The sequence below is a fragment of the Aquarana catesbeiana genome, linkage group LG09, assembly GCF_042186555.1.
Source record: "Aquarana catesbeiana isolate 2022-GZ linkage group LG09, ASM4218655v1, whole genome shotgun sequence".
Lineage (NCBI taxonomy): Eukaryota > Metazoa > Chordata > Amphibia > Anura > Ranidae > Aquarana > Aquarana catesbeiana.
The window spans coordinates 84,685,093-84,757,181 of NC_133332.1; positions in this window are offsets into that span (position 1 = coordinate 84,685,093).

Here is a 72,089-nt window from a genome sequence, read left to right on the forward strand (position 1 = left end):
AGAAAACATGTCCATACAGACAAAATCCATACTTGTAAGATCCTGACTTGGGCATCTGGATATATCTTTTTGTAATCTCTGGAAGAGATATTCAGCTTTTGGTAACACCTTTGGTAACAGGTAAAACAAGAAGTGGTATGTTATAAAAACAACTGTGGTAAACCCTGGCTCTATCCCATGCTCATTTACTAAGGCAGCCATAACTGCTTGTGACTGATGACATGGTCCATGTGTCAAGCTGGAGGGAAAAGAGTGGTTGGCAGACATAAATGATCACCTTTTTCCAAAGTCCTGTTTCATAAGAAGTTGACCCCTGTGGACCACTTGTTCTTCTCGTTCTGGGGTTCTTAAAGTTGAATTATTAATCCCAGCTATACTGGGCCAGAACTAGGGTGGAATCTGTGCGTTGCACAGACCCATCAAGTGTCCGGGGCTGTAAATGCAGCATCCTTAGTCACCTGGTCTGCTTCCATGTGTGAGTTTTAATGTTAGTATGGCTACCTCAGCAAGAACCTGGAAGGCTGAAAACAGCCATTCAAATTAACTTGGCATGCTTGATTGGTTTACCTGTTGAAGTCAAAACAAATTTCTGGCCCTTCAAGTGCAACCAAAAGCTCTTGATATTTCGACTATCTATATAAATATACATTCTTTTTGTAGCTCACAGGCTTTGCTAAAACATGGATCTCTGCTTCTTGAGCTGGGGAAAAAAAGATCCAATGACTTTGAATACAGAGTATCCTTCTGGGTGATAAACTGCATCCTCAAATCTACAAAAAATTAAATATCTGGTTCTTCAGGGAGTGTGTCCTGCACTGGGCTCACAGCAGCTGATTCTTACACCATCAATGTAACACATGTGGTTTTCCTTTGTCTCCAGCCTCCTCCAATAAGGTGGCTGGATTCAAATGTATGCATTTTTCATTGTTAGATTTGTACATGAACAAACTCATATTTTAAACCTTTCATTAGACAAACATTTAGCTGTACATTTGCTGCGCAGAATGTCAGACCATTAAAAATGAAATGTTTGACCAAAATAATGTCTAACTTTGTCTAATAGCACCTTTGCATAAAGCTACAGCTCTGATATGGCGGGATGAACCCTTCATTACTGGGTCCAACTTGCATAAATATACTGTACTTACAAGGAAAAGGGGCACATCATTTCACAATCCACACATTCTGCTTTGGATTTCAAAAATAAAAATAAATAAAACAAAAGGACCAAAAATCTGTATGATGGACCAGAAAGCATCAAAAACTAAAAAACAACTGGCTGCAGGTGGCATCTATCCTAACAGGGTGTGTGGACTTGATGTGATGGTTCTGTTATATTTATATTTTATTTATTATTACTCTCACATCATGGACCGCACATCAAGTTGTTATCAAAAACTTTAAAATTTCATTTTTGTAGAAAAACTTCTTATGTATCCCATCCATCTTGGCTTTGTTAAATATTATGGCAGCTGTATTCCAAATAACAACCTTATCTTAATCTTTTTCTCTCTCAATAAGGGCTTATTGAATAAATGTAAAATTACAAAATTGTAATCTTAATCTAAACTAATCCCATTTTTACCAATTTTCCCATTAACCTGGACTTCATTTCCAACCAAAGGTTGTCTAAACCAGTTTCAATAAATCTATATTATTAATAAAATTGTTAAACTCATATTAGAAATGAATACTCATTATTATTTAATTTTACTTAATTTCCCTTTTTTTAAATGCACTGTTTCCACTATCAAAGATATTCAATTTGTGTAATACACGGTTAAATGTAACCTTCATTTTACCATGTCTGGAAAACAGATTAAAAAAATAATTGTGAACACATTGTTTACCATTATATTTGTTAACCCGGCACATTTTGTTATAAATGTTTTGTCTAAAAAACTGGAATTGGCATGGTGTCCTTCCAGCTTATTACTGACCTCTCATCTCAGCCACATTTCTTTCAGGAGAGCACAAAGGAGGGGGTCACATCTGCGTACATGACACACACAAGCAATAGAGCTAAAGGTCCCAGCATTCGCACACACATACACCAATATCTCTCTAAAATCGCTTACATTTTTCCCATTTGTACACAACGCATGCATATCATTCTCTCACTTTCTTTTAACTCTTTAATATTTCCCTGCCTTAAATTCTGCATTCCTTATTTTGTTCAGATATCCTTTATATCTAGCTTCTATGATCAGATGGGGAGCCAAAGTGCTCATCCCATCTTCCCTCTCTGACAACATATAAAGTATTCTGTTTTACCTCTCATTTCTCTGTTTTGATTTTACTAGTTGTAGTGCCTGACCCCAAATTCATTCCACAACTTAACATGAAAATGTCCCTTTCTGTCTAGTGTTAATGTCACCCTTGATTCATCCTGCTCACATAGATAGCTGTTTCTCTAGCTGTTTACTCTGCATGATTCTTAGTCCCTGTGGACTTTGGTAACCCAGATACCCATTGTGGATCCCTGTCCACTTTAACCATTAATCTAGGGGCTCAGTATAGGCAGAACCGCACCTTCAGTTCATATATAGCGATCCTCTTGCGCTGGGCATTTTAAAGGGTCTCTTACCCTTCATTCCCTTACTTAATTATTTAAGGGGGTCCCCTTGTTAAAGGGGGCTTCCAGATTCCGATAAGCCCCCTGCCCGCAGACCCCCACAACCACCGGCCAGGGTTGTGGGGATGAGGCCCTTGTCCTCATCAACATGGGGACAAGGTGTTTTGGGGGGCTACCCCAAAGCACCCTCCCAATGTTGAGGGCATGTGGCCTGGTACGGTTCAGGAGGGGGGGGCGCTCTCTCGTCCCCCCTCTTTTCCTGCGGCCTGCCAGGTTAAGTGCTCGGATAAGGGTCTGGTATGGATTTTTGGGGGGACCCCATGCTGTTTTTTTTTTTTTTTGGCCGGGGTTCCCCTTAAAATCCATACCAGACCTGAAGGGTCTGGTATGGAATTTAGTGGGATCCCCACGTCATTTTTTTTTTAAATTTTGGCCGGGGTTCCCCTTAATATCCATACCAGACCTGAAGGGCCTGGTATGGAATTTAGGGGGACCCCCACGTCATTTTTTTTTTTTTAATTTTGGTTCAGGGTTCCCCTGTGGGGAATTCCCATGCCGTTTTTATTAATGAACTTCTATGTTTATTTTAAATGGCTTTTTTCCTTTGAAATGTCATTTTGCTGTCAGACTGTTCTAAACACGGGAAACATGCGCCCCTTTACAGGCATACTATAGACACCCCCCAGCTATGAAATTTAAAGGGATATTACACTTTTATTGTTTGACTTTAAGCATTATTAAAATCACTGCTCCTGAAAAAACGTCCGTTTTTAAAACTTTTTTTTGCATTGATCCATGTCCCCTGGGGCAGGGCCCAGGTCCCCAAACACTTTTTATGACAATAACTTGCATATAAGCCTTTAAAATTAGCACTTTCGATTTCTCCCGTAGACTTTTAAAGGGTGTTCCGCGGCATTCGAATTTGCCGCGAACACCCCAAATTGTTCGCTGTTCGGCGAACTTGCAAACAGCCAATGTTCAAGTTGAACATGAGTTCGACTCGAACTCGAAGCTCATCCCTAATTTTCACCTTTTGAGCTACAAAGTCCCCAGAGTACTTGCAAATAATACAATGATCACAATCCCATTTAAAATACTTACTAATTTTCTGTCATAGCCAACCATTTCAGCACACTGTATATATCCAATCTATATTGTGCACCTAGGTAGCTTCCATGCATGCAATACTGTATACTATCCTCTAGACCTGTACTTCCATACTACTGTCAGCAATCAAAACCTTTTCTTGATATACAGCTTCTTCCTATTGACTTAAATGTAGGGCAATTGGGTTGGTTTAACGCGCTCCTTTATCTGTTTGCCGACCAGCCACCATTGTTACCGGGTCTGTTACCCATCACCTGATTGGCTGAAATGACGGGCGCTGTGATTGGATGCCTGGCGGGAGGAGAGAACGAGAGGAGAGGATGGGAAGAGACGCATGGAGGACACCACTCACCGTCGTCACCCGCTGCCCCACCGAGGACAGGGTAAGTGCCGGACGGCGAGCGGGTTGGGGGTCACAGTGGCAGCATTTGATGGGCAGAGTGGCAGCATTTGATGGGCAGAGTGGCAGCATTTGATGGGCATAGCGGCAGTATTCGATGGCACAGTGGCAGCATTTGATGGCATAGTGGCTGCATTTGATGGGCAAAGTGGCTGCATTTGATGGCACAGTGGCTGCATTTGATGGCACAGTGGCATTTGATGGCACAGTGGCATTTGGTGGCACAGTGGCAGTATTTGATGGGTGCAGTGGCAGCATTTGATGGCACAGTGGCAGCATTTGATGGGCACAGTGGCAGAATGAGGGGCCAAGGTTGTACGCACTGGGACCAAGTTGCGTCACTGGAGGAAGAGAGAGGAAAAATAGACAAAATATGTAAGTAGAGATAAAATAAAGCTGTATTGGGCAAGCATGTGCACACATACCTCCATCTGCCCCTGGATGCCTGGCCGACCTGCCAGGGATCCGATTTAGACTGCCAGTCGCTATATAATTTGTGGAGTATGTTTGTAATTTGCTCTTTACTTTATAGATTATACTTACAATGATTACAAAAAGGACTTTCCCTGAGGAAGGAGTCAAGACTACTCCAAAACGCATTGGAATTGTCAATGCATTTTTTATGTAAACCTATCAATATTAACCACTTGACGACCGCCTCACGCTGATATACGTCAGCAGAATGGCACGGGCAGGCAAAATCACGTACCTGGTATCAGAGGTTGGCCATCCCCTCCCGATCGCTGCCGGCGAATTAAAATGCTTCCTCTCCCTCTCTAATGTAAACAGAGGGAGAGGAAGTGATGTCATCCCTCCTCGAGCCGGTCTTTTTCATTCTGGCGCCGATGAGAGAAGACATCAAGTAAGTTACACCAACACTACATGTTCAGTAGAACACGCCAGGCACACTTTTCACCCTCCTTCACCCCCCGATCACCCCCTGATCACTCCCCTGTACCCCCTGTCACACTGACACCAATAGCAGTTTTTTTTTTTTTTGCATTGGTGTCAGTTATAAGTGTTAGGGCAGTTAGGTTAGCCCCCTTTAGGTCTGGGGTAAGCCCCTTTAGGTCCAGGGTACCCCCCTAACCCCCCCTAATAAAGGTTAACCCCTTGATCACCCCCCGTCGCCAGTGTCGCTAAGCAATAGTTTTTCTGATCGCTGTATTAGTGACACAGGTGACGCTAGTTAGGGAGGTAAGTATATAGGTTCGCTGTCAGTGTTTTATAGCGTCAGGGACCCCCATATACTACCTACTAAAGGTTTTAACCCCCTGATTGCCCCTAGTTAACCCTTTCACCAGCGATCACAGTATAAGTGTTACGGGTGACGCTGGTTAGTTAGTTTGTTTTTTATAGTTTATTATAGTTTTAGGGCACCCGCCGTTTATTACCTTATAAAGGTTTAACCCCTTAATTGCCCGGCGGTGATATAAGTTACGTTTTTAGGATCAGATAAGGTCTGCATCACTCCAGACAGCGTCAGGTTAGCGCCAGTACCGCTAACACCCAGGCACGCAGCATACACCTCCCTTAGTGCTATAGTATCTGAACGGATCGATATCTGCTCCGATCAGATCTATACTCCCCAGCAGTTTAGGGTCCCCAAAAAAACGCAGTGTTAGCGGGATCAGCCCAGATACCTGGTAGAACCTGCGTTTTGCCCCTCGGCCCAGCCCAACCCACCCAAGTGCAGTATCGATCGATAACTGTCACTTACAAAACACTAAGCACACATAACTGCAGCGTTTGCAGAGTCAGGCCTGATCCCTGCGATCGCTAACAGTCTTTTGGTAGCGTTTTGAATCAGTCGCAAACAGTCAGTAGCTTTTTTGCCTGTAAGTCTCACTAGTGTAGCGCCAAAATTTAGAGCCCAAAATGGCAAATCGAAGGTACACTAGTGAAGAGGCCTACACGTTTCTGAGCATGACAGATAGTGAAGAGGAAGTCACTCATCTGTCAGATTCAGGCTCAGAATACGATCCTGTAGAGGTCAGTGGCTCCATGACAGATAGCTTTGACGATGGAGTTGTGGTCCCTGCTAAGGTCAGGCGTACCAGACCCCAAACTTCTTCTTCTGTCCTTGAAGTGCAAGAACCGCAGGGCTCTCGTATGGAGCAGAGAAGTACTAGCGCCACTATTCCTTCTGGTGAACTGGCAAGCACCAGTGGCCTAGTACACCCTGGTCGTACATCCAGCACTGCAGTATCACGTGGTGACGTGGCGAGTCCCATAAGTGCAGTTCAAGCTGGTGAGGTGGCAAGCACTAGTAGTGTCCCGCTGCCACCAAGAAGACAAAGACAGGCCCATCGTGCCCATAGTGCCCTTCCTGCTGCATTCGCCAATTCGAATTGGGAACCCACCACTTCTGCAGCACCCGTACTTCCCCCATTCACTGGCCAACCCGGAATTCAGGTGGAAACAGTTGATTTTACGCCACTGGATTTTTATTTGCTGTTTTTCACCGAAGATCTCTATAGATCTATTGTGGACCAAAGCAATTTGTACGCTGGTCAACACATCGCCACTATTCCCCAGTCCTCCCTTGCCAGAGATTGGAAACCAATTACGGTTTCTGAATTTAAGCTCTTTCTGGGCCTTTCCCTCAACATGGGCATAAATAAAAAGAGTAAGTTGCGGTCATATTGGTCCACTGACCTAATTTACCATATGCCCGTGTTCTCTGCCTCCATGACCAAGGCACGATACGAGCTGATTTTGCGGTTCATGCACTTCAACGACAATGAACTCTGTCATCCTCGTGGACACCCTGGATATGATCTGCTCTACAAAATTCGGCCCCTCGTAAACCACTTCAACCAACGTTTTGCAGACTTGTTTACTCCCCATCAAGTTGTCTGCGTTGATGAGTCCCTGATTAAATTTTCTGGCCGCTTGTCATTCAAACAGTACCTTCCCAGCAAGCGTGCCAGATACGGGGTCAAGATGTATAAGCTCTGTGACAGAGCCACAGGCTATACATGTAGTTTTATGGTTTACGAGGGCAAAGATAGTCACGTAGAGCCGACAAACTGCCCTGACTACATAGGAAGCGCTGGCAAGATAGTGTGGGACTTGGTGTCACCCTTATTCGGAAAGGGGTACCACTTGTACATGAACAATTATTACACGAGCGTGCCACTTTTTAGCCACCTTTTTGGTCATCAGATTGGAGCATGTGGCATCGTGCGACCTAATCGCTGGGGCTTTCCCCAGCGGCTTGTAGATTCCCGTCTTAGGCTGGGGGAGAGAGCCTGCTTGAAGTGTAATAACTTGCTCGCTATGAAGTGGAGGGACAATAAGAATGTTTTCGTTCTCACCTCCCTTTATGCAGGCACGACGGTCCAAATTCCTACGGCGACTGGTGTTGTGGAGAAACTCCTCTGTGTCCATGAATATAACCTTAATATGGGAGGGGTGGTCCTCAACGACCAGTTGTTGGCGCCGTACCTAGTTGCCCGTAAGGCCAGACGCTGGTACAAAAAAGTGTCTGTTTATTTATTTCAATTGGCTTTGCTGAATGCTTATGTGCTATACAGAGCTTCAGGACAGACTGGATCCTTCCTTAAATTCCAGGAAGAGATCGTCAGAGCCCTTCTGTTTACAGACGGTGCTCCACCTCACCTTCCCAATCCAAATGCAGTAAGCCGGCTGCATGAGAGGCATTTTCAATATGTCCTCCCGAGTACCCCTACCCAGCGAGCCCCCCAAAAAAGATGTCGTGTCTGCAGTAAGCGCGGATTTAGGCGTGACACCCGGTATTATTGTCCCTCCTGTCCTGACAATCCTGGTCTTTGCATTGGTGAATGTTTTGAACGCTACCATACACTAGTTGAGTATTAGCGTAGGGTACAGCACTGCACAGACTAGGACACACTTTCATAGGGTGTCCCAAGATGCCATCGCATTTTGAGAGACCCAAACCTGGTACCAGTTAAAAAAGGTAAAGTTGCAAAAAGAGTGTAAAAAAACAAAAAAAAAAAAAAGTATAAAAAAAAGAAAAAAACACAAAAAATATATCAAATAAAAAAAAACAAAAATAGTTGTCGTTTTATTGTTCTCTCTCTATTCTCTCTCTATTGTTCTGCATTCTATACTGCAATGTTTTATTGTAATGTTTTTTTCATGTTTGCTTTATAGGTATGCAATTTTTTTACACTTTGTTTTTTTTATTGTTAACCACTTTTTTGTTTTCAGGTACGCCATTCAGCTGCAGAGCGGATTTATTTATCTTGACAGCAACAGCGTTTGCTCCCACGATACATAAAGCCATGACTCCAGCGCTGTCGGAGGTGATTTCACCACCACAGTTACATACTTCAGCATATATGCCGAAGCGTGGGGGCAGCAGTGGGTGGAGGAGCGATTTGCTCCTGCCTTTTGCGGGAGGATGCCCCCATGTTTCGGCATATATATATATTTTAGGTAGGCACAGGTTGTGTTAAATGTTTTATTTTTTACTATGTTTTTTTTTTGTATTTGCTTTGCAGGTATGGTAAGTATTACTGTTATATTGTAATGTTACTTTGTTTTTTGTTAACCATCATTTGCTTAGCAGGTATGCCATTCAGTTGCAGCGGGATTTTTATTTTTCTTGACAGCAACAATGTTTGCTCCCACGATACATAAAGCCGTGACTCCAGAGCTGTCGGAGGTGATTTCACCACCACAGTTACATACTTTTTGTTTCTGTAAACAAAAAGTGTCAGAAAGGGCTTTGTCTTCAAGTGGTTAGAAGAGTGGGTGATGTGTGACATAAGCTTCTAAATGTTGTGCATAAAATGCAAGGACAGTTCAAAACCCCCCCAAATGACCCCATTTTGGAAAGTAGACACCCCAAGCTATTTGCTGAGAGGCAAGTCGAGTCCATGGAATATTTTATATTGTGACACAAGTTGCAGGAAAAATAATTTTTTTTTTTTTTTGCACAAAGTTGTCACTAAATGATATATTGCTCAAACATGCCATGGGAATATGTGAAATTACACCCCAAAATAAATTCTGTTGCTTCTCCTGAGTACGAGGATACCACATGTGTGAGACTTTCTGGGAGCCTAGCCGCGTACGGGACCACGAAAACCAAGCACCGCCTTCAGGCTTTCTAAGGGCGTAAATTTTTGATTTCACTCTTCACTGCCTATCACAGTTTCGGAGGCCATGGAATGCCCAGATGGCACAACCCCCCCCCAAAAGACCCCATTTTGGAAAATAGACACCTAAAGCTAATTGCTGAGAGGTATAGTGAGTATTTTGAAGACCTCACTTTTTGTCACAAACTTTTAAAAATTGAAAAAAGAAAAAAAAATACATTTTTCTTGTCTTTCTTCATTTTCAAAAAATGAGAGCTGAAAAATACTCACCATGCCTCTCAGCAAATAGCTTGGGGTGTCTACTTTCCAAAATGGGGTCATTTTGGGGGGTTTTGTGCTATCTTGGCATTTTATGGCCTTCGAAACTGTGATAGGTAGTGAGGAGTGAAATCAAAAATTTATGCCCTTAGAAATCCTGAAGGCAGTGATTGGATTTCGGGGCCCCGTATGAAGCTAGGCTCCCAAAAAGTGCCACACATGTGGTATCCCCTTACTCAGGAGAAGCAGCTTAATGTATTTTGGGGTGCAATTCCACATATGCCCATGGCCTGTGTGAGCAATATATCATTAAGTGACAACTTTGTGCAAAAAAAAAACAATTTGTCACTTTCCCGCAACTTGTGTCAAAAAAATAAAATATTCCATGGACTCAACATGCCTCTCAGCAAATAGCTTGGGGTGTCTACTTTCCACAATGGGGTCATTTGGGGGGGTTTGTGCCATCTGGGCATTTTATGGCCTTCAAAACTGTGATAGGTAGTGAGGAGTGAAATAAAAAATTTATGCCCTTAGAAATCCTGAAGGTGGTGCTTGGTTTTCGGGGCCCCGTATGCGGCTAGGCTCCCAAAAAGTCCCACACATGTGGTATCCCCGTACTCAGGAGAAGCAGCTGAATGTATTTTGGGGTGCAATTCCACATACGCCCATGGCCTGTATAGTGAGTATTTTGAAGACCTCACTTTTTGTCACAAACTTTTGAAAATTGAAAAAAGAAAAAAAAAATACATTTTTCTTGACTTTCTTCATTTTCAAAAAACAAATGAGAGCTGCAAAATACTCACCATGCCTCTCAGCAAATAGCTTGGGGTGTCTGCTTTCCAAAATGGGGTCATTTGGGGGGGGGGGGTGTGCCATCGTGGCATTTAATGGCCTTCAAAACTGTGATAGGTAGTGAGGAGTGAAATCAAAAATTTATGCCCTTAGAAATCCTGAAGGTGGTGCTTGGTTTTTGGGGCCCCGTATGCGGCTAGGCTCCCAAAAAGTCCCACACATGTGGTATCCTCATACTCAGGAGAAGAAGCAGAATGTATTTTGGGGTGCAATTCCACATATGCCCATGGCCTGTGTGAGCAATATATCATTTAGTGACAACTTTGTGCAAAAAAAAAAACAATTTGTCACTTTCCCGCAACTTGTGTCAAAAAATAAAATATTCCATGGACTCAACATGCCTCTCAACAAATAGCTTGGGGTGTCTACTTTCCACAATGGGGTCATTTGGGGGGGTTTTGTGCCATCTTGGCATTTTATGGCCTTCAAAACTGTGATAGGTAGTAAGGAGTGAAATCAAAAATTTACGCCCTTAGAAATCCTGAAGGCAGTGATTGGTTTTCAGGGCCCCGTACGCCGATAGGCTCCCAAAAAGTCTCACACATGTGGTATCCCCGTACTCAGGAGAAGCAGCTGAATGTATTTTGGGGTGCAATTCCACATATGCCCATGGCCTGTGTGAGCAATATATCATTTAGTGACAACTTTGTGCAAAAAAAAAAAAATTGTCACTTTCCCGCAACTTGTGTCAAAATATAAAATATTCCATGGACTCAACATGCCTCTCAGCAAATAGCTTGGGGTGTCTACTTTCCAAAATGGGGTCATTTGGGGGGGGTTTTGTGCCATCTTGGCATTTTATGGCCTTCAAAACTGTGATAGGTAGTGAGGAGTGAAATCAAAAATTTATGCCCTTAGAAATCCTGAAGGCAGTGCTTGGTTTTCGGGGCCCCGTACGTGGCTAGGCTCCCAAAAAGTCCCACACATGTGGTATCCCCTTACTCAGGAGAAGCAGCTTAATGTATTTTGGGGTGCAATTCCACATATGCCCATGGCCTGTGTGAGCAATATATCATTTAGTGACAATTTTTTTTTTTTTGTCATTATTCAATCACTTGGGACAAAAAATAAATATTCAATGGGCTCAACATGCCTCTCAGCAATTTCCTTGGGGTGTCTACTTTCCAAAATGGGGTCATTTGGGGGGGTTTTGTACTGCCCTGCCATTTTAGCACCTCAAGAAATGACATAGGCAGTCATAAACAAAAAGCTGTGTAAATTCCAGAAAATGTACCCTAGTTTGTAGACGCTATAACTTTTGCGCAAACCAATAAATATACGCTTATTGACATTTTTTTTACCAAAGACATGTGGCCGAATACATTTTGGCCTAAATGTATGACTAAAATTGAGTTTATTGGATTTTTTTATAACAAAAAGTAGAAAATATCATTTTTTTCAAAATTTTCGGTCTTTTTCCGTTTATAGCGCAAAAAATAAAAACGGCAGAGGTGATCAAATACCATCAAAAGAAAGCTCTATTTGTGGGAAGAAAAGGACCCAAATTTAGTTTGGGTACAGCATTGCATGACTGGGCAATTAGCAGTTAAAGCAACGCAGTGCCAAATTGGAAAAAGTCCTCTGGTCTTTAGGCAGCAAAATCGTCCAGGGCTGAAGTGGTTAAGTCTCTGTGCCTTTAAAGGGGTTGTAAAGGTAAATTTTTTTTTTTTTTAAAATAACAAACATGTTATACTTACCTTCACTGTGCAGCTCGTTCTGCACAGAGTGGCCCCGAACCTGCTCTTCTGGGGTCCCTCGGCGGCTGTTTCAGCTCCTCCCCGCAAGCATTCACCACCTTAATGCGAGCTCCCTCGCATGGTGGTGAGTACTTGCGGGCGCGCTCCCGTGATACAGCCGGCGGCTATAGCCGCTCGCTGTATCACTCGGCCCCGCCCCCCGGCGCGCCGCGTCATCGGATGTGATTGACAGCAGCGCGAGCCAATGGCTGCGCTGCTTTCAATCCATCCACTGCAGCCAATCAGCGACCAGGCTGAGCTGCAATGGAGATGACGAGAACGAGCAGCGAAGATTCGAGGCATCAGGTAAGTAAAACGGGGGGGCTGGGGGCGGCGGTATTGTCAAAAGTTTTTTCACCTTAATGCATAGAATGCATTAAGGTGAAAAAATTTTTACCTTTACAACCCCTTTAAAGTCTCATCTCTTTAAGGGGTATACATTGTTTCCAAGTATAGGATGCTGAATCTATCAGACTGGACTTACCAGGAAGTAAAAGGCTCAATAAACTTGCACTCAGGAAACTTTTTGGCGTTTTACCCACTTCCAGACCAGACCTTTCCTGGAACTTTCTTTTTTTACACGTAATAATCAGTATTTTTTGATAGAAAATTGCTTGGAACCCCAAAAATTATGTTTTTTTTTTAACCGCTTACCGACTAGCGCACGCTGATTACATCTGCAGAATGGCACTGGTGGGCAAAAGGGTGTACAGGTACGCCCCCTTTAAGAAGCAGCGCAGCGGGTGACCGCGGGTCCCGTGGACTCGATGTCCGCTGGGTGTCAGTGATCATGTCATGGAGAGGTAGAATGGGGAGATGCTTTTATAAACAAAGCATTTCCCTGTTCTGCTTAGTGACAGGACAGAGATCATTGCTCTCTGTCATCGGGAGCCGTGATCGCTGTCATATGAGGTGTAGCCCCCCCCACAATTAGAACCACTCCATAGAACACACTTAACCCCTTCATCGTCCCCTAGTGGTTAACCCCTTCCCTGCCAGTGTCATTTACACGTTAATCAATGCATTTTTATAGCACTGATCACTGTATAAATGACAGTGTCCCAAAATAGTGTCAAAAGTGTCCGATCTGTCCGCCATAATGTCACAGTCACGATAAAAATCTCAGATCGCCGCCATTACTAATAAAAAAAAATTTATAAAAATGCTATAAATCTATTCCCTATTTTGTAAATGCTATAAAGTGTGCACAAACCAATCAATATGCGATTTTATTTTAACAAAAATATGTAGAAGAATACATATATTGGCCTAAACTGAGGAAAAAAATATTGTTTTTTATATATTTTTGGGGGATATTTATTATAGCAGAAAGTAAAAAATATTGCTTTTTTTTTTTTAAATTGTTGCTCCTTTTTTTGTTTATAGCGCAAAAAATAAAAACCACAGAGGTGATCAAATACCACCAAAAGAAAGCTCTATTTGTGGGGAAAAAAAGGAAGTCAATTTTGTTTGGGTACAGCGTCGCAGGACCGCGCAATTGTCAGTTATAGTGATGCAGTGCCGAATTGCAAAACATGCTCTGGTCAGGAAGGGGGTAAAACCTTTCCGGGGCTGAAGTGGTTAAAGCAGAGTCCCTAGCAGAGGCAATTTTTTATGTGACACGATATTCACGCAGAGAATTTTAATGCAAATAAAATACATAACCCTTTTTTGTAAAGTAGAAAAGCTGATGTTACGCTGAGTAAATAGAGACCAAACATGTCACGCTTTAAAATTGCTCACGCCTGTGCAACAGTGACAAACAATGTAAATTTTACAATACATAGGCAATGCTTTAACCACTTGAGCCCCGGACCATTATGCTGCCTAAGGACCAGAGGTCTTTTTCCAATTTGGCACTGCGTCGCTTTAACTGCTAATTGCGCGGTCATGCAATGCTGTACCCAAACGAAATTTGCGTCCTTTTCTTCTCACAAATAGAGCTTTCTTTTGATGGTATTTGATCACCTCTGCAGTTTTTATTTTTTGCGCTATAAATGGAAAAAGACCGAAAATTTTGAAAAAAAATGATATTTTCTACTTTTTGTTATAAAAAAAATCCAATAAACTAAATTTTAGTCATACATTTAGGCCAAAATGTATTCGGTCACATGTCTTTGGTAAAAAAAATGTCAATAAGCATATATTTATTGGTTTGCGCAAAAGTTATAGCGTCTACAAACTAGGGTACATTTTCTGTAATTTACACAGCTTTTAGTTTATGACTGCCTATGTCATTTCTTGAGGTGCTAAAATGGCAGGGCAGTACAAAACCTCCCCAAATGACCCCATTTTGGAAAGTAGACACCCCAAGGAAATTGCTGAGAGGCATGTTGAACCCATTGAATATTTATTTTTTTTGTCCCAAGTGATTGAATAATGACAAAAAAAAAAATATTTACAAAAAGTTGTCACTAAATGATATATTGCTCACACAGGCCATGGGCCTATGTGGAATTGCACCCCAAAATACATTCAGCTGCTTCTCCTGAGTATGGGGATACCACATGTGTGGGACTTTTTGGGAGCTTAGCCGCGTACGGGGCCCCGAAAACCAAGCACCGCCTTCAGGATTTCTAAGGGTGTAAATTTTTGATTTCACACTTCACTGCCTATCACAGTTTCGGAGGCCATGGAATGCCCAGGCCCGGATTTACTCCCTTTGCCGCCCCAAGGCCGGGTCCTTCAATGCCGCCCCCCCCACACACACACACACACACACACATACCATGTCCTTTATCGATGACTTCTACAATAGATCAATTAAAAACATATCTCCATACATGAGAACACTGAAAATAACTGGCTTTAATTGTACAGACTAAAAATACTTCAGGGTAAGCGCGCGAGGGGTAAGAATTTTTCGCAGGCAAATTTTCAAGGCAATGGCTGGTGTTAGCGCTTCAATCATCCCCGGCACCATGGTTGTTATGGTGTCAGGATAATTGAAACACATTATTTCTATCATTACATTGTAATATAAACTGAAATAGTTCAACTCACCATAATGCAGAATCATTGGGAGCCCTGAGCGTGTCACTTGCCACCATCTCTTGTCACTTGCCACCATGCCTGCCACCAGATGGGGATGTCACTTGCCATGCTCCCTGCCACCAGATGGGGATGTCACTTGCCATGCTCCCTGCCACCAGATAGGGATGTCATTTGCCACGCTGCCTGCCACCAGATGGGGATGTCACTTGCCACGCTGCCTGCCACCAGATGGGGATGTCACTTGCCACGCTGCCTGCCACCAGATGGGGATGTCACTTGCCACGCTGCCTGCCACCAGATGGGGATGTCACTTGCCACTATGCCTGCCACCAGATGGGGATGTCACTTGCCACTATGCCTGCCACCAGATGGGGATGTCACTTGCCACGCTGCCTGCCACCAGATGGGGATGTCACTTGCCACTATGCCTGCCACCAGATGGGGATGTCACTTGCCACGCTGCCACCAGATGGGGATGTCACTTGCCACGCTGCCTGCCACCAGATGGGGATGTCACTTGCCACTATGCCTGCCACCAGATGGGGATGTCACTTGCCATGCTCCCTGCCACCAGATGGGGATGTCACTTGCCACGCTGCCTGCCACCAGATGGGGATGTCACTTGCCATGCTCCCTGCCACCAGATGGGGATGTCACTTGCCATGCTCCCTGCCACCAGATGGGGATGTCACTTGCCACTATGCCTGCCACCAGATGGGGATGTCACTTGCCACGCTGCCTGCCACCAGATGGGGATGTCACTTGCCACTATGCCTGCCACCAGATGGGGATGTCACTTGCCACGCTGCCACCAGATGGGGATGTCACTTGCCATGCTCCCTGCCACCAGATGGGGATGTCACTTGCCACTATGCCTGCCACCAGATGGGGATGTCACTTGCCACGCTGCCTGCCACCAGATGGGGATGTCACTTGCCACTATGCCTGCCACCAGATGGGGATGTCACTTGCTACTATGCCTGCCACCAGATGGGGATGTCACTTGCCACTATGCCTGCCACCAGATGGGGATGTCACTTGCCACGCTGCCTGCCACCAGATGGGGATGTCACTTGCCATGCTGCCTGCCACCAGATGGGGATGTCACTTGCCACTATGCCTGCCACCAGATGGGGATGTCACTTGCCACGCTGCCACCAGATGGGGATGTCACTTGCCATGCTCCCTGCCACCAGATGGGGATGTCACTTGCCACTATGCCTGCCACCAGATGGGGATGTCACTTGCCACGCTGCCTGCCACCAGATGGGGATGTCACTTGCCACTATGCCTGCCACCAGATGGGGATGTCACTTGCCACTATGCCTGCCACCAGATGGGGATGTCACTTGCCACTATGCCTGCCACCAGATGGGGATGTCACTTGCCACGCTGCCTGCCACCAGATGGGGATGTCACTTGCCACGCTGCCTGCCACCAGATGGGGATGTCACTTGCCACTATGCCTGCCACCAGATGGGGATGTCACTTGCCACGCTGCCACCAGATGGGGATGTCACTTGCCATGCTCCCTGCCACCAGATGGGGATGTCACTTGCCATGCTCCCTGCCACCAGATGGGGATGTCACTTGCCACCAGATTGGGATGTCCCTTGCCATGCTGCCTGCCATCAGAAGGAGGAGGAGGGCGGAACAGCGGTGCGGGCAATGAGAGATGTCATCTCTCTCCACCGCCGCCGCACCGCTGACACTACTAGATACTCTCGATTTTTTAAAAAAATGGCGCCACGCAGGGCAATCACGCTACTGCGCATGCGCCGCCCGGCCGAGCGCTTACGAACTTTCCCGAGCCCAGCCGGCTTCGGAACGGCGCATGCGCAGTTGCGTGGTCGGCTCGCGGCCATGTTTTCTATGGGCACTGGTGCCCATAATAGACTTTAATAGGCAGCACGAAAGGGGGGCGGCCATGGAATGCCCAGGTGGCACAAAACCCCCCCAAATGACCCCATTTTGGAAAGTAGACACCCCAAGCTATTTGCTGAGAGGCATGGTGAGTATTTTGCAGCTCTCATTTGTTTTTGAAAATGAAGAAAGACAAGAAAAAACTTTTTTTTTTTTCTTTTTTCAATTTTCAAAACTTTGTGACAAAAAGTGAGGTCTGCAAAATACTCACTATACCTCTCAGCAAATAGCTTGGGGTGTCTACTTTCCAAAATGGGGTCATTTGGGGGGGTTTTGTGCCACCTGGGCTTTCCATGGCCGCCCCCCTTTTTTTTTTTTTTTTTTTCTTTATTATTTTTTTGCTTTTTTATCTTATTTTTAAACTGTTCCTTTCATTTTTTTTTTTTAATCATTTTTATTGTTATCTCGGGGAATGTAAATATCCCCTATGATAGCAATAGGTAGTGACAGGTACTCTTTTTTGAAAAAATTGGGGTCTATTAGACCCTAGATCTCTCCTCTGCCCTCAAAGCATCTGATGACACCAAGATCGGTGTGATAAAATGCTTCCCCAATTTCCCAATGGCGCTATTTACATCTGGCGAAATCTAAGTCATAAAATGCTCGTAGCTTCCGGTTTCTTAGGCCATAGAGATGTTTGGAGCCACTCTGGTCTCTGATCAGCTCTATGGTCAGCTGGCTGAATCACCGGCTGCATTCTCAGGTTCCCTGTTGAGACAGGAGAGCCAGAGAAAAACACGGAAGACGGTGGGGGGGGGCATTCCCTCCCACGGCTTGTAAAAGCAGTCTAGAAGCTAATTAGCCGCTAGGATTGCTTTTACATGAAAGCCGACCGCTGGCTGAAAAGAATGATACCAAGATGATACCTGAACCTGCAGGCATCATTCTGGTATAACCATTCAAAGTCGTGAATGGCGTACCTGAAGACAAAAAAATGGTTAACAATAAAGCACAGTAAACGGTAAAGTATAAAAAATTGCATACCTGAAAAGCAAACATGATAAAACATAATAACAATAAAACATTGCAGAATAGAATACAGTAAAAAAGAGCAGAACAAGAGAGAGAGAATAGAGAGAGAGAGAACAATAAAACGACAACTATTTTTTTTTATTTTATATATTTTTTTTTTTTTTTTTTACACTTTTTTTGTAACTAACTTTTATAACGGTAACCGGTTCCAGGTTCGGGTCTCTCAAAATGCGATGGCATCTTGGGAGACCCTGTGAAAGTGTGCCTAGTCTGTGCAATGCTGTACCCTACGCTAATACTCAACTAATGAATGGTAGCGTTCAAAACATTCACCAATGCAAAGACCAGGATTGTCAGGACAGGAGGGACAATAATAGCGGGTGTCATGCCTATATCCGCGCTTGCTGCAGACACAACATCTTTTTTGGGGGGGTTCGTTGGGTAGGGGTACTCGGGAGGACATAAAGAAAATGCCTCTCATGCAGCCGACTGCATTTGGTTGGGGATGTGAATGGGGGAAGTACGGGTGCTGCAGAAGTGGTGGGTTCCCAATTAGGATTGGCGAATGCAGCAGGAAGGGCACTATGGGCACGACGGGCCTGTGTTTGTCTTTTTGGTGGCAGCGGGACACTACTTGTGCTTGCCACCTCACCAGCTTGAACTGCACTTATGGGACTCGCCACGTCACCAAGTGTTACTGCAGTGCTGGTTTGACTACGACCGGGGTGTACTAGGCCGCTGGCGCTTGCCAGTTCAATAAAAAGCTACCAAAAAAACTGTTAGCGATCGCAGGGATCAGGCCTGACTCTGCGAACACTGCAGTTATGCGTTTAGTGTTTTGTAAGTGACAGTGATCGATCGATACTGCACTTGGGTGGGCTGAGCTGGGCCGGGCGGAGGGGCAAAATGCAGGTGCTAGCAGGTATCTGGGCTGATCCCGCTAACACTGTGTTTTTGGGAACCCTAAACTGCTGGGGACGCTAGTATAGATCTGATCGGATCAGATATTGATCCGTTCAGATACTATACCACTAAGGGAGGTGTACGGTGCGTGCGTGGGTGTTAGCGGTACTGGCGCTAATCTGATGCTGCTTGGGGCTGGTGCTTGCCAGTTCACCAAAATACTACCAAAAAAACTGTTAGCGATCGCAGGGATCAGGCCTGACTCTGCGAACGCTACAGTTATGCATTTAGTGTTTTGTAAGTGACAGTGATCGATCGATACTGCACTTGAGTGGGCCGGGCGGAGGGGCAAAACACAGGTGCTAGCAGGTATCTGGGCTGATCCCGCTAACACTGTGTTTTTGGGAACCCTAAACTGCTGGGGATGCTAGTATAGATCTGATCGGATCAGATACTATACCACTAAGGGAGGCGTATGCTGCGTGCGTGGGTGTTAGCGGTACTGGCGCTAATCTGACGCTGCCTGGGGCGACGCATATCACCGCCGGGCGATCAGGGGGCTAAACCTTTATTCGGTAATAAACGGCGGGTGCCCTGACACTAAAAAAAATAAACAAACTAACCAGCGTCACCCGTAACACTTATACGGTGATCAGTGGTGAAAGGGTTAACTAGGGGGCCATCAAGGGGTTAAAACATTTATTAGGTAGTATATGGGGGTCCCTGTCGCTATAAAACGCTGACGGCGAACCTAAATATTTAGGTCCCTAAATAGCATCACCAGTGACACTAATACAGCGATCAGAAAAATGATCGCTTAGCGACACTGGTGACAGGGGGTGATCAAGGGGTTAAAACTTTATTAGGGGGGGTTAGGGGGGTATCCTAGACCTAAAGGGGGGTAATATTCACTGTCCCAACACTGTAACTGTCACAAACTGACACCAATGCAGTAATCAGAAAAAAAAAAAAACAAACAAACTGCTGGTGTCAGTTTGTGACGGGGGGGGTGATTGGGGGGGATCGGGGGGGCGATCGGGGGGATCGGGGTGTTTTGTGTGCCTGGCATGTTCTACTGTGTGTGTAGTGTTGGTGCACTCACATACCTGTCTTCTCTCCTCGGCGCTGCAACGGAATACCGAGCCGAGGAGAGATGACATCATTTCCTTTGCTGCTGTTTAGCATACAGCAGCAAAGGAAGTGATCTGATTGGCTGGCGGCGATCGCGAGGGGGGGCCACGAACGGATGGCCTCCCCCTCACCTCTGATCGCCGCTGGACAAAAGACGACCGCCTCGGGCACCGGGGGGGGGTCCGATCGGACCCCCCACCCGCGGAAGGCAAATCACGTATATATACGTGATTTTGCCTGTCCGTGCCACCTTGCCGACGTAAATCGGCATGAGGCGGTCGTCAAGTGGTTAAAAGACTTTACAGGTTACCACTTTAGATTTACAGAGGAGGTCTAGTGTTAGAATTACTGGCCATGATTTGCGTGGTGATACCTAACATGTGTGAGATGATCGCTGTCTGCGTGCGTATAGGACTGATGCGTGCGTTTATCTTCGCAAAGCAAAGGAGGGTGGAGGCATTTTACATTTTTTTAAATTATTGATTTATTTTTTACACTTTACATTTTTTATTGACCACTTTTATTGCTGCCACAAGGCATGTAATGTAAAAATACTTCTGACAGCAGTAGGCATGTGACAGGCACTCTTTATGGAGAGATCATTTGTCTATAAGACCCCAAATCCCTCCTCTGCTCTTAAAAGCATTTGATCACTCCAAGATCGGCGTTTTCAAATGCTTTTGATTTTTGACAATGGCGCTATTGACATCCGTTTAAACAGCAAGTGATGTCAGGTCATCACGTCTGGATTACCATAGCCGAGAGGCTTTGTTCAGCTCTCCGATCAGCCGGTGGATGTGCCGGCTGGTCACTCGTAGGGGTGCAATGGATCAAAAAACTCACGGTTTGGATTGTTCCTCAGATGAGGAGTCACGGTTCGGATCATTTTCGGATCAACAAATAAAAATCTCCCCCACTGTAATATCCACGTCATCTCCCCCACTGTAATATCCACAATCTCCCCCACTGTAATAATATATTAGCAGGGTATTGCAGAGTATTGGCAGAGTATTAGCACTACTGCCACCCGATCTCTCCCCTCCACTGTACAGATCAGTACACAGAGGGGAGAGAGGAACCGGTGTCATGACACGACGCCAGTTTGTTTACAAGTGATCGCTCTAGTGGGAGTTTAGTGGGAAGATGGTCATACTATTAGCTGATTTACGCATCCAACCTTTTTTTCATGTGTTGCATTTATTATTTATTTTATTTATTTATTTTATTTATTTATGGTACTTATATAGCGCCGTCAATTTATGCAGAGCTTTACATATACATTGTACATTCACATCAATCCCTACCCTCAAGGAGCTTACAATCTAAGGTCCCTAACTCACATTCATACATACTAGGGACAATTTAGACAGGATCCAATTAACCTACCAGCATGTCTTTAGAGTGTGGGAGGAAACCGGAGTACCCGAAGGAAACCCACGCAGGCACAGGGAGAACATGCAAACTCCAAGCAGGTAGTGTCGTGGTTGGGATTCGAACCAGCGACCCTTCTTACTGCTAGGTGAAAATGCTACCCACTGCACCACTGTGCCGCCCATTTTATATCATTTATATTTTTTGTGGCGTTAACAAACATTAATACCCTTACCATTACCTATTTGGTAAGGAGTGTTACATTTTTTGCATTGCATTGCATTGTATATTTTTTGTTTTATTTTTAGGTTTTACCTGCTAGCTAGTCACTGTATCCAGTGTCCGATGCTGCTGCCATCCAGCGGTCATCAATGGTACATCTTTTCAAAATTGTTGAATGTGGTTTGAAATTTCTGCTATTTTTCCATTTTTTTTATAAAGACTTTCCAAATACTTTTCTTACACATTACTCCTTTTCTACCATTTTACTTACCATGTGTCCCATTGCAGTTCTTTGCAACTTTTTAGTCCAAAACACCACAATGTCCTTGGTAAAGTAATTTTTTTCAAATGAGTATGAATAGAAGGACTAGCTTGACCAGCTGAACTTTGGCACCTGTGGTCTAGCAGACATAAACATACACCTTTTTTGCTGATTGTCAAACTTCCAATAACGGTTGTAACGGTTGGATTTCCTTTATCAAAAGAATTGTGAGACATATTTTTTTTATAATGTTATAACAGCCAGTGGCCATTTGAATCCCCACATTTTTAATCAGTTATCTATTAACTTAGGTTAACATTAGTATACCTGTCCAGTTAGAGTGCCCTGACCAAGATTTTATAAACATAAGTTTACCATTAAGGGGCCAGTTGTTCGTCTGCTCAACTTGGATGCCACTATAGTGAGGTGCTTGCTGTGGGTGCATTTGGGAGGAGGGAGGGGCCGGAAGTGCCAGCGTGGGACCTAAGAAGAGGAGGATCTGGGCTGTTCTGTGCAAAACCATTGCACTGGTAAGTATAGCATGTTTGTTATTTTTAAACAAAAAAAACAAGGCTTTAGTAACATTTTTAGCTTAGACTTGGTGGGGAAGTTTTAGACCTCTACAGACATATCACTGCTTCCAGACAGAGAACAAAATTCCATCTATGCAGCAAGCTGGAAGGGGACAGGCTTTTCTACTCATGCTGTGGCTGCTTTCTAAATAAAACAAACCAAAGCTGGTCATACCTCATACAATTTTCTTTAGATTTACCTTCAACTATGTAGTGCAAGGGCCGCCTGCCTGATTGCATACAAATTGAAAGTGTTTAGGTGTGACCTCATATTATATGGTTTTGGTAACTCTAAAGAAAAGTTGTACAAGAAAATGTACATGTTCAATGTTGCATAATGTATGACCAGCCTTAAAGACATTAAACAACAACAAAAAAAACAAAACACATAATGCAGCGCTCTGAAAAAATGATCAAATAAATTCCAACATAGTACTGTATGCATAAACGATGCTACTTATTCCATAAAGTTAAAAAATGGTTGAACAGTTAAAGTTTAAAATAAATGGTAGTGAACATTACCAATGACCTCAGAGTGGATAAGGGGGAAACAATCATCTGGGAGGCTTGTCTGAAGATGGTTTGAACATCAATCACCATCCAAGGAAGTGGAGAAAAATTCAGTTTCCAGAGGGGAAGCGTACTGGCTGCTGGCAAAACCTGCCAGCTCCAGGTGGATGCCACGGCTGGATGGTGGTCAGCAGGATGGATGGAAAGGCAACCTGTGTGATGTAAACGGCCCCAGAGGGAACAACCAAGCCGAGCAGGGTCGATATTCTCAGCGCGCCTATGCACCTTCTGTGACGTCACTGCTGTGCCAAAGATGAAGGAGAAAGGTGTCCTGAAGTCAGATGTGTAATGCCGCGTACACACGAGCGGACTTTACGGCAGACTTTGCCCGGCGGACTTTTCTACGTACTTTACGACGGACTTTCTGAATTAACGGACTTGCCTACACACAATCCACCAAAGTCTAACGAATTCTTATGTGATGACGTACGACCGGACTAAAATAAGGAAGTTCATAGCCAGTAGCCAATAGCTGCCCTAGCGTGGCTTTTTGTCCGTCGAACTAGCATACAGACGAGCGGACTTTTCGACCGGACTCAATTTCAACGATTTGATTTAAAACATGTTTCAAATCTAAGTCCGTCCAACTTTTAAGCAAACAAAGTCCGCTGGAGCCCACACACAATCGAATTGTCCGACGAAATCCAGTACACCGGACCAAGTCTGCCTTAAGTTCGCTCGTGTGTACGCGGCATTAGCGTCCACTGTTCTGTTGCCATGACTCACGGCAACAGAACAGTGCTTGGGTGTTCCCTCTGGGGCCATTTACATCATGTGGGCAAAATATAGTAAGAATTACTCCTGCACTTATGAAGGTGTTTGTTGTGTAATTAAGTTGTATTGTAGATGGTGAAAAGTCTGAAGGAGATGGTAATGTGTGTTCCGCTGCCTCAACTGCCCAGGGGTGGTCTAGAGAAGACTGTGTGGAAGAAGGTGGATGGAGGGCACGTGATCAACCGCTTACATCAAAACATATGTGGTTTATTTATGTATAGTGGAATACAAACAAATATAACCATCTAGTTAATACAAATACTACGTTTCATAAAAACAGGTGACAAAATATACTGATAAATGATGATGTTATGGGGTTGCAAGGAACATTGTATGAAAGATGTGATGTGTAGTTTTGTGTAGATGTGTAGAATTGAAGAAATAAAGAAAGATAAGTGGTGACTAATATTGAGGGATATATAGTTGTTAGGTAATGATGTGTACAGGTGCTGCTGGGTGGGTGGAGAACAGAGGGGAGGGGGAACAGAGGGGAGGGGGGGACAATGGGGCAGGGGAGGAGGGCTTGGAGCGGGAATGATGGTAATGTATGATGGTACAGATCCTGCAGGAACCATTGACCCAAGGGTGAAGATCCAGATTGATTCTTTTCTACAAAGTCTGTGAAATCTCCTCCCATTGTCATCGTCTTTTTTAATGGCTTCAATGCCAAACACTTTGAGGTCTGTTGGGTTGCCATCATGGCATTCTTTGAAATGTCTGGGTACTGAGTAGCTGTGACTTTTCTTATTTTTCATGGACTGATGGGTGTTGCTATTGATGATGCTGCATTTGTGCTCGCTAAATCTTGTCCTAAGTGGGCGTGTTGTGCGCCCAACATACAGTAGGCCACTTGGACAAATTAGACCATAGACTAAGTAGGAAGTGCCACAACTGATGAACTGAATAATTTTGTGGTTTCCGGCCGTCGGACCCAATGACTTCTTTTTTACGATGTGCCATAAAGGCACAAGCTCCACAATTTTTTGTTCCACACTTGTAGTTTCCCTTCTGGTCAAAGATGGATGTCCAGTGGGGTCCTTTGTTTGGTTTATGGGTTTTTGTACTCTGCTTGGAGCTATTAAACTTCTAAGGTCTTTTGATTTTCAAAATACGACTTCCGGTTTGGATGGTAGAACTAGGTTGAGGATGGGATCCTGCTTAAGAATGTTCCAATTAATCTGGATGACTCTCTGTATGTCAAATGCTTTGGTGTTATATTGTTATAACAATATTGTTATTGTTATATTGTGTTATATTGTGTGCTGAATCTGATAGAATTAGAGTCATTTCTGTCGATAGTCCGCTTGTTTTCCCTTGTTTTGTTGGCCTCCATTGCCATAGTGACTGAGGGGTGTTCATCTTACTGTGTCCAGTAATTTGAAAAGGCTTGTTTAATGAGAGATTCTTCATAACCCTTCTCGATAAATTTCTTTTTTAGAATGGACCCTTGATTTTCGTAGTCGCTTCTTTTCGTGCAGGTTTTCTTCAGCCTGCAAAATTGTCCATAGGGGATGTTGCGGATCGCACTTGGGATGATGATAGATTTTCGCATAACCCCTGCACTGGGTTTAAAATGGGTTTTGGACAGAATCATGCCTTCTTCGTCGATTTGCAGGTCCAGATCTAGAAAGACGAGTGATCTTTCGTCAACCATGTGGGTAAAGGAGATGTCAAATGGATTGGAGTTGCAGTGTTCCACAAATTCGTTTAGATCCGTGTATGATCCGTTCCAAATGATCAGGATATCATCAATGTATCTGGTATAGAGGGCAAGTTGATCCTTGAAGGGGTTATTAGCCCAGATGAACAAGTCTTCCCTCATAGCCATGAAAAGGTTTGCGTAGCTGGGAGCAAATTTTGCTCCCATGGCAGTCCCCCTGATTTGTCAAAAAACTCACCCACAAAAGAGAAGTAGTTGTGGGTGAGGCAAAATTCGATGGAGTCGAGGAGAAATTTAATCTGTAGGGGGTGTATGTCACTCTTGGAGAGAAAGTATTTGGCTGCTTCCATGCCATATTTGTGTTCAATGGAAGTATAGAGCAGGGATCCTCAAACTACGGCCCTCCAGCTGTTGCAGAACTACACATCCCATGAGGCATTGTAAAACTCTAACATTCACAGACATGAGTAGGCATGATGGGTATTTTAGTTTCTGAACACCTGGAGGGCCGCAGTTTGAAGACACCTGGTATAGAGGGATGAGTGAGAGCCACTTGAAATGCGGTTGCCATGAAAAAGATGAAATAATGTTGAGCATATGTCTGGAATCTTTTATGAAAGATGGGAGTTGTATTACTAGATCTTGTAGGAAGTGGTCAATGTAACAACCTATGTTTTGAAAAAAGCCTCTCGCGCTACTTCAAAGCAGTAAACTAAACCAATAAACAGTAAAAATAAAAGTGCAGCAAAATCTATGTGTATCACATAACACTGAACAATCAAAGTGAGTAATGTGATTTCGCGCAAATTTGTGATGAAGTGTTCTAAATAAATTATCCCAAAAGGGTATAATAAATATATTAAAATATTGATTGTGTATTAAACATCTATCTGAAGTGGCCATATATAATATACAAAATGACATGTAAGGATCATATAATCTCAATCCTGCCGTGTATATTCAAATAAATCCTTATAAATAATCATGTGAAATTAGGTGTGTATCATCTGGTGTAAAGGAAAAAACATAAAATCAAAAAGTGAAAGAAAAAATGATAAAAAATGTTTTAAAATTAAAACACAGCTTCAAATCTTAATAAAATAATGACAATGAAAGTCCAATGCCACAGGGAATGCCACAGGGAAGTCCCGTCAAGTCACCGTGTCAGAGGGGGGCGGGGTCACCGGGTGGCCCTGCCCTCATTATTTAAGAACCGTCAGAAGAGGAGAAGCGTCACATAGCGAGAGCCTCCCTCCATGCCATCATGGATGCGGAGCGGCCTGAAAAAAAGATGAAGACAAGAAGATGAAGAAGAGAAGAAGATGAAGAGAAGAGCGGGAGCCTCCCTCCATGCCATCATGGATGCGGAGTGGCCCGAGGAGAAGAAGTGAAGAAGACACCGACGCTGCGGAGGAGATGCTGGACGAGAACACTGGAGGAAGAACCACTAGAACCAGAAGAAGAAGAAGATGGAGGAAGAAACCGAAGGAAGATAGAAGAAAAAAGAAAGAAGAAAGAAGAAGCATTTAAATAAAGGAATTGTCAAAAACTGTCTCTTGTCATTTTTAACATTTTTGACACTTTTTTAGTGAAATGGTAGGGGTACCATTTCACACAGGGGGGGAGAGCCGGGATCTGGGGGTCCCCTTGTTAAAGGGGGCTTCCAGATTACAATAAGCCCCCCGCCCGAAGAGCCCCACAACCACCGGCCAGGGCTGTGGGGATGAGGCCCTTGTCCTCATCAACATGGGGACAAGGGGTTTTAGGGGGCTACCCCAAAGCACCCTCCCAATGTTGAGGGCATGTGGCCTGGTACGGTTCAGGAGGGGGGGCGCCGCTCTCTCGTCCCCCCTCTTTTCCCGGGCCTGCCAGGTTGCGTGCTCGGATAAGGGTCTGGTTTAGATTTTTGGGGGGACCCCACACCGTTTTTTTTTTTAATTTTGGTGCGGGGTTCCCCTTAAAATCCATACCAGATCTGAAGGGTCTGGTATAGATTTTGAGGGGGACCCCACTCAATTTTTTTTTTAAATTTTTGCCGGGGTTCCCTTTAATATCCATACCAGACCTGAAGGGTCTGGTATGGAATTTAGGGGGACCCCCCACGTCATTTTTTTTTTTTTTACATTTTGGCTGGGATTCCCATTAATATACATACCAGACCTGAAGGGCCTGGTATGGAATTTAGGGGGACCCCCCACGTCATTTTTTTTTAAATTTTGGTTCGGGGTTCCCCTGTGGGGAATTCCCATGCCGTTTTTATCAATGAACTTCTATTCGTATTGTCAGACCGGCAATGCATTAATAGCCGTGAGTAGTTTTAAATGACTTTTTTTCCTTTGAAATGTCATTTTGCTGTCAGACTGTTCTAAACACGGGAAACATGCATCCCTTTACAGGCATACTATAGACACCCCCCAGGTACAAAATTTAAAGGGATATTACACTTTTATTGTTTCACTTTAAGCATTATTAAAATCACTGCTCCCGAAACAACGTCCGTTTTTAAAACTTTTTTTTGCATTGATCCATGTCCCCTGGGGCAGGACCCAGGTCCCCAAACACTTTTTATGACAATACCATGAATATCTCCCATAGACTTTTAAAGGGTGTTCCGCGGCATTCGAATTTGCCGCGAACACCCCAAATTGTTCGCTGTTAGGTGAACTTGCGAACAGCCGATGTTCGAGTCGAACATGAGTTCAACGCAAAGCTCATCCCTACTCTTGACATATTTGGGTATGAAAAACTACTCCAAGATCCTTCATAGCTTAAGAAGGGGTTAACTGCTTTACCTGTGTTTGTTCACTAGTCGACTGAACTTGGAAGAGGATTTCTAGGACAAGGTTGCAATGCTTTTCCAGCTCTTGGCTTACATCTGCGACAATTAAAACATTGTCCAAAGAAATTACAAGGCCTTACCCTCAAAGACAAATTACTGCCACTACTGCCTTCAAAATGTTCAAAAAGTTTCTTGGTGCCTTGACAAAAAAAAATGACAAACATCTAAACTGGAAGTGACAACCAGTCACTGCAAATCTCAGGTGTTTCTGGTGTTACACACCAATTGGTATATGGAAGCATACATCCGGAAGCATTGTCTCTAACTGGTCCTCATGCTGAACTATCACCATGACTGTTTGCACGGACTCTTGAACCTTTTGTGGTGTACATACCCATTCGATTTCTTCAAAACCAGACAGTAGGGAAAGCTCCTGAATCCTTGGGTACTAGAAAGAATGGGGAGAAACCCCCAGATTTGTTCTTTTAGTGGCACCAGCACTAGGACTTCTCGCAGTATAATTCTTAGACGTAATCTTGTAGTAATTCTTTCTTCTTGATGTTTGTCACCCAAACCCTCCAAAAAGGAGGCTATCCTGGCTCCCACTGGAAGACACCAGATGGTTCAACCTTCAAAAGACTTTCCAAATGTCTAGCAGCCTGCTCTGGATTAGATTTCATGTACACAGGAAGTTTGGGCCCTCTTCATTGTGATCTGGTAAATTTCAGCCTGGCCTATTAGATTTGGCCTCCTGAACCCTTCTGAAGATCAACCGATTTGAGCAAAAAGATGGCTGCTTCCTCTTGTTAGACTGTGACCACATTCTGGACATTTCTTCTGTCACTCGCTTCATTCAGCACTTTGCCCAACAACAACCTCCTATTATGGAGAATGATACAAAGGGCTTGTGTGGAAGCATCATGAACCCTCCAGTGGCGCAACCACAAAGCTCTCATGGCTGTGAATGAATGTACCAGCCCTAGAACTAGGTCTATTGAAGCCTCAGCCAAAAGTCAGCAGCCAGGTTCAAGTCCTCCCGAACCATGCCCACTCCGGCAGGTTCCACATGAATCAAAGGCCATTTCTTAATGCTTTAAACATCACAGCACTGTCGCTAGTCCACAGGAAAAAACCTGCCACAGTATACAGTTTCTGCAAAGTCTGCAGGCCAGTTCACCACAGAGTTGAAGAGGTTTTTCTGCATGCACACTTTTGAGGTGTTCAGGTGCTTTTTGGATGCGTATGCCATGTTATAGATACGTTCCATAGAGAAAAAATGCAACATGTTCTCCTTTAGTTGACTGTACTGGAACACATAGCACCGGTGTGATGTAGACCATTGGAATCCATGGTAAACACATTTCATGCATTTTTGACTCTAATAAAAATTGCATTGGACTGCATCCAGTGTGAACCAGCCTTAAGTACATTTTTCAACCCGTGGGATTCCTAAAGGTATTAACAGGCAAAGACACTTGCACACCTGATGCTGGCAGGCCCCATCCACTCCTGGAAGTGTGTTGCTTAAACATATACACCAAAAAGAGAAAAATTTAACCCTGCGCTCACCAAACAGAAAAGCAGCTCACACAACAAATAGGATTTTGTCAAAATTTCAGTGCATAGACAAGTGTAGCGCTTGTAAATTTAAAAACTTATATAGATTTATAAGAGTAAAGAAACGTCTATGTCGATCAACAATAAATACAAAATATGACAAATTAACAAATAAAGTCTCTGATGTTCTTCAGGTGTTTTTTAGACTGAAAGAGGCTGATGTTAGTCCAAAAAAAAGTATATAATTCCTTATTCACCACGTGGGTAACACATGCAAAGATGTGATGGACCCTCCACATAGAGAAAAAGTGAAGGCTTACCAGAAGGATTGAACTCATAAGAACGTACGTTCAATGAGTCAATCTAGCTTGTAGCCCCAACAGGCAATCAAAAGGAAGGACCTCACGATTAGATGGCGACAAAACTCCAAAACATATCGAGACTCCTGACGGAACTTTAGAATGGATGGCAGACCTTCCCATAGATCATCTCAGATGGATAGCCCATATAGAAATAAAGAAGGGGGGCCACATAGCATAATACCGTTTTGTAAAACAAATTTATTAAAATAAGTAAACAACTTACATTTCCGTAGTAAAAAAGCGCTTCAAGTAAAATTATGGCAGGCAGTGGAGTCTCTTACTAGACTTCATCTGGGGTACTCACCCACTGCTGCCATGCCCCTTAATATAGATATCTTAGCCCCCTTAATGAGGATACAGCTCGTATCTAAATTTCATAGGCACTTCCGGGTTTAGCCAAGATGGCGGACCCGCGTGCGTTCCAGCACTATACTGAGATGATATTATAAGGTGTAATGAGATTAGAAGTGTAGAGATAAACTAGGAATAGAGACCACTACCTTATAGAGATGTCCCCAATATAAAATTACTGTTACCACTCTCCATTCTCTGGTGGAGAGTATGATCCGAGATGCGGAAGAACGAGTAGCCGGATGTGCGTCACTCCGTCAGGCGGGATGAACACACATCACTTCCCTTCACGTGGACCGCTGGGAGTAAACAGCGGTTCAAGCCTCGTTTTGATACGTATCCACCTAGTGGTAGAGCGTGCCTCGCCGCGTCGAATGGGGCAAAGGCACATGACTACCCATCTCAAGTAAACAGCGGTTCAAGCCTCATTCTGATAATAATCTACCCGGTGACATCGGTTAGGCTCTGTATTGACAACATTGGGAGAGCTCAGTGTGTGATAACATAAACTCAAATCATGCGCAGAAGAGATATAAACTTCGAATGAATACATGAATATGGAAATAATATACCAATAACAATTGACAATCAATGTGTCCAATATATAGTGATATCGTGATGGGAAAATTGATAAGATTAATAAAAAATTAATAAATTATTAAAAATTAATAAGTGACGTGATGAGGTAATAAAAATAAAATAAAATAAAAATGAAAATGAAAATAAAATTAAAAATAATAAAATAAAAAAATAAATAAATATAAAAAATAAAATAAAAAATAAATTGAAGATGTGAATGAATATACATTTAAGAGAATGGTGATAAATACCACCTTAGAATGTAAATGTTCTAATGTGAACCTATAGAACCAAAATGTGAAAAAATCTTTATAGTGAAAATGTCAATGAAGCCTTTCTATGTATGTATATAAATTTGGCCTCCATAGACCCGAGATGTATCCTCAAAAGAGTTCTACACAATTATACATCGACATAAAAAACCTCTACTTGCTCTCAGGTGAATGAACTAGGAGTCATTGATAAATGCATTAATATCGATTTCCATATTCATACCCCTTGGGGATGGGGACTGTAGCTCATGTATCCAGAATGTCTCTAGACGTGAGACTCCCCTGGTCTTAGCACCCCCTCTCCAGGGTGGGGTGTATTGGTCAATGACCAATAGAAATTGTGAACCTAGTGGGTTACCGTTATGTAATTCCTTGAAATGTCTGGGTACGCTATGTTTCGACTTCCTCCCTTTAATAAGGGCAATATGTTCACCTACTCTTCTGGTGAAAGTTCTCGTTGTGCAGCCAACATATTGTTGGCCACATGGACATGTAATCAAATATACTACATATCTAGAATTACATGTACAGAAAGGCTTGATAGTATACCTTTTCCCTGTAACTGTCGATATAAAATCAGTTGTCTTGCGTCCCATTAATATATTGTGTTGACATACAACACATTTCTTACACGGAAAAAATCCAGTCAAGTTATGGAAAAATGAAGGACGCACTGGAGGGTTAGTAACATTAGGTGCCACTAAGCCACGTAGGGATGGTGCTCCTTTAAAAATTAGTTTGGCTTGTTCAGGTAACATTTTACCTAAAATATTATCTTGCTTCAAAACTCCCCAATGCTTTTTCACAATGCTTTTGATTTGTTTATGTTGCACTGAGTATGAGGTTAACATTGCCCACTTATATGTGGAATCTGGTTCTCTGTCAGGTTTCACCTCAAACATTGAATTCCTATCCAAATTAGTGACTCTCCGGAGGTCTGATTCCAGAGTGGTGTTATCATACCCCTTGTCAAGAAAACGTTGTTTTAAAATGTTTGCTTGTTCTATGAACACATCTAAATTTGTACAGTTCCTACGAAGACGTAGAAACTGACTACGAGGGACTGCATTAAGCCAAGATCTGTGGTGACAGCTATCCCTAGGGATGAAGCTGTTTCGATCTGTTGGCTTGAAATAAGCGTTGAATTCAAATTGATTGTTAACAATCTTAATTTCCAGGTCAAGGAAGTGGATCTCATTTTTACTAGCTTCATAAGATAAGGAGATACCTCTATCGTTGGTGTTAAGGTACTCGAAAAATTGTTTCAATGATTCTGGGGTACCACTCCATAGGAGGAGGATGTTGTCTATATATCTGGCCCACAGGACCAGTGAGGTGGTTCCATGGGCATAGACGACATCCTCCTCCCATTTGGCCATGAAGAGGTTCCCAAGGCTCGGAGTGAATTTCGCTCCCATGGCCACTCCACGTTGTTGCAAATAGTACCGTTGATCGAACCAAAAATAGTTATGTTTGGTCGTGAATTCAAGCAACTCTATCAATTAATCGCACTGAAAGGAAGCCAGGGATTCTTCCCGATAAAGGAAATGTCTGACAGCCTCTATGCCTCTCTCATGCGGTATGCACATGTATAACGAGGCCACATCCGCTGTGGCCATAATAAAACCTTCCTGTAGCTGAATCCCTTCCAAACGTTTAATCGTGGAACTGGTATCTTTCAAGAAAGAGGGTGTCTTTGAAACAATGGGTTGCAAATAGAAGTCAATGTATTTGCCTATTCTAGAAGTAATAGAATTAATACCACTCACGATGGGTCTCCCTGGAGGGCACATCGGATTTTTGTGGATTTTTGGCAAATAGTAGATGGTGGGGATTCTAGGCGCGGAAGGTATCAGGAAAGCTTTTTCTTTTTTGTTTAGAATCCTAGAATCATAACCTTTAGTTATAAGGGTCTGTAGTTGTTTTTTGTATATACTAGTGGGATTGTTAGAGAGTTCTACATAAGTATTTGGTTCTCTCAGTATCCGATGCATCTCCTCATCATATTGGCTCTTGTCCAATACCACTATTCCTCCTCCCTTGTCCGCAGGACGGACAACTAAATTTTTGCGTGCACATAAGGATTGTAATCCTTTTTTTGGCAATGATGAATGTCGAATATGTTTTTCTGGCAGTCTAGCGAGATCATCAAGAATGAGATCCCTAAAGATTTTTACTGCAGGAGTGATAGGGACCGGAGGGACGAATAGGGAAGGATTAGATAATCCCGAATGTACAGTGCCTGAGGTAGCTGCTGGGTAATCAGTCCGAATGGGATTGGAAATCAAGTACCTTTGGATATTAATTTTACATATAAATTTATGGACATCAATGAACATATGAAATTTATTTAGTTTTTTAGGGGGGGCATATTTGAGACCTTTATCAAGCACTAATATTTCAGCGTGAGTAAGTGTCTGGGTACTCAAATTAAATACCCCTTGTCCTACTACACTCTTTTTCTCTTTTCTTCTCTGTAGTCTCCTCCCCCCTCGGCACCCTCTCTTGGGTCTGGACCCCGTTTTCTGGCGTGTCGGTCCTCGTGAAAACCCTGATTATGATAGGTCATAGGGTTTTGAGTATATGAAGGATCTACATAGCTATCTCTCCTGGTGTGAGTATCTCTAAGAGGTGAGTATCTATTATAGGTGCGGATTGGGGAGGAGGGGTAACGATAGTAAGGACTCTCGTCACGATATGAATCAGGACGTGTCTCATGTCTTGAAATTGGGGGGCGTTGGGATTGGTTGTCATACTCCCAATGGGGACGTGTGGCAGAGTGATGTACATCCCCTCTGGGGTTACCCCTACCACCACGTTTCCCTGTATAGTTGCCCCTCCCCCTTGAAAAGTTTTTGGGGGTCTGTGGGCTGTAATGACGCACTCTTGGTTGGGATTTATAAGGATCTAACCGATGTCACCGGGTAGATTATTATCAGAATGAGGCTTGAACCGCTGTTTACTTGAGATGGGTAGTCATGTGCCTTCGCCCCATTCGACGCGGCGAGGCACGCTCTACCACTAGGTGGATACGTATCAAAACGAGGCTTGAACCGCTGTTTACTCCCAGCCAGCCACGTGAAGGGAAGTGACGTGCGTTCATCCCGCCTGACGGAGTGACGCACATCCGGCTACTCGTTCTTCCGCATCTCGGGTCATACTCTCCACCAGAGAATGGAGAGTGGTAACAGTAATTTTATATTGGGGACATCTCTATAAGGAAGTGGTCTCTATTCCTAGTTTATCTCTACACTTCTAATCTCATTACACCTTATAATATCATCCCAGTATAGTGCTGGAACGCATATACACACATGAAATAGAGGCTTGGAACGCACGCGGGTCCGCCATCTTGGCTAAACCCGGAAGTGCCTATGAAATTTAGATACGAGCTGTATCCTCATTAAGGGGGCTAAGATATCTATATTAAGGGGCATGGCAGCAGTGGGTGAGTACCCCAGATGAAGTCTAGTAAGACGAAACGCGTCGGGAGACTCCACTGCCTGCCATAATTTTACTTGAAGCGCTTTTTTTACTACGGAAATGTAAGTTGTTTACTTATTTTAATAAATTTGTTTTACAAAACGGTATTATGCTATGTGCCCCCCCTTCTTTATTCCTATATGGGCTATCCATCTGAGATGATCTATGGGAAGGTCTGCCATCCATTCTAAAGTTCCGTCAGGAGTCTGGATATGTTTTGGAGTTTTGTCGCCATCTAATCGTGAGGTCCTTCCTTTTGATTGCCTGTTGGGGCTACAAGCTAGATTGACTCATTGAACGTACGTTCTTATGAGTTCAATCCTTCTGGTAAGCCTTCACTTTTTCTCTATGTGGAGGGTCCATCACATCTTTGCATGCGTTACCCACGTGGTGAATAAGGAATTATATACTTTTTTTTGGACTAACATCAGCCTCTTTCAGTCTAAAAAACACCTGAAGAACATCAGAGACTTTATTTGTTAATTTGTCATATTTTGTATCTATTGTTGATCGACATAGACGTTTCTTTACTCTTATAAATCTATATAAGTTTTTAAATTTACAAGCGCTACACTTGTCTATGCACTGTTGCTTAAACATGCATCAGCCATCTTCATTGAATAAAGCTTGGAGACCTTTACTGTAAATTGGTCTTTTTATCACATCTCTCCCATTCTTCATCAATGAGCTTTTAACTCTGTCATTATGGGAAAAGAAGTTCTTCCTTTTTCACATTTGGAAATATCTGCAAGCGTTTGCGATGGTTGGGCCTGCGTCTTGCCTGTTCCTTATGCATTGGCATTTGTGGCAATCCATGGTGATTAATGGCCAATGTTTGCTACAGGGCTGGGCAAGGCATTTTCTATTGCGCTGAAGTATACGCATGTGAGCCATTGCCACGTGAGCTGCTTGAGGAGCATGAAAGCCACTTGAGGAGCATGAAAGGCCCCTGCAGGGCCGGTCCCAGGTGGGTGCACGAGGTGCAGTGCACCCGGGTGCCAGAGAGGTGGGGGCGCTGAAGCGCCAGAGTGCTCCCCTCCCTCCTGCTCTCCGTGTTCAGAGGTGGCTCCCTCTGCAGGTCACCGCCGCGGAGCGGCCGCTGTGCTTTTCGCTGATAGAGCCCATCCCCCCTCCCTAATCCTCCTGTCAGAGGAGAGCAGCCGCCGGAGATCGGAGCGGCTGGTCTCTGTGTGGAGAGAGACCAGCCGTGCAGTGACTTCGCTGGGGGGTAGGGCGGTCCGTGCCTGCAGCCTGACACAGGTTCTCTTCCTCTGTCTCTCACTCCCGCCCAAGCCTGTCTAGATCTGCTCTTCACCCGGGCGGCGCGGCTGCACCTGGTCCTCTCTAGCTGCTGCCCGGGTGTTAATGGGTCTCTACTCATAGAGGGGGTTTGTGCCTGGGGGGGTCTGTACTAATGAAGGGGGGTTTTGTCCTGGGGGGTCTGTACTAATGGAAGGTTTATCCTGGGGGGTTGTCCTGGGGGGTCTGTACTAATGGAGGGGGGTTTGTCCTGGTGGGGGGTCTGTACTAATGGAGGGCGGGTTGTTGGGGGGGTCTGTACTAATTAAGGCAGGATTTGTCCTGGGGGGTCTGTACTAATGGGGGGGTTGTCCTGGGGGGTCTGTACCAATGGGGGGTTGTCCTGGGGGGGTCTGTACTAATGGGGGGGTTGTCCTGGGAGGGTCTGTACTAATGGAGGGGGTTTGTCCTGGTGGGGAGGGCAGTGCTGAGGGAACACCATCTGAGAGAGAACCCCACTGCCCTGCGCCACCAGAGGGAAAGATACACAGCCTAGCGCCATCCCTGGCGGAGAAAGGAATGGAGTCATTGCCAGAATGCACATCTGGGTGCTACCCAGCGGAGTCGCCACGGGCAATTCAGAGTGAGCTGACTCCTGATCAGAGGAACCTTTGCTGTATCGCTGGGTCAGGTGAGAGGGCCGATCGGCCATTATCTACTTACGTCCATAGGAACTGCAGTCTCTGACCATCTCCTGTATTATATCTGCAGTATCTGACCATCTCCTGTAGTATGTCTGCAGTCTCTGACCATCTCTTGTATCATGTCTTCAGTCTCTGACCATCTCTTGTATCATGTCTGCAGTCTCTGACCATCTCTTGTAGTATATCTGCAGTCTCTGACCATCTCTTGTAGTATGTCTGCAGTCTCTGACCATCTCTTGTATCATGTCTGCAGTCTCTGACCATCTCTTGTAGTATGTCTGCAGTCTCTGACCATCTCTTGTATCATGTCTGCAATCTCTGATCAGCTTCTGTACCATGTCTGCAGTCTCTGACTGTCTATTGTATGATGTCTACAGTCTCTGACCATCTATTCTATCTTGTCTGCAGTCTCTGACCATCTCCTGTATTATGTCTGCAGTCTCTGATCATCTCCTTCATTATGTCTGCAGTCTCTGACCATCTCCTTCATTATGTCTGCAGTCTCTGACCATCTCCTGTATTACGTCTGCAGTCTCTGACCATCTCCTGTATTATGTTTGCAGTCTCTGACCATCTCTTGTATCATGTCTACAGTCTCTGAATATCTCCTGTACTATGTCTGCAGTCTCTGACCATCTCCTGTATTATGTCTGCAGTCTCTGACCATCTCCTGTATCATGTCTGCAGTCTCTGACCATCTCTTGTATCATGTCTGCAGTCTCTGACCATCTCTTGTATCGTGTCTGCAATCTCTGATCAGCTTCTGTACCATGTCTGCAGTCTCTGACTGTCTATTGTATCATGTCTACAGTCTCTGACCATCTATTCTATCTTGTCTGCAGTCTCTGACCATCTCCTGTATTATGTCTGCAGTCTTTGACCATCTCCTTCATTATGTCTGCAGTCTCTGACCATCTCCTGTATTATGTCTGCAGTCTCTGGCCATCTCCTGTATTATGTTTGCAGTCTCTGACCATCTCTTGTATCATGTCTACAGTCTCTGACCATCTCCTGTACTATGTCTACAGATTCTGACCATCTCCTGTATCATGTCTGCAGTCTCTGACCATCTCCTGTACTATGTCTGCAGTCTCTGACCATTTCTTGTATCATGCCTGCAGTCTCTGACCATCTCCTGTATTATGTTTGCAGTCTCTGACCATCTCCTGTACTATGATTGCAGTCTCTGACCATCTCCTGTATTATGATTGCAGTCTCTGACCATCTCCTGTACTATGATTGCAGTCTCTGACTGTCTCTTGTATCATGTCTTTGACCGTATCCTGCATTATGTCTGGGGGCTCTTTCTAACAGACAGCCCTCTCTATGTGCATCATAGAGACTCCCCTCCAGGTCTCAATAGTGTACTCTCTTCCTGTATTTTCTTTATTGTTAAGAGATCATGGGAGGATCCCAGGGTAACAAAGACTTCTTAGGGGAGCATCTCTGTGTTTGAGTCGTTGCCATAGAATCATTTGTAAAGGGGAGGAGTTGGTAAGATGACCACGTCCATGTGGGGGCGCCAGAAATATTTCTGCACCCAGGCATCTGTGACCCTAGGATTGGCCCTGCCACCCTGTGAGGAATGCATATTGTCCTGGTCAGGGGATGACCAGTGACGGGTCTTAGATTTTCTGGAGTGTTTGCATTTAGGGTTTCTGCTCCTAAAATCATGCAGAACACCATACTGCATTCCTTGAGCATTCCTTGAGCACTCTTTTGAAGATATGTTCCACGCCGCCGCCTGTACCTTCGCCAATTCTCTGTGCCACTGACAGGTCTGGTGAGTGCATACTGTGGGGACGGAAAGTATTCAGACCCCCTTAATTTTTTTCACTCTTTGTTATATTGCAGCCATTTACTAAAATCATTTAAGTTCATTTTTTTCCTCATTAATGCACACACAGCACCCCATATTGGCAGAAAAACACAGAATTGTTGACATTTTTGCAGATTTATTAAGAAAAAACTGAAATATCACATGGTCTTAAGTATTCAGACCCTTTGCTGTGACACTCATATATTTAACTCAGGTGCTGTCCATTTCTTCTGATCATCCTTGAGATGGTTCTACACCTTCATTTGACTCCAGCTATGTTTGATTATACTGATTGGACTTGATTAGGAAAGCCACACGCCTGTCTATATAAGACCTTACAGCTCCCAGTGCATATCAGAGCAGATGAGAATCATGAGGTCAAAGGAACTGCCTGAAGAGCTCAGAGACAGAATTGTGGCAAGACACAGATCTGGCCAAGGTTAAAAAAAAATTTCTGCTGCACTTAAGGTTTCTAAGAGCACAGTGGCCTCCATAATCCTTAAATGGAAGATGTTTGGGATGACCAGAACCCTTCCTAGAGCTGGCCGTCCTGCCAAACTGAGCTATCAGGGGAGAAGAGCCTTGATGAGAGAGATAAAGAAGAACCCAAAGATCACTGTGGCTGAGCTCCAGAGATGCAGTCGGGAGATGGGAGAAAGTTGTAGGAAGTCAACCATCACTGCAGCCCTCGGAGCCTTATGGCAGAGTGGCCTGACGGAAGCCTCTCCTCAGTGCAAGACACATGAAAGCCTGCATGGAATTTGCTAAAAAACACCTAAAGGACTCCAAGATGGTGAGAAATAATTCTGGTCTGATGAGACCAAGATGGAACTTTTTGGCGTTAATTCTAAGCGGTATGTATAGAGAAAACCAGGCACTGCTCATCACTTGTCGCAACAGTGAAGCATGGTGGTCGCAGCATCATGCTGTGGGGGTGTTTTTTAGCTGCAGGGACAAGACGAATGGTTGCAATCGAGGGAAAGATGAATGTGGCCAAGTACAGGGATATCCTGGACGAAAACCTTCTCCAGAGTGCTCAGGACCTCAGATTGGGCAGAAGGTTTACCTTCCAACAAGACAATGACCCCAAGCACACAGCTAAAATAACGACGGAGTGGCTTCACAACAACTCCGTGGCTGTTCTTGAATGGCCCAGCCAGAGCCCTGACTTAAACCCAATTGAGCATCTCTGGAGAGACCTAAAAATGGCTGTCCACCAATGTTTACCATCCAACCTGACAGAACTGGAGAGGATCTGCAAGAAGGAATGGCAGAGGATCCCCAAATCCAGGTGTGAAAAACTTGTTGCATCTTTACCAAAAAGACTCATGGCTGTATTAGATCAAAAGGGTGCGTCTACTAAATACTGAGCAAAGGATCTGAATACTTAGGACCATGTGATATTTCAGTTTTTCTGCAAAAATGTCAACAATTCTGTGTTTTTCTGTCAATATGGGGTGCTGTGTGTACATTAATGAGGAAAAAAAAAAATGAGGAAAAAAATGAACTTAAATGATTTTAGCAAATGGCTGCAATATATCAAAGAGTGAAAAATTTAAGGGGGTCTAAATACTTTCCGTCCCCACTGTATGTGCAAAAAAAAAAAAAACCATGGAAAAAAAACATAATTCTGTCACCAAGAAAGAAACAGGTACCTTGTCATTATAAGACCCATCCTCTTTTATCTACTTAAATGCAGCAGCAGCAGGTGAGGTCAGACAGCCTTCCAGAGGCAGACAGGAGACACAGAATCTGAGACAAAACCAGTCAGACTGTCTAACCCTCAGGAACACACAGCACAGCAGGGAGCAAACAGTAAGAAGTCTTTACCACACAAGAGAAAACTGGCAGGACCGCAGAGAGAGGAGAGAAACCAATTCCTCTGCCGGCTCTAATAGGGCGTACACACGGTCGGACTTTGTTCGGACATTCCGACAACAAAATCCTAGGATTTTTTCCGACGGATGTTGGCTCAAACTTGTCTTGCATACACACGGTCACACAAAGTTGTCAGAAAATCCGATCGTTTTTGACGTAAAACATGTACGTCGGGACTATAAACGGGGCAGTGGCCAATAGCTTTCATCTCTTTATTTATTCTGAGCATGCGTGGCACTTTGTCCGTCAAATTTGTGTACACACGATCGGAATTTCCGACAACAGATTTTGTTGTCGGAAAATTTTATCTCCTGCTCTCCAACTTTGTGTGTTGGAAAATCCGATGGAAAATGTCCGATGGAGGCCACACACGGTCGGAATTTCCGACAACACGCTCCGATCGGACATTTTCCATCGGAAAATCCGACCGTGTGTACGAGGCATATGACTGTTTTTCTTTTATCACAAATAAAAACTGTGACAGACCTAGCCGGGAAAGAAACTTTTGGAGGGGACTGTATGCTAGCCTCTTGCCGATTGATCGGGGGGCCTTGCATTTGGGGGAACGGTGCTCTTTGTGAGCTGTATGTCTGGGGACCCTGGATTTGGAATAGTGGCTGATTCATAATGCTGGGACAGATACTGTTAGGAGATGCTGATGTAAATTCCAACACCTGTCTGTCTATTGTCTGCTAAAATGTATATTGTAAATAAGTCTACTATGGGATCTAAGAGTTATTAGATCCCCATTGTTATTTGTGTTAATTAACTCTGCTATTGTGTGAAGAAGAGTCTATGTTGATTGTGATAATGTTGATTGGACTTTCTGAACTACAAGACGGCCAGTCTGGCCTAACGGTCATGTCTGAGTCATCTAGGCTGTCTAAAGGGATTAGTTAATTAGCTCATGTTAATTAGGTTAATTAGGTTACAGCTGTATTGTTAGCGTAATATGAGCAGGAGGTCTGCACCTCCACGTTGAGTGTATAAAAGCCTGTATTTTGTCAATAAAGATAGATTCCTGTTTGAACTTACATACAGCCTGCCTGGTGTTTGTTCTGAGCTATCACAACTGGGTTAGAACGGCACATAGCTGAAGTTCTAATCCCGGAGCATTGGATGACCGAACCATCAGACGTTGCAATCTGATTCTATAGCTGCAGAGGAGTGTCGGGAGAGTGGAACCGAGCGAGCAAAGGGGCTCGTTACATTGGTTGGTAGCCGTGGGATTTGCTCTCCAGTTACTGGGACACTCCAAACCAGCCTGCAGGAGAGCCACGCTGAAAGACTTACTTGAGAGCCGTGGAGGGAATGGTGGGATCGTGCTTCCTTGTCGTGAACACATCCAAACCATCACCTGGATCAAAGGTAGCAGGATAGCAGGAGAGGAGAAATACCAGCCACCATGGATGAGGAATTCAGAAGGAGGTTGCGAGAGGAGATACAGCACAGAGGACCAGTATCAGAGCAGGTCCTGCTAGGATGGTTTGATTCGGTCCGCTGTGAGCTCTGGAAGGAAGCGCTAGCCCGCGAGCAGCGACACCAGGGAAAAGTTCTCCCCTCCGTCCATGTGAGGTACTGGTTGCAGTATGAAGTGCGAATGCTGTTTTTGGGGGAACAGCCGAACCAGGAGTGGACAGCTGAGTTAAGCAGGCTGATCCGGGCAGAAATGCGGTTGGACGAGAGCTACAGAGCCCTCCAGTGGTATGTAGCCCAAGTGTGCCCATGGACAGCGGATGACAGTCCCACGGAAGGCTTTGACTACAATGGCCTGGGATTGTTATACTGGAGGCTGTCCAGGGATCCTGACTTTGGAGGTGATCGGGAGTGGCGTTTAGAGGAAATAATGAAGCACAGAGAGCGGAGACTGAATGTCTCAGAAGTGCACTGGGCACTGGAAGATTTGGAGTTTCTGGCTGTTCAGGAATGGGAGTTGGAGATCGCCTACAAACAGCTGTTAGACTCTGCTCAGAAGCAGGGTGGTGCTCCCTTTGCCTGGGACTATCATGAATTGCCAGTTGACAACTCTGAAATCCTGGCTGAAGAGTTGACAATGTGGCAGAGTAACAGTGTACTTTGCCAACCTGCCCCCGCAGCTATGGAGGCGGAGGTCTTATGGCGGATACAGCAAGTGCTGACTGACCTTGATGAACCTGTTTCTGCATTGGATGATCTTGGATGGAGGAATGTGCCTGTCCAGCAGAATGCCAGAGAATCGGCAGTGGAAAATCTGAAGATTGCCGTCCCCAAACTTGAAGTGCTGACAACAGGGCAGAGCTCTGCTAACCTCTGCCCAGCACTGATAGCATCTTCTGGGTTCCACGGAGAGGGGATGGTGAACCTTTATCCCCAGACACCAGTTACAGAGACAGGGGATTTGATAGACTTGTCTGCTGAGGAAGAACAACCTGGTGAGCCTCCAGCAGAAGAGGAGCTGTTATTAGGGCCAAACTTCACTATGCTCTGCCCAGCACCAACAGAAGTATCTGTGAAGTTACAAGGAACTTCCCCAGCTGAAGCGCTGGCAACTGGACAGAGGGTCCAAGATCTCTGCCCTACACCTGCGGCGGTTCCGGAGGCTCAGGGTGAGAAGGAGGTGGTCACTTCCCAGCAGCAGATCAGGATACAGGGGGAGAAGGGAGAGGAGGTGTTCGTCGTCCCTCCCCAACAGTTAGCCGGAGCAGATGGTGTGGGGTTTCCAGCAGAAGGGCTGGCAACAGGGCCGAGTACTGCTGGACTCTGCCCTCAACTAACAGAGGATGGATGTCCTGTGAAGGTGGATGGGACTTCAGTCTCCACCTGTATACCCCAGGAATGCTGGGAAGTCGGCCCAGATCCACAACAGCATGACGGAGTGAGCCCAGACACCCTGTCTTCTCTCCAGTGGCAGAAAGGACTCCAGGGAGAAGGGCCAGTCCAGGCCTCTCCCCAGCGGCAGATATGTTCTCTGAGAAAGGCAGAGGTTGGCTGGGTGAGTAATACTTTGGAACAATTTGTTTGGGGTACTGTGTGGGTACAGGCATTAGAGGACTGGATCTACTGACTAACTTCGGAGTCAACCCGTCTGGGGTCTCCTCCTGTGTTAGAAATGTGACAGACCTAGCCAGGAAAGAGACTTTTGGAGGGGACTGTATGCTAGCCTCTTGCTGATCGATCGGGGGCCCTTGCATTTGGGGGGAACGGTGCTCTTTGTGAGCTGTATGTCTGGGGACCCTGGATTTGCCATATTGGAATAGTGGCTGATTCATAATGCTGGGACAGATACTGTTAGGAGATGCTGATGTAAATTCCAACACCTGTCTGTCTATTGTCTGCTAAAATGTATATTGTAAATAAGTCTACTATGGGATCTAAGAGTCATTAGATCCCCATTGTTATCTGTGTTAATTAACTCTGCTATTGTGTGAAGAAGAGTCTATGTTGATTGTGATAATGTTGATTGGACTTTCTGAACTACAAGACGGCCAGTCTGGCCTAACGGTCATGTCTGAGTCATCTAGGCTGTCTAAAGGGATTAGTTAATTAGCTCATGTTAATTAGGTTAATTAGGTTACAGCTGTATTGTTAGAGTAATAAAGACAGACATACAAGTATTAAGTCAGAACTTTACACCTCTACTGTCCAGAGGTTCTAAGGCTGTTTAAGCTGCTGCTTTGTGACTGGCGGTCTACCCTGCGCCACCCCTCTCCCTGCCCTCTGTGACATCATCCTCCACCGCTCTCAGACTGAAGACAAAGCCAGGAGAGTGGCACGCTGCCTATACAAGACAGCAAAAACCCCAATGGTGACATTGCAGAGCTTACTAATACCACACCTGTAAAATATTTGTGCTATCTAAGCAACTTTGCCCACAACCCAGCACAAAGGATACCCAGTTTCAGCATGCAACACTGTCCAACATTCTGGGTCTTCCAACTCCATCAGAGGCTGAACGTGGAGGGGTGGTGTGGTGCAGTAGGGGGATATCCTTGCAGCAAAGTGCTGACCACTGCAATCCACAGGTGGCCTGGAGCAGACCAAAAAAAAAGAACACAACAGTGGGGGGAGGGGCTTTCTTTTATTCAGCTAGGAAAGGGTGGTCATGTGGGCACCAGATGAGGTGTTAACCCATTGTGTGCTGACGTGAGGTATGGCCAGGAAATACAGGCTGCTCTGGAGAAAGATGGTGTGGTTGTTTTTAAGGAGCACAATACGATGATACATGAACAAAAAAGAGCTGCATGGTCAAGTTGCCGGAAAGAAGCCTTTACTGCACAAGTTCCATAAAAAAGCCTGGTTACAATATGCCCAACAACACCTTGACATGCCTCATTGGTCTTTTTTGTGGCATTTGCACAGTAAATGCTTCCTTCTGGCAGCTCAACCATGCAGCTCTTCTTTGTTCAAGTGTCGTTGAATTGTGCTCCTTAACCACTTCAATACCAGGTACATTTGCACCTTCCTGTCCAATCCAATTTTCAGCTTTCAGTGCTGTCACTTCTTAACCACTTGAGCCCCGGACCATTATGCTGCCTAAGGACCAGAGGTCTTTTTCCAATTTGGCACTGCATCGCTTTAACTGCTAATTGCGCGGTCATGCAATGCTGTACCCAAACGAAATTTGCGTCCTTTTCTTCCCACAAATAGAGCTTTCTTTTGATGGTATTTGATCACCTCTGCAGTTTTTATTTTTTGCGCTATAAACGGAAAAAGACCGAAAATTTTGAAAAAAAATGATATTTTCTACTTTTTGTTATAAAAAAAATCCAATAAACTAAATTTTAGTCATACATTTAGGCCAAAATGTATTCGGCCACATGTCTTTGGTAAAAAAAATGTCAATAAGCATATATTTATTGGTTTGCGCAAAAGTTATAGCGTCTACAAACTAGGGTACATTTTCTGTAATTTACACAGCTTTTAGTTTATGACTGCCTATGTCATTTCTTGAGGTGCTAAAATGGCAGGGCAGTACAAAACCCCCCCAAATGACCCCATTTTGGAAAGTAGGCACCCCAAGGAAATTGCTGAGAGGCATGTTGAACCCATTGAATATTTATTTTTTTTGTCCCAAGTGATTGAATAATGAAAAAAAAAATAAAATATTTACAAAAAGTTGTCACTAAATGATATATTGCTCACACAGGCCATGGGCCTATGTGGAATTGCACCCCAAAATACATTCAGCTGCTTCTCCTGAGTATGGGGATACCACATGTGTGGGACTTTTTGGGAGCTTAGCCGCGTACGGGGCCCCGAAAACCAAGCACCGCCTTCAGGATTTCTAAGGGTGTAAATTTTTGATTTCACACTTCACTGCCTATCACAGTTTCGGAGGCCATGGAATGCCCAGGTGGCACAAAACCCCCCCAATGACCCTATTTTGGAAAGTAGACACCCCAAGCTATTTGCTGAGAGGCATGGTGAGTATTTTGCAGCTCTCATTTGTTTTTGAAAATGAAGAAAGACAAGAAAAAACTTTTTTTTTTTTCCTTTTTTCAATTTTCAAAACTTTGTGACAAAAAGTGAGGTCTGCAAAATACTCACTATACCTCTCAGCAAATAGCTTTGGGTGTCTACTTGCCAAAATGGGGTCATTTGGGGGGGTTTTGTGCAACCTGGGCTTTCCATGGCCTCCGAAACTGTGATAGGCAGTGAAGAGTGAAATCAAAAATTCACGCCCTTAGAAAGCCTGAAGGCGGTGCTTGGTTTTCGGGGTCCCGTACGCGGCTAGGCTCCCAAAAAGTCTCACACATGTGGTATCCCCGTACTCAGTAGAAGCAGCAGAATGTATTTTGGGGTGTAATTTCACATATTCCCATGGCATGTTTGAGCAATATATCATTTAGTGACAACTTTGTGCAAAAAAAAAAATTTGTCTCTTTCCCGCAACTTGTGTCGCAATATAAAATATTCCATGGACTCGACATGCCTCTCAGCAAATAGCTTGGGGTGTCTACTTTCCAAAATGGGGTCATTTGGGGGGTTTTGAACTGTCCTGGCATTTTATGCACAACATTTAGAAGCTTATGTCACACATCACTCACTCTTCCAACCACTTGAAGACAAAGCCCTTTCTGACACTCATTGTTTACATGAAAAAGTTATTTTTTTTTGCAAAAAAATTACTTTGAACCCCCAAACATTATATATTTTTTTAAAGCAAATGCCCTACAGATTAAAATGGTGGGTGTTTCATTTTTTTTTTTCACACAGTATTTGCGCAGCGATTTTTCAAACGCATTTTTTGGGGAAAAAACACACTTTTTTAAATTTTAATGCACTAAAACACACTATATTGCCCAAATGTTTGATGAAATAAAAAAGATGATCTTAGGCCGAGTACATGGATACCAAACATGACATGCTTTAAAATTGCGCACAAACGTGCAGTGGCAACAAAATAAATACATTTTTAAAAGCCTTTAAAAGCCTTTACAGGTTACCACTTTAGATTTACAGAGGAGGTCTACTGCAAAAATTACTGCCCTCGATCTGACCTTCGCGGCGATACCTCACATGCATGGTGCAATTGCTGTTTACGTTTGACGATAGACCGCCGCTTGCGTTCGCCTTAGTGCGAGAGCAGGGGGCGACAGGGGTGCTTTTTTTTTTTTTTTTTTTTTTCTTTATTATTGTTTTGCTTTTTTATCTTATTTTTAAACTGTTCCTTTCATTTTTTTTTTTTTTTTAATCATTTTTATTGTTATCTCGGGGAATGTAAATATCCCCTATGATAGCAATAGGTAGTGACAGGTACTCTTTTTTGAAAAAATTGGGGTCTATTGGACCCTAGATCTCTCTTCTGCCCTCAAAGCATCTGATGACACCAAGATCGGTGTGATAAAATGCTTCCCCAATTTCCCAATGGCGCTATTTACATCTGGCGAAATCTAAGTCATAAAATGCTCGTAGCTTCCGGTTTCTTAGGCTATAGAGATGTTTGGAGCCACTCTGGTCTCTGATCAGCTCTATGGTCAGCTGGCTGAATCACCGGCTGCATTCTCAGGTTCCCTGTTGAGACAGGAGAGCCAGAAAAAAACACGGAAGACGGTGGAGGGGGGCATTCCCTCCCACGGCTTTTAAAAGCAGTCTAGAGGCTAATTAGCCACTAGGATTGTTTTTACATGAAAGCCGACCGCTGGCTGAAAAGAATGATACCAAGATGATACCTACACCTGCAGGCATCATTCTGGTATAACCATTCAAAGTCGTGAATGGCGTACCTGAAGACAAAAAAATGGTTAACAATAAAGCACAGTAAACGGTAAAGTATAAAAAATTGCATACCTGAAAAGCAAACATGATAAAACATAATAACAATAAAACATTGCAGAATAGAATACAGTAAAAAAGAGCAGAACAAGAGAGAGAGAATAGAGAGAGAGAGAACAATAAAACGACAACTATTTTTTTTTATTTTATATATTTTTTTTTTTTTACACTTTTTTTGTAACTAACTTTTATAACGGTAACCGGTTCCAGGTTCAGGTCTCTCAAAATGTGATGGCATCTTGGGAGACCCTGTGAAAGTGTGCCTAGTCTGTGCAATGCTGTACTCTACGCTAATACTCAACTAATGAATGGTAGCGTTCAAAACATTCACCAATGCAAAGACCAGGATTGTCAGGACAGGAGGGACAATAATAGCGGGTGTCACGCCTATATCCGCGATTGCTGCAGACACGACATCTTTTTTGGGGGTTCGTTGGGTAGGGGTACTCGGGAGGACATAAAGAAAATGCCTCTCATGCAGCCGACTGCATTTGGTTGGGGATGTGAATGGGGGAAGTACGGGCGCTGCAGAAGCGGTGGGTTCCCAATTAGGATTGGCGAATGCAGCAGGAAGGGCACTATGGGCACGACGAGCCTGTGTTTGTCTTCTTGGTGGCAGCGGGACACTACTTGTGCTTGCCCCCTCACCAGCTTGAACTGCACTTATGGGACTCGCCACGTCACCAAGTGTTACTGCAGTGCTGGTTTGACTACGACCGGGGTGTACTAGGCCGCTGGCGCTTGCCAGTTCAATAAAAAGCTACCAAAAAAACTGTTAGCGATCGCAGGGATCAGGCCTGACTCTGCGAACGCTGCAGTTATGCGTTAAGTGTTTTGTAAGTGACAGTGATCGATCGATACTGCACTTAGGTGGGCTGGGCCGGGCGGAGGGGCAAAATGCAGGTGCTAGCAGGTATCTGGGCTGATCCCGCTAACACTGCGTTTTTGGGAACCCTAAACTGCTGGGGACGCCAATATAGATCTGATCGGATCAGATATTGATCCGTTCAGATACTATACCACTAAGGGAGGTGTACGGTGCGTGCGTGGGTGTTAGCGGTACTGGCGCTAATCTGACGCTGCTTGGGGCTGGTGCTTGCCAGTTCACCAAAATACTACCAAAAAAACTGTTAGCGATCGCAGGGATCAGGCCTGACTCTGCGAACGCTGCAGTTATGTGTTTAGTGTTTTGTAAGTGACAGTGATCGATCGATACTGCACTTGGGTGGGCTGGGCTGGGCCGGGCGGAGGGGCAAAACGCAGGTGCTAGCAGGTATCTGGGCTGATCCCGCTAACACTGCGTTTTTGGGAACCCTAAACTGCTGGGGACGCCAGTATAGATCTGATCGGATCAGATATTGATCCGATCAGATACTATACCACTAAGGGAGCTGTACGGTGCGTGCGTGGGTGTTAGCACTACTGGCGCTAACCTGACGCTGCCTGGGGCTGGTGCTTGCCAGTTCACCAAAATGCTACCAAAAAAACTGTTAGCGATCGCAGGGATCAGGCCTGACTCTGCGAATGCTGCAGTTATGCGTTTAGTGTTTTGTAAGTGACAGTGATCGATCGATACTGCACTTGGGTGGGCCGGGCGGAGGGGCAAAACGCAGGTGCTAGCAGGTATCTGGGCTGATCCCGCTAACACTGCGTTTTTGGGACCCCTGGGCGGTCGTCAAGTGGTTAAATAACAATTCTTTCACCAGTTGTGGTTGCAATCTTTTTTGGTCTACCTGACCTTTGTTTGTGTAGCCATGGCGACGAGCACTCCTGACAATCCGCCAAATCACCCTGCTGCCAGACCCCCATATATCATTTGAGACAATGAGCAGTCATTTGCGTAGTTTTGTTGCGTTTATTGCGGGATACAACTTGGGTGGGGTAAAGGAAGATATGAGATCAAAACACTTATAGAATTGTCATCACATTGGTAAGACGTTGATTAGCAGCTTTAGCTTTGAAAATTATGCACCTCTAACATTCACAGTCTATTTCCTCTGCATATCTTCTCTGTAGACTATTGCTTCTCCTCCTCTGCACTGACTCCTGCAGACTATCACTCCTTTCTTCTTGTACAAATGCTCTACTGCAATACTGTTAGATTACTGTTGCTTCACTTCCAGTAAAACAAGAAGGGATCACTCTGAATAACCCCAGCTTGCTGGCTGTAATATCTTGAATGGTGTTGCTTTAGCAAATCAATAAGCCAGAGACATGTAATACCCCTCCCCGTTGGCTCAGTGAATTTGGTAGCTACACAGTCTTTTGGAAGGTATTACCAGAGTGCTTTACCAGGCCAGAGATAACTCGGTACCTTTCCCTGACGGCCTAGCACATGGTAATAGGCGGACTACTGTTCCCAGCCAGTCCATAACTGCAAACACTGCATTCCCCGGCCACAGCATTCTACACTACTCTCAACAACTTCTTCTCTTGCTTTTCTCACACTGACCTTCTTCAAAGGGTAAGTTCTGTGTTCCCCGGTCACAGAACGTTGATCTACTCTGCTCTGTTCTACTGTTACTTCTCCTTCACCGATTTTCTCCTGTGTACAAGTCCTGTGTTCCCTGGTCACAGCAGCTTGACACCAACTCCATGATGAAGATCTTTATCCAGGATTATTTCCTAGCAGCTCCTCCATCCCTCCTTCGCGCTCGGTGCGCCCCCACATGGGGCCGCCCTGCGGTAGACTCCTAAAACTCCATTCTTTCTGCCTTCACCTCAGAACTCCTCCCTGGCAGCATATGAACTCAGCTTATATGGGAGGCCTGCCTCCTGCCAATACCAAAGGGTAATTGGTCAGAGCTCCTCACATGGGTTGCCTGCCACTCAAACCTCAGGTCCAACCTCTCTTCCAGAACAATCTGCCTGAAAGCAGGGGAGGCATTTCTGAGTCAGAGCACAGGTGGTCACACCCACCACTACATCAAACACTCCCATTCTCAAATTAAAACATACAGGTCTGGAACAACAAGGAAGTAAGGGACAAGCCAAGGTCGGGGCCACAAGCAGCTAAGGACAACAGAGTACACACCAAGGTTCAGGGTCACAGGCAAACAGGTATGGTTGGGGACACGCCAAAGGTCAGGGTCACAAGCAGACAGGAATAGTTAAGAACAGGCCAAAGTCGGTAACAGGAATCAGACGTAGGAAACACAGCAAGTACACAAGGAGGCTAACACACAATGGTTGATCAGCACTGCTGGCTTGCAGTGCACAGGTTAATATAGGGTTCCCTGATAGGGCCTGGGGTGGGGCCATGCTTAGAGGAGAGGTTACAAAAGCAGTCAGGTGAGGGGCAGCTGGTCTCTAGAGATAAACACATGGAGACAGGTAGGCTGATCGACAAACTCTATTGCATAACCATGACACAAGGCTTTTGGTATCTTTTTATATTCTTTTCCATCCTTGTAAAGTTCCATTACCTTGTTACGCAGGTCTTTTGACTGTTCTTTTCTACCTCCCCATTAGGGATGAGCTGAACACCCCCTGGTTCAGTTCGCTCCAGAACCTGCGAACGGACCGAAAATTTGCACGAACGTTAGAACCCCATTGACGTCTATGAGACTCGAACGTTCAAAATCAAAAGTGCTAATTTTAAAGGCTAATTTGCATGGTATTGTCCTAAAAAGGGTTTGGTGACCCGGGTCCTGCCCCAGGGGACATATATCAATGCAAAAAAAGTTTTAAAAACGGACGTTTTTTCGGGAGCAGTAATTTTAATGATGCTTAAAGTAAAAAAAAGTGAAATATTCCTTTAAATATCGTACCTGGGGGGTGTCTATAGTATGCCTGTAAAGTGGGGTGTGTTTCCCATGCTTAGAACAGTCCCTGCACAAAATGACATTTTTAAAGGAATAAAAGTCATTTAAAACTGCTTGCAGCTTTAATGTAATGTCAGGTCCTGGCAATTTGGATAAAAATCAGTGAGAAAAACGGCATTGGGTACCCCCCAGTCCATTACCAGGGCCTTTGGGTCTTGTATGGATATTAAGGGGAACCCCGCACCCAAATTAAAAAAAGGAAAGGTGTGGGGCCACCAGGCCCTATATACTGTGAACAGCAGTATACAGGCGTTGCAAACAAGACAGAGACTGTAGGTTTGTTGTTAAGTAGAATCTGTTTGTAATTTTGAACTGGTACATTTTTAATTGCAAGTAGAAGTCGTTTGTAAGTTGGATTTTTGAAAGTAGCCCTATATACGCAGCAGAAATTTGGGCCTTAGGTGTTGGTGTTGCCACAACACTGTAAGCCCTCACAGGGCCCTGCTGTGAAATATTAGATCAAGAATTGTAATTACATGCCCCTGTTGAACAGGGGCAGAAAAATTGGGCTTTTGGTGATGGTGGTGGTGGTGCTGGTGCCACAACACTGTAATTCCTCACAGTTACTCTTGGTGGGCGCTGGAACAGGCCCTGCTGTGAAATATTATATCAAGAATTGTAATTACATGCCCCTGTTGAACAGGGCCAGAAAAATTGGGCCTTTGGTGGTGGTGGTGCTGGTGCCACAACACTGTAAGTCCTCACAGTTACTCTAGTTGGAGAGCAGGGACGAACCCTGCTGCAAAGAATTGCATCAAAAATTGTAATTACACAACCCTGTTAAACAGGGGCTGAAAAATTGTGCCTTAGGCACTGGTGGCGGCGCCCAAAACCAAAAATGTTCTTACAAGCTATCAGCATGATCATTGAGGAGGAAGAGGATAATTACTCAGCATAACAGGATAGTCACTCAGCATCAGCATAGGCAGTCTTTGAAGGGATCTGACATTTAAAAAAAAAATGTTCGGTTACATCAGCATCAGGTGCTTGGTAGCTGGTGGTGATCCAAAACTGATTCATTTTTATTAAGGTCGGTCGATCAACCGAGTCGGTGGACAGACGCACCCTGTGATCGGTTACAAAGCCTCCAGGAGCACTGAATGTGCATTCCGAAAGAACGCTGGATGCAGGACAGGCCATTAGCTCAATTGCATACTGTGCAAGCTCTGGCCAGTGATCCATCCTCAAGACCCAGTAACCCAGAGGATTTTCGGGGGGAAAGGTGTCCAAGTCAGATCTTGCCCCTAGGTATTCCTGCACCATGTAAAACAGACGCTGGTGATGTTTGCTGGAACCGATCATACCTTGGGGCTGCGGACTAAAAAATTGTCTGAACGCATCGGTCAGACGGCCACCTTCTCCACTGCTCATTCTTTGACTGACCGAAGCCTCAGCAACACGTTGTCCAGGAACAGGAGTTTGTAACCTCCTAGTCTCTGGGAACGCGTTGCACAGACCTTTCTGCAAGGCCTCCCGAAGATGTTTCATCCTCTGCTCCCTCTGAGATGGCAAGATAAGGTCCGCAACCTTACCCTTGTAACATGGATCAAGGAGGGTTGCCAGCCAGTATTGATCCCTCTCCTTGATACCACGAATACAAGGATCCTTCCGCAGGCTTTGCAGGATCAGGGAGGCCATGCAGTGTAGGTTTGCTGAGGCATTCAGTTCGGAGTCGTCTGGGTCACAAAGGACGACATGATCCGCAGCCACCTCCTCCCAGCCACGTACAAGTCCATGGGTTTCTTGAGACTGTAAATGATCCCTTAAAGACTGCTGCTGATGCTGAGTGCCAGGCTCCACCTCCATGCTGACACAATCCTCCTCCTCCTCCTCTTCCTGTGTGATCGGTAGGCACGCAGGAACACTGTCTGGATAAAGGGGGCCTTGAGAGCTAAGGAAGTCCACTGGTTCTGAGGACAAAGCACAGGAAGAGGCCATGGAGGAACAAGAAGAGGAGGGGGTGGAGGAGAGAGGTGTGTCAGAATCACCAGTAGTGGCATTTTGGAGGCGTGGTGGTGGAACAACCTCCAACACTACTGCACCTTGTCCTGCATCCTTCCCAGCTGCCAGCAGAGTCACCCAATGCTCCGTAAAACTTAGGTAACGTCCCTGTCCATGCCTGCTGGACCATGAGTCAGCGGTAATATGCACCTTATCGCTGACCGCCCTGTCCAGCAAGGCCAAGACATTGCCTTCCACATGCCGGTAGAGAGAGACGGAATCGCCTTCCGTGAGAAAAAGTGGCGTTTGGGAACCTGCCACTGAGGAACCGCACATTCCACAAAATCACAGAAGGGGGCAGAGTCTACCAACTGAAAAGGTAGCAGTTGAAGTGCTAGCAATTTTGCCAAGCTAGCATTCAACCGCTGGGTATGTGGATGGCTGGGAGCGAACTTCTTTCTGCGGTGCAGCAGCTGAAGCTGGGAAATTTGCCTAGTACAATCTGACGTTGGTGTACCGATAGCAGATTGCCCGCAAGTACTTGGCTGTGACACACCTAATTCTACGCCTTCATTCCTCTCAGTGCAGGTCTCAGAGAAGACTGAAGGTATAGTGGGGTTGGAGATCCCAGCATGTGGTGCCCAAGCGGGAGATGTTTTGGCCACGCAAGATACGCTTGAGAAATATGTTGCAAATAGCAGCGGTGAGATCTAATGCACTCGTCTCAAAAAAGGCCCACACCAAAGAACTTTTGGAATAACGTGCAGAGACAGCAGCGCCCTGCACATGCGGAGCTCTGAGGTGTGATGCAGTCAGTGTGCTGCCCTTAGGCTGGCCCCTGGAGGGCATCCTGCCTCTTTGGTGATGTGCCTTCTCCTCCTGCTTCTCCTCCTCCTCCTCCTCCCCTCTCCTATCAGGCACCCACGTTGAGTCAGTGACCTCATCATTCCCTCCCTCCTCATCACTGGAGCAAACCTGGCAGTATGCTGCAGCAGGGGAAACATGACTGCCAGATTGCTGTCCTTCTTGAGCACCCCCTCTGTCCATGCTCACATTACTGCCTTCATCTAGCTCAGTATCATCATCAGAGCCTTCTAAACGCTGGGCATCCTCCTGGAGCATGTACCCAACACTGGTCAAACAGTTCCAGGGAATCCTCAGGAGGACATGGTGGGGCTAGGGAAGGAGTCACTGATGCCATTGAGCCAAGGGAAGCGGCCACATTGGCAGCTGCTTTGCCAGACAAAGTTCCCTGAGCCTGGGTGAGAGAGGATGAGGAGGATGAGGACGGTTTGGTCATCCACTTGACCAAGTCTTCCACATGTTGCGGCTCAACATGGCCAGCTGCTGAAAAAAAAGGCCAAGCGTGTCCCACGGCCACGTGCTGATGAGGATGCACCGTGTCCACGACCAGCACTGTTGCCTCTAGACACAGAGCCTGCTTGCCCTCTTTTATTGGCTAGTGACTGTCTGCCTCTCCTTGTTGGCCTTCCAGACATACTATTGGCCTGCAGTGAGCTGCACAAAACTGGTGTATATATATATATATATATATATATATATATACCGATTATACTGCAGCTAGCAGAATGAACTGCCTGCCTGTAGTATTATTAGTATGATAACCCCTGCACTTGTCTTCAGGTAGCTATAATGTAGGTGCAACTGTGCAGAGTACACAGTACAGTAACTGGAAATACGTCAAGAGCCTACACAAGCACCTGGCTGCAGGTAGCTATACTGTAGGTGAGACTGTGGGTGGTACACAGTACAGTAGCTGGAAATACTTCAATGAGCCTACACAATCAACTGGCTGCAGGTTGCTATACTGTAGGTCAGACTGTGCAGGGTACACAGTAAAGTAGCTGGAAATACTTCAATGAGCCTACACAAGCAATTGGCTGCAGGTTGCTATACTGTAGGTCGGACTGTGCAGGGTACACAGTAAAGTAGCTGGAAATACTTCAATGAGCCTACACAAGAAACTGGCTGCAGGTTGCTATACTGTAGTTCAGACTGTGCAGGGTGCACAGTACAGTAGCTGGAAATACTTCAATGAGCCTACACAAGCACCTGGCTACAGGTTGCTATACTGTTGGTCAGACTGTGCAGGGTACACAGTAAAGTAGCTGGAAATACTTCAATGAGCCTACACAAGCAACTGACTGCAGGTTGCTATACTGTAGGTCAGACTGTGCAGGGTACACAGTACAGTATCTGGAAATACTTCAATGAGCCTACACAAGCACCTGGCTACAGGTTGCTATACTGTAGGTCAGACTGTGCAGGGTACACAGTACAGTAGCTGGAAACACTTCAATGAGCCTACACAAGCACCTGGCTACAGGTTGCTATACTGTAGGTCAGACTGTGCAGGGTACACAGTAAAGTAGCTGGAAATACTTCAATTAGCCTACACAAGCACCTGGCTACAGTTTGCTATACTGTAGGTCAGACTGTGCAGGGTACACAGTACAGTAGCGGGAAATACTTCAATGAGCCTACACAAGCACCTGGCTACAGGTTGCTATACTGTAGGTCAGACTGTGCAGGGTACACAGTAAAGTAGCTGGAAATACTTCAATGAGCTTAAACAAGCACCTGGCTACAGGTTGCTATACTGTAGGTCAGACTGTGCAGGGTACACAGTACAGTAGCTGGAAATACTTCAATGAGTCTACACAAGCACCTGGCTACAGGTTGCTATACTATAGGTCAGACTGTGCAGGGTACACAGTACAGTAATTAGAAATACTGTAAAAACACCTGCCTGGCTGTCAGTATATTAGGAAGAGAAGAACAGGATCTAGCTAAACTGAATACAGTGTGTATATATATATATATATATATATATATATATACAACACCTGAGATGCATATATATATATACACAATACACTGTAACTGCAGCTAACTGACTCGACCTGCCTACTCTATCTAACTTAAATAAAATTACACTGTCTGTCTCTCTCTCTCTCTCTATCTATGAATGCCGGAACACACTACACAGGGCCGCCGTGCAGGCGGCCTTATATAGTGACTATGATGATGTCTTCGTGAGACGAAACGTACGTCAGAAGGTTGACGCGCTGACATCATCGCTGACTACCTCGTCCCGAACAGGTGACTGCTAGCCGGCCGGCTGCTGCTATTGTTCGTGTCCATGCTTTTATCTACTATACGCATGTAAGTGCAATTTTTAAGCATCATTAAACGTCATTTTACTGATTTACACTATGGAGAGCAGTTGTTTTATTATCTTTTTGGGTCCTGCAAATTGATCGCCTACTGGATGGAGCAACCCTATATGTTTTTGGCCCTTCATTGAGAAGCCGTGGTGTGACACTGCTTACCACTGATTGTCAGGCTACTTACAAGCTATCCAAAGCTTGCCATCTGGTAAGAGTTTAGCACATACGGTGGTGGATCTTCTCAAAAAGTCGTTTTTTGTGTGACCGATTAACCTCACTTTTGTTTGTCTGAATGAGTTTATCCACGGAGCTTTCACTGTTTCCACATCTTCACTGTTGGGACTAATTTTTACTACCCTTTTATGTTGTTATCACCCTTTTTTATGTAACTTGTTTTGGCACTTATATTGTTTATTTTTGGTCCACCATGGACTTTTGATCCATATTTATCTGTACAATTTTCATACATTGTATTCACTTTCTGTAGCGCTGCTCACGTTTTTATAGTTACTGTTTGATTTGTGTATATCTCACATTTTTGAGCTGCAGCTGTTTTTTATTTTATTATTTCTTCCTTATCAGGAGCGCGGTGCACACATTTTTTCGGCCTTATATAGTGTGGGGTGTGTACTAAACCCCCTTGGCCTTGGCTTTGGCCAATTAAGGCTCTCTGTTCAGACGGCGCTGTAATTGGTCAAGCATGCGGGTCATAGTGCATGCTTGGCCAATTATCAGCCAGCAATGCACTGCGATGCTGCAGTGAATTATGGGCCATGACGCGCCACTCGAATTTGGTGCGAACGCCCCATATCGTTCATAATTTGATGAGCGATCGAACAGGCAACGTTCAAGTCGAACACGCGTTCGATTCGAATACGAAGCTCATCCCTACTCCCCATGGCTCAGTGTCTAGCCTGCTTAGTGCATCCATGTGAGAGCTAACAAACTCATTGACTATTCATACCCAGACACTAATTGTGATTTAAAAAGCCACAAATGTGAGAAATTACCCTTTAATTGTCATTTTAACCTGTATGTGCCACCTTCTGTGTCTGTACCAAGGCCAAACATTACAGGGTATGTAAACTTTTTATCAGGGCCATTTGGGTGATTTCTGTTATCAATATGATTTTAAAAGGATCCAAAAAACGATGTGATAATAAATGGCTTCATGTGATCACTATCCTTAAATGAAAGACAGTTTTTTGGCATGATCAGTCATGAAGAAATGACACTTTGCTACACTTTGCTACAATGTAAAGTAGTGAGTGTACAGTTTGTATAACAGTGTAAATTTGCTGTCCCCTCAAAGTAACTCAACACACAGCCATTAATGTCAAAACCACTGGCAACAAAAGTGAGTACACCCCTAAGTGAAAATGTCCAAATTGGGCCCAAAGTGTAAATATTTTGTGTGGCCACCATTATTTTCCAGCACCGCCTTAACTCTCTTGGGCATGGAGTTCACCAGAGCTTCACAGGTTGCCACTGGAGTCCTCTTCCACTCCTCTATGACAACATCACGGACCTGGTGGATGTTAGAGACATTGCGTTCCTCCACCTTCCATTTGAGGATGCCCCACAGATGCTCAATAGGGTTTAGGTCTGGAGACATGCTTGGCCAGTCCACCACCTTTAGCCTCAACTTCTTTAGCAAGGCAGTGGTCATCTTGGAGGTATGTTTGGGGTCGTTATCATGTTGGAATACTGCCCTGTGGCCCTTTCTCCAAAGGGAGGGGATCATGCTCTGCTTCAGTATGTCACAGTACATGTTGGCATTCATGGTTCCCTCAATGAACTGTAGCTCCCCAGTGGCGGCAGCACTCATGCAGACCCAGATCATGACACTACCACCACAATGCTTGACTATAGGCAAGACACACTTGTCTTTGTACTCCTCACCTGGTTGCCGCCACACACGCTTGACACCATCTAAACCAAATAAGTTTATCTTGGTCTCATCAGATCACAGGACTTGGTTCCAGTAATCCATGTCCTTAATCTGCTTGTCTTCAGCAAACTGTTTGCAGGCTTTCTTGTGCATCATCTTTAGAAGAGGCTTCCTTCTTGGACAACCGCCATGTAGACCAATTTAATTCAGTGTGCGGCATATGTTCTTTGCACTGACAGGCTGACCCCCCCTCCACCCCATCAACTTCTGCAGCAAAGCTGACAGCACTCATACGTCTCCTTGCAAAAGACTACCTTTGGATATGATGCTGAGCACGTGCACTCAACTTCTTTGGTCGACCATGGCGAGGCCTGTTCTGAGCGGAACCTGTTCTGTTAAACCACTGTATGGTCTTGGCCACCGTGCTGCAGCTCAGTTTCAGGGTCTCCGCAATCTTTTTATAGCTTAGGCCATCTTTATGTAGAGCAACAATTCTTTTTTCAGATCCTCAGAGAGTTCTTTGCCATGAGGTACCATGTTGAACTTCCAGTGACCAGTATGAGAGAGTGAGAGTGATAACATCAAACTTAAAGTGGTTGTACACCCTGTACAACCACTTTTACCTACAGATAAGCCTATATTAAGGCTTACCTGTAGGTGCTGGGAATATTCCCTAAACATCCACGGTTTAGGAGATATTTACAAAAAATCTGTGCGCTGATGTCTACGGCGCAATCGCTGATGTCTACGGCACATGTGCACTTTAGAAAGGGCAGAGCATACCGTTTCTAAAGGGGTCATGCCATAACTGGCAGCGCCCGCGCGGATGCGTGGGGGTGACGTCACGCGACTCCAGACAGTCACAAAGCCAGAGTTCACAGCCCCAGAAGGAAGAGGGGTGAAGATGGACGCTTGCTGTTAGTGGGGACAGCAGTGACATCGCAGGCTTCGGTTTCAGGTAAGTTACATATAATGGGCTACTATGAGATGCATAGTAGCCCATTATGCTTTACCTTTGCAGGGAAATAAAAAGGAAATAAAACCCATCAGTGTTGTCACATGAAAAGGTATAATAAAATATTTACAAAAATGTGAGGGGTTTACTCATTTTTGTGAGATACTGTATATATATATATATATATATATATATATATATATATATATATATATATATGTATTAGATGGTGGTTGTTTCTATACTATCATTGTGATAACAAACACAAATCTATATATCAAAAAACATAGATAGTATGGTGCATAATCACAATTATAAAAACATATAAAAGAAAACACTTGTTGAGTCTTAGCACACGCAGCCATAGAACAGTCCCAGAAAAAAAAAAACAGTGTACTCCTAAAAGGTTCAGACACTGTATGGAGAACCAACATATGGTAGTCTGTGTAATAAATGTTAGCCCTCTGCAGCTAGAGGGGAACCAAAACACCGGGAATGGTCTTGTGCAAAAGAACAAACAAAAGAATTCCTCTTAATCCAGTGCTGAGGGGTGATGGCTACAAACCACTTGAGGCATAACTCAAAGAAGTAATAAAAATGTCTATGCCACGGTTTGTGTAAAAAGATTTATTGTACAATCAAAGTTTTCCAAGAATGGAAAGGGTTAAAACATGGCTGACAAACAATCAATGTGAAACATCATGCTTGATATTGAACATCAATCTCATCCAAACCTCGGCAGGCTGACTTGGGCATATCAAGGTCGGTACTGGGTGCAACCAAAAGGTGTATTAGTTGCCAGTTGAGTTGAATGAATGCTAATTTCAATAAACCATGCTAATATATATACATTTCTATTTTACAGGTCTTTCTTCACAGAAACAAAGTTAAATGTGTGAAATAGTTTAAAACGTACTTAAATAAAAAATTAAAAAAAAATAGTTCTTAAAAAGTTAAAGTTATTATTGTTGGCCTTATTGTGGACCCTTTTTTGAAGAGTCTCTTCCACCTTTGGGAAGATTTTTAGTAAGTTTGTGTGTGTCTATACATGTATAGTGTTTAGTTTTTCCAAATTAATCTCATTCAAAATTATATATTTTATGCCTTTAAATATATCATTTAAATGTGCATCTTTGACTATAACTTTGTCCAATGGATGTATATATCTCCTTGATTTATGGTTGTTCTTTATGATATTTTGCAGGTCCATTCTCATCATTCTGACCTGTCATGTGACCATGTCCTCGCGACAGTTACGGTAAGCTAAAATCAGAAACAGTAATGTTTTACTCTTTTATATAGTAAAAAACAAAAGTATCAAAACCATGCTTTTTCAAGGGTGGGGGGCATTCATGACTTCTTGCACCATTGCCCTGAAGGTTCTAGTTACGCCTCTGAAGCCAAGTCCACAGTATACTATATGCAAGGACTTCTGATTCAGCTTTACATTTAACTGTTTTCACTACAAAGCCAGGTCCACAGTTTGCTACAAGCAAGGACTTCTACTTCAAGCTTTTCAGAAAGGAATTAATTCAAATTGTACATAGTTTCTGTTTTTGGAGTATTCCACCCAATTTCCTTAACCCTATCCAAGGCCTCAAAAATAAAATCAACAAAAACAACACCCCTAGACTGGTTGTTGAGGAAAAGTGTGGCCGAGATTGTGTTCCTGACTGCGGGGCAATCCACTGGGAAAGAACCTGGGCAAATTTTCAGCAGCTCCTACGAGAGTAAGCGATACACACAAATGCCTTGTTGTCTACCATTTTTCCTGTCATGTGTCCCATTGCAGTTTTATGCAACTTTTTAGTCCAAATCATCAAAGTTTCCTTGGTGAAGTTATTGTTTTCAAATAGGTAATGAATAGGGATGAGCTTCGTGTTCGAGTCGAACCCATGTTCGACTCGAACATCGGCTGTTCGATCGTTCGCCGAATTGCGAACGTTATGGGCCGTTCGCGCTAAATTCGTGTGGCGCGTCACGGCCCATAATTCACTGCGGCATCGCAGTGCATTGCTGGCTGATGATTGGCCAAGCATGCACTATGACCCGCATGCTTGGCCAATCACAGCGCTGTCAGTAGAGAGAGCTGTAATTGGCCAAAGCCAGGGTGGCTTTGGCCAATTATGGCTCAGGGGATTTAGTACACACCCCACACTATATAAGGCCGCCTGCACGGCGGCCCTGTGTAGTGTGTGTTCCGGTGTGCTGAGAGATAGAGAGAGAGAGAGACAGTGTCATTTGATTTGAGTTAGATAGATTAGGCAGAACAGTCAGTCAGTTAGCTGCACTTACAGTGTATTGTGTATATATATGCATCCCAGGTGTTGCATATATATATATACACTGTATTCAGTTTAGCTAGATCCGTTCCTGTTATCTTCTATCTAGACTATTTACATTTAATGCAGTGCGTCCTGCTCACAGTGTTCAGCTAGATCCGTTCCTGCTATTTACATTTAGTGCAGTGCGTCCTGCTCACAGTGTTCAGCTAGATCCGTTCCTGTTATCTTCTAGACTATTTACATTTAGTGCAGTGCGTCCTGCTCACAGTGTTCAGCTAGATCCGTTCCTGCAATTTACATTTAGTGCAGTGCGTCCTGCTCACAGTGTTCAGCTAGATCCGTTCCTGCTATTTACATTTAGTGCAGTGCGTCCTGCTCACAGTGTTCAGCTAGATCCGTTCCTGCTATTTACATTTAGTGCAGTGCGTCCTGCTCACAGTGTTCAGCTAGATCCGTTCCTGCTATTTACATTTAGTGCAGTGCGTCCTGCTCACAGTGTTCAGCTAGATCCGTTCCTGTTATCTTCTAGACTATTTACATTTAGTGCAGTGCGTCCTGCTCACAGCGTTCAGCTAGATCCGTTCCTGCAATTTACATTTAGTGCAGTGCGTCCTGCTCACAGTGTTCAGCTAGATCCGTTCCTGCTATTTACATTTAGTGCAGTGCGTCCTGTTCACAGTGTTCAGCTAGATCCGTTCCTGCTATTTACATTTAGTGCAGTGCGTCCTGCTCACAGTGTTCAGCTAGATCCGTTCCTGCTATTTACATTTAGTGCAGTGCGTCCTGCTCACAGTGTTCAGCTAGATCCGTTCCTGCTATTTACATTTAGTGCAGTGCGTCCTGCGCACAGTGTTCAGCTAGAGCCGTTCCTGCTATTTACATTTAGTGCAGTGCGTCCTGCTCACAGTGTTCAGCTAGATCCGTTCCTGTTATCTTCTAGACTATTTACATTTAGTGCAGTGCGTCCTGCTCACAGTGTTCAGCTAGATCCGTTCCTGTTATCTTCTAGACTATTTACATTTAGTGCAGTGCGTCCTGCTCACAGTGTTCAGCTAGATCCGTTCCTGCTATTTACATTTAGTGCAGTGCGTCCTGCTCACAGTGTTCAGCTAGATCCGTTCCTGTTAAATTCCTACTGACCGGCATGCTTGTCTGGTTACAGTATATAAAGCTACCTGAAGAAAATTACAGGTGTTCTATTTGATCCTATTAGTACCACGGTCAGGCAGCTAGACTATTTACATTTAGTACAGTGCGTCCTGCTCACAGTGTTCAGCTAGATCCGTTCCTGTTATCTTCCTACTGACAGGCAGGCTTGTCTGGTTACAGTATATAAAGCTACCTGAAGAAAATTACAGGTGTTCTATTTGATCCTATTAGTACCACGGTCAGGCAGCTAGACTATTTACATTTAGTACAGTGCGTCCTGCTCACAGTGTACAGCTAGATCCGTTCCTGTTATCTTCCTACTGACAGGCAGGCTTGTCTGGTTACAGTATATAAAGCTACCTGAAGAAAATTACAGGTGTTCTATTTGATCCTATTAGTACCACGGTCAGGCAGCTAGACTATTTACATTTAGTACAGTGCGTCCTGCTCACAGTGTACAGCTAGATCCGTTCCTGTTATCTTCCTACTGACAGGCAGGCTTGTCTGGTTACAGTATATAAAGCTACCTGAAGAAAATTACAGGTGTTCTATTTGATCCTATTAGTACCACGGTCAGGCAGCTAGACTATTTACATTTAGTACAGTGCGTCCTGCTCACAGTGTTCAGCTAGATCCGTTCCTGTTATCTTCCTACTGACAGGCAGGCTTGTCTGGTTACAGTATATAAAGCTACTTGAAGAAAATTACAGGTGTTCTATCCCAGCTTAGTGCAGCTACAGGCCATTAGTATGTCTGGAAGGCCAAGAAGGAGAGGCAGACAGTCACAAGCCAATAAGAGAGGGCAAGCAGGCTCTGTGTCTAGTGCTGGTCGTGGAGACGGTGCATCCTCATCAGCACGTGGCCATGGGACACGCTTGGCCTTTTTTTCGGCAGCTGGCCATGTTGAGCCGCAACATGCGGAAGACTTGGTCGAGTGGATGACCAAGCCGTCCTCATCCTCCTCATCCTCTCTCACCCATGCCCAGGGTGCTTTGTCTGGCAAAGCAGCGGCCTCTTCCCTCAGCTCAATGTCATCAGTGACTCCTTCCCTAGCTCCACCATGTCCTCATGAGGATTCCCTCGAACTGTTTGACCACAGTGTTGGGTACATGCTCCAGGAGGATGCCCAGCGTTTGGAAGGCTCTGATGACGATACTGAGCTCGATGAAGGCAGTAACATGAGCGCGGACAGAGGGGGTGCCCAAGAAGGACAGCAATCTGGCAGTCATGCTCCCCCTGCTGCAGCATACTGCCAGGTTTGCTCCAGTGATGAGGAGGGAGGGGATGATGAGGTCACTGACTCAACGTGGGTGCCTGATAGGAGAGAGGAGGAGGAGGAGGAGGAGGAGGAGGAGGCGGCAGCACATCACCAACGAGGCAGGATGCCCTCCAGGGGCCAGCCTAAGGGCAGCACATTGACTGCATCACACCCCAAAGCTCCACATGTGCAGGGCGCTGCAGTCTCTGCGCGTTATTCAAAAAGTTCTTTGGTGTGGGCCTTTTTTGAGATGAGTGCATCAGATCGCACCGCTGCTATTTGCAACATATGTCTCAAGCGTATATCGCGTGGCCAAAATATCTCCCGCTTGGGTACCACATGCTTGACCAGACATATGTTGACCTGCCATGCAGTTCGTTGGCAAGCGTATCTAAAAGACCCACACCAAAGAACAAAGAGGATCTCTCCTTGCTCCTCATCAGCTGAGATTTCCAACCCCACTAGACCTTCAGTCCTCTCTGAGACCTGCAGTGAGAGGAATGAAGGTGTAGAATTAGGTGTGTCACAGCCAAGTACTTGTGGGCAATCTGCTTTTGGTACACCGACGTCAGATTGTACCAGGCAAATTTCCCTGCCCCAGCTGCTGCACCGCCGAAAGAAGTTTGCTCCCAGCCATCCACATGCCCAGCGGTTGAATGCTAGCTTGGCAAAATTGCTAGCACTTCAACTGCTGCCTTTTCAGTTGGTAGACTCTGCCCCCTTCCGTGAGTTTGTGGAATGTGCGGTTCCTCAGTGGCAGGTACCCAAACGCCACTTTTTCTCACGGAAGGCGATTCCGGCTCTCTACCGGCATGTGGAAGGCAATGTCCATGCCTCGCTGGACAGGGCGGTCAGCGGTAAGGTGCATATTACCGCTGACTCATGGTCCAGCAGGCATGGACAGGGACGTTACCTAAGTTTCACGGCGCATTGGGTGACTCTGCTGGCAGCTGGGAAGGATGCAGGACAAGGTGCAGTAGTGTTGGAGGTTGTTCCGCCACCACGCCTCCAAAATGCTGATTGTGACACACCTCTCTCCTCCACCCCCTCCTCTTCTTCTTCCTCCATGGCCTCTTCCTCGGAACCAGCGGTGCTCCGTAGGCGTTCAAGGGGCTACGCAAGTACGCAGGCCAAAAGATGCCATGCGGTGCTTGAGCTGGTGTGCTTGGGGGACAGGAGCCACACTGGGGCAGAGGTTCTGTCAGCTCTGCAGGGGCAGGTTCAGAGGTGGTTGACGCCACGCCAACTTAAGGCAGGAATGGTGGTTTGCGACAATGGCACCAACCTCCTCTCTGCCCTCCGACAGGGACAAATGACCCATGTGCCCTGTTTGGCTCACGTCCTTAACTTGGTGGTGCAGCGGTTCTTGGGCAGGTACCCGGGCTTACAGGATGTCCTGAGGCAGGCCAGGAAAGTCTGTGTGCATTTCCGCCGGTCATATAATGCCAGTGCTCGGCTGACGGACCTCCAAAAGGAGTTTAACCTGCCCAAGAACCGCCTAATCTGTGACATGCCCACCAGGTGGAACTCAACGTTGGCCATGCTGCAGCGGCTGCACACGCAGCAGAGGGCCATAAATGAGTACCTGTGCGACTATGGCACCAGGACAGGGTCAGGGGAGCTTGGTTTTTTTTCCCCACGCCAGTGGGCCATGATCAGGGATGCATGCACTGTCCTGTCACCATTCGAGGAGGCCACGAGGATGGTGAGCAGTGACAGTGCATGCATCAGTGACACTGTCCCCCTTGTCCACCTGTTGGAGCACACGCTGCGTGGAATAATGGACAGGGCACTTGAGGCAGAACAGAGGCAGGAAGAGGAGGACTTCCTTAGCTCTCAAGGCCCCCTTTATCCAGACAGTGTTCCTGCGTGCCCGCCGATCACACAGGAAGAGGACGAGGAGGAAGAGGAGGAGGAGGAAGATTGTGTCAATATGGAGGTGGAGCCTGGCACTCAGCATCAGCAGCAGTCTTTAAGGGATCAGTCCCAAGAAACACATGGACTTGTACGTGGCTGGGAGGAGGTGGCTGCGGACCATGTCGTTCTTAGTGACCCAGAGGACTCCGGACCGAATGCCTCAGCAAACCTACGCTGCATGGCCTCCCTGATCCTGCAAAGCCTGCGTAAGGATCCTCGTATTCGTGGTATCAAGGAGAAGGACCAATACTGGCTGGCAACCCTCCTTGATCCACGTTACAAGGGTAAGGTTGCGGACCTTATCTTGCCATCGCAGAGGGAGCAGAGGATGAAACATCTTCGGGAGGCCTTGCAGAAAGGTCTGTGCAACGCGTTCCCAGAGACTGGGAGGTTACAAACTCCTGTTTCTGGACAACGTGTTGCTGAGGCTTCGGTCAGTCAAAGAAGGAGCGGTGGAGAAGGTGGCCGTCTGACCGATGCGTTCAGACAATTTTTTGGTCCGCAGCCCCAAGGTATGATCGGTTCCAGCAACCATCGCCAGCGTCTGTTTTACATGGTGCAGGAATACCTAGGGGCAAGATCAGACTTGGACACCTTTCCCACCGAAAATCCTCTGGGTTACTGGGTCTTGAGGATGGATCACTGGCCAGAGCTTGCACAGTATGCAATTGAGCTACTGGCCTGTCCTGCATCCAGCGTTCTTTCGGAACGCACATTCAGTGCTGCTGGAGGCGTGGTAACCGATCACAGGGTGCGTCTGTCCACCGACTCGGTCGATCGGCTGACCTTCATAAAAATGAATGAGTCTTGGATCACCACCAGCTACCAAGCACCTGATGCTGATGTAACCGAATAATTTTTTTTGAAATCTCAGATCCCTTCAAAGACTGCCTATGCTGATGCTGAGTGACTATCCCTGAGTAATTATCCTCTTCCTCCTCAATCATCACGCTGATAGCTTGTAAGAACATTTTTGGTTCTGGGCGCCACCACCAGTGCCTAAGGCACAATTTTTCAGCCCCTGTTTAACAGGGGCGTGTAATTACAATTTTTGATGTAATACTTTGCAGCAGGGCTCGTTCCTGCATTCCAACTAGAGTGTCTGTGAGGGGTTGCAGTGTTGTGGCACCAGCACCAGTGCCTAGGGCCCAATTTTTCTGCCCCTGTCTAACAGGAGCGTGTAATTACAATTTTTGATGCAATACTTTGCAGCAGGGCTCGTTCCTGCGTTCCAACTAGAGTGTCTGTGAGGGGTTGCAGTGTTGTGGCACCAGCACCAGTGCCTAAGGCCCAATTTTTCTGCCCCTGTCTAACAGGGGCGTGTAATTACAATTTTTGATGCAATACTTTGCAGCAGGGCTCGTTCCTGCGTTCCAACTAGAGTGTCTGTGAGGGGTTGCAGTGTTGTGGCACCAGCACCAGTGCCTAAGGCCCAATTTTTCTGCCCCTGTCTAACAGGGGCGTGTAATTACAATTTTTGAAGCAATAATTTGCAGCAGGGCTCGTTCCTGCGTTCCAACTAGAGTGTCTGTGAGGGGTTGCAGTGTTGTGGCACCAGCACCAGTGCCTAAGGCCTAATTTTTCAGCTCCTGTTCAACAGGGGCATGTAATTACAATTCTTGATCTAATATTTCACAGCAGGGCCCTGTGAGGGCTTACAGTGTTGTGGCCACAGCAACACCTAAGGCCCAAATTTCTGCTGAGTATATAGGGCAGGACCCTACTTTCAAACATCTAACTTACAAACGACTCCTACTTGCAAACGGAAGGAGACAACAGGAAGTGAGATGAAATCTACCCCTAGGAAGGGAAATTCTCTCCTGTAAGAGTTAATATGGGAAAACAAGTTCTCCTTTCCACTGATGCTTTCCAATCCTTGTTCCACAAAAAAACCCAAATTTTCAAAAAACATTTTTCATTGGGACAAAAAAGTGAGGTGAAATCTTCTGAAGAGGAGGAAAGACAGCAAAACAAATGTCACAGGGGTGATAACCCTTCCCTATGTTTTCCAAAAAGCTTAGAAAAGATTTTTTGGCTGGAGCTAAATACGTTAAAAATGTTCAAAATTACAAACAGATTCTACTTAACAACAAACCTACAGTCCCTGTCTTGTTTGCACCGCCTGTATACTGCTGTTCAGAGTATATAGGGCCTGGTGGCCCCACACCTTTCCTTATTTTAATTTGGGTGCGGGGTTCCCCTTAATATCCATACAAGACCCAAAGGGACTGGTAATGGACTGGGGGGTACCCATGCCGTTTGTCTCACTGATTTTCATCCATATTGCCATGACCCGACATGACATTAAACCCGCAAGCAGTTTTAAATGAGATTTTTTCCTTTAAAAATGACATTTGGTGCAGGGACTGTTCTAAACATGGGAAACACGCGTCACTTTACAGGCATACTATAGACACCCCCCAGGTACGATATTTAAAGGAATATTTCACTTTTTTTTTTTTACTTTAAGCATCATTAAAATCACTGCTCCCGAAAAAACGGCCGTTTTTAAAAGTTTTTTTTGCATTGATACATGTCCCCTGGGGTAGGACCCGGGTCCCCAAACCCTTTTTAGGACAATACCATGCAAATTAGCCTTTAAAATGAGCACTTTTGATTTCGAACGTTCGAGTCCCATAGACGTCAATGGGGTTCTAACGTTCGTGCGAACTTTCGGTCCGTTCGCGGGTTCTGGTGCGAACCGAACCGGGGGGTGTTCGGCTCATCCCTAGTAATGAATAAGAAGGCTAGCTTGACCTGCTGAACATTGGCACTTGTGGCCTAACATACATAAACATACACCTTTTTGCTGACTGTTATCACAGCTGGATTTCCTTCAGCAAGAGAATTGTGAGATACTAGACAGACATTAGTACCACACAGTGGGGTTGATTTACTAAAGAAAAATAGGCTCTTCACTATGCAAGGGAAGTTGTACTTTGCATGGGAATTTTCCCACAGCTTGCTGAATGTGATGAAATGTCACTTCACAAAGAATACCAAATCACGTGCAAGGAAAAGATGATTTGGATGATGGAAGTTGCAGAGTTTCACCTCATTCACTAAGCTTTGGGGAAAATGCTCATGCAAAGGGCAACGTCCTTTGAGGCTCCAGTGATCGCTCGTGACATAACGAGAACCGGGATCTGTGTGTGTAAACACACAGATCCCAGTTCTTTCAGGGGATAGGAGACAGATTGTGTATTCATACTATGCATGAACACCGATCTCTCTCTCCTCATAGACAGTCCCTTTCCCCCACCGTTAGAAACACACATAGGGAACACAGTTAACCCTTTGATCCCTCCCTAGTGTTAACCCCTTCCCTGCCAGTGACATTTACACAGTAATCAGTGCATTTTTCGTTCAATACATTTTTATTGGGTTTTGAACAAATTATGCACTGACATAACATGGATGTAATAGGTATTGCTATCATTAGCATCAAAAGGGTGTCAGCTAACATACAGAGTAATAACATAACAGAATAATAAGAACTGAAATGTAATAAAGTAAAACAAACAAATTATGATAAAATGTTTGAACAAGTCCTTTCTTAGGTCACCAGTGGCTAAGATATTACCATATCATACTGATCCAAATATGTGTGTATATTACCTTAGTAGTTTCTCCCACTTTTTATTCTATGTATGTGTTGTACTTAGTTGTTTTTAAGTGTGGGTTTTATACCATTTGGTCTATGGGGCCCACAATTGTTGTTTTCGAAGGTATTGAGTTTTATTTGATGTGATCAAGAATTTGTATGTGTAGTGTGTTCGGTTCAATGTAATGACTTCAGTCAGAGATGGAGGGACATTCATTTTCTATAGTCTGGTTAGGGATAGTCTAGCTGCCAGAAGAAGTATATGTATAACAATCTTTTGGTTTGCCAGGGGGATAAGGTTTGTGTTTAAATTAAGAATGGCTAAATCCGGGGAAGCTGGAATAGGGGTGCCCGTGACATTAGCTATTAGTGAGAACACATCTTTCAAGTGTGTGTCTAGGTGGGGGCAGTCCCAGAGGATGTGCATTAAGGTTCCCGTTTGGTCACAATCTCTCCAGCATTGGGGTGAGGTATTTCCTTTATATTTTGCTAGAATTGTCAGGGTTAAGTACCACCTTTGGGCTATTTTTTGTGTCAGTTCCCATGGGGTTATACAAGAGGTGGCTTTGTATATTGATTTAAATGTTAGCCACCATTGAGTTGGTGTAAAGCTACTTCCTAAATATTGTTCCCATTTAGTTAGCGAGGGTAGTTTGGAAGGTGCAATTTTTCTCTTAGCACAGGGTAAATGATCGATATTCCTTTAGTTGTGTTGGTAGAATAGTTTAGGTAGGTCCAAATTTTTATGGGATGAAAGCCCGCAATTGAAGGTTATGTGGGAGGCAATGTGCTATCTAGAGATAAGGATTAATCAGTGCATTTTTATAGCACTGATCACTGTATAATTGTCAATTGTTTAAAAAATGTGTCAAAAGTGTCCGCTGTGTCCGCCATAATGTCGCAGTCCTGATAAAAATCGCAGATCGCCACCATTACTAGTAAAAAAAAAAATAATAATAAAAATGCCATAAATCTATCCCCTATTTTGTAGACACTATAACTTTTGCGCAAACCAATCAATATACGCTTATTGCAATTACCAAAAAAAGTAGAAGAATACATATTGGCCTAAACTGAGGAAAAAATGTGGGTTTTTTTATAAAAAATGTGGGGTATTTATTATAGCAAAAAGTAAAAGATGTTGTGTTTTTTTCAAAAAATGTCCCTTTTCTTTTGTTTATAGCACAAAAAATAAAAACCACAGAGGCGATCAAATACCACCAAATGAAAGCTCTATTTGTGGGGAAAAAAGGACATCAATTTTGTTTGGGTACAGCATCGCATGACTGCGCAATTTTCAGTTAAAGCGACGCAGTGCCGCATCGCAAAAAATGGCTTGGTCATTGAGCAGCCAAATCTTCCGGGGCTGAAGAGGTTAAAGTCTATGGGACACGAACGTGAAAAATCAAAAGTGTTCATTTTAAAGGCTTATATGCAAGGTATTGCCATAAAAAATGTTTGAGGACCCGGGTAATGCCCTAGGGGACATGTATCAATGCAAAAACAAATTTTTAAAACTGCAGTTTTTTCAGGAACAGTGATTTTAATAATGCTTAAAGTGAAACAATAAAAAAATAAATATTCCTTTAAATATCGTGCCTGGGGGGTCCCCTTAGTCTGCCTGTAAAGTAGTGCCTCTTTCCCATGTTTATAACAGTACCGCAGCAAAATTACATTTCTAAAGGAAAAAATGTAATTTAAAATTGCTTGCAGCTGTAATGTATTTTCGGATCCCAGCAGTAAACATAAATGATCATTGATAAAAAATGGTGCGGGTTCCCATCCCAGTCCATTACAAAACAAAATGACATTACAAAATCCATACCATACCCTTATCCGAGCATGCAACCTGGCAGGCCACAGGAAAAGGGGGGGCAAGAGCACCCCGCCTCCTGAACTGTACCAGGTCACATGCCGTCAACATGGAGAGGGAGTTTTGGGGTCCTGCTTTAACATCTGTTATATAGCAAAGGGCGGGGCCACCCAGTGATGTAAACGGGTGACCCCGCCCCCTCACATGATGTCAGAAAGGGCAGGGTCACCCGGTTACATCACCGGGTGGCCCTACCCTTGGCTATATAACAGCTGTCACCACGAAAAGGCTGCAGTCGGCGGAACGCCTCCCATCGAGGCAGAGTTTTTCATTTTTTTTGGGGTGGGACTGTCGGCGCCATGATTAGCGAAGGATTTCCATCGCAAGACACTTTTTAAAAATTTTTTAATAAAGGAATTGACAAAAACTGTCTGCTGTGGTTTTTTACTTTTTTGACACTTTTTTGGTGAATGGGTAGGGGGTCGGGATCTGGGGGCCCCCTTATTAAAGGGGGCTTCCAGATTCTGATAAGCCCCCTACCCACAGACCCCCACAACCACAGGACAAGGGTTGTGGGGATGAGGCCCTTGTCCCCATCAACATGGGAACAAA